Here is a 65148-nt window from a genome sequence, read left to right as displayed (position 1 = left end):
TCTTTCCCTCTCCCTCTCCCTTTCTTTCTCTCCCCCTCGCGTTCACCATCCGTGCATCCTCCTCATCGACGTCCCCTCTCTCCCACCGTAGCTTTTTCCAGTACGAAAGTACCGCGATGATTCCGCCAATCGTGTCGCTCGACGTCCGCAGGTCGATGGTGCAAAAATTCGGGATAACCGTTTCCACCATGTTCAACCGCGAGTCGACGCACAATGTTGAATGTGTCGGTCTCGTCCGCTGACTTATCGATCGGCGGAAGCTCGCATTGGGTCCCGCGATGCGTGATTTACGAGAGATTCCTAAGAAGAAGAGATCTTTCTCGATTGAAAGAACAAAAGACAGGACCGAGCTGCTTGTCAAGCATCTAATTTGCGCTGTTATAGCACCTAATTTTTCCTTTGGTTCGACAGGTAGATCTGTGTCTAAATCATCGGATTGCCGAGGGTCGCTAAAGATCGTTTATTAATAACCACACATTATGGACTATAGTTAGAAACATATATCTGTGTGTAATCTTAAGAAGTTCATTAATTTAAACACAAGGCGCGTAAAGTGCGATGATAAACTATTAAGAAATTTAATTGATTTATTAATCTTTCAACAAAAGATAAACAATGATATTCGCATATATTGATGCAAACTCTAAGAAATTAACCAATCATAATTTACTATTTTTCTCAGATTTGACTGTAATTAGTCAACTTTTTACGGCTTTTGGCTAATTACGACCATGAAGTGCTTTCCATACTGACACAACTCGAAACAAGCGTTGTTCTATCTTTCTTTGCATTCCATGAGTAACAAAGACACACAGAACGATATTATAGGAACACCAAATCAAGAAAAAGTCAAAATGATTTTATTTTGATGTCATGAAAGTCATAATAATGATTTTTTGTTACAAAATTTGACTATTTATTGATGATAAGAATTAAAATAAAGTCATTTTGATTTTTTATTATAGTTTTGTGTGTTCCTTGGGTACTTGCGTCGATTTGTGTCACTAAATCGAAAGCATCCCTTGTAGAACAGGCATAAGCGATAATTATACTTACTGATTGATAGTACTTACGGTATCGGCGAGCAGAAGGTTGAATTTTATAAGAAGAAGGTCAGCCGGTGAAACGCATGGAAACAAAAAGGCGAACGGGAGCGTGTGCGGGAGGATACGAAAATAGAGGGGCAATTTCGCGGACGACCACATCCACCAGCGGTCATCGGAAGGGTCTTCGTTTTACGGCCGTTTCGGGTCCGTTCGACCGACAGGAGCCGGCACGAAGAAGAGCAGTCGAAGGATCGCCGGCGAGAAAAGAAAAAAGAGAGAAAAGAGTGAGAAAGGGAGAGAGAGAGAGAGAGAGAGAGGAGCCTGGCAGCACCGGCGATTGAATGGCTCTGCCAAATTAACAATGATTTATGGGGTCGGTGTACCCTAATACACCATTCTATTAACATCGCATTATTCGATCGACAAATTACACACCGACGATCGCGCTTTTTTTACGGGCTGAATTCGACACTTTTTATTTTACTGGTAACAAATAACTCTGCGTAATTACCTAGACGCGTGCATGACAAACAGGGATCTGTTATTACTATCTTATTAACAATATTATCCCGCACTAAAAAATGTTAGTGTCTAGTAAATATAAATTTTTTTGAACACAAATTCGTATCATAATCGTATTAATTCGTATCGTAATCGTACTAATTTAAATAAATCTCTTTATACACAATATAAATATATACATATATATGTATATTGAAAAATAGAGAATGACAATAGCTCGAGAAGCGACAGAAAACACATTGTATAATAAATTTTCGTTGTGTATTTTTGCTGAGAAGCGTGTTGTTGTCCGCTCTCTTAATTGGCCGCGTCCGCAGAGTTTTCATATTGCGTGCAAAAATTAATGCACACGTTTTGTTAATGTTTTCTTTGCCGGTTATTAACGTGGCCTCCGCATATATTTCCGATAAGTACAGATACTACGCGAACGCGGGGGTGGGAATATCATCCTACCGTTATATTTGCCATGTAAATTTTCAACGATAAATATCGTATCGGTTTATATGGAAAACTGATTTATTACAAATTACATCATTAATATTTATATTAGTATTGCGGCAACGTGCAGTTTATGCGTTCGTTCGATTCTCATTAATTGCAAACCTTCTATAATTACATATAAATATATGTATCTGTACTGCGCGTTTCAAAAGATCCCCTACGCCGCACGGTGAGACGTGCAATTTTCCATTTATACACATGACTCGTTTGAGTCTACAACTTCGTTGGATTTAGACTTGTATATAATGACTGTTTGATTTTATAACTGTAATATGACATTTTGTTCTATTCTAATTACGTTTTGAGCAGTTTCTTTCCAAGTTTCCTTTTAAACAGTCATAGTTGCAGCGGGTGATCAATTTCTTTAAATTTATTAATTTTCGTCTTCTTAACTATTCAGTTGTACTAATTCTCGCTTTAGCGTTCATTTAGTATAAGAACTAATTGATAATTTTATTTTTCAAATGTGGTAATTAGAAGAGACTCTAACTATTATATACTGTGATTGTATCTTTTGCGGACTGATTGTTCAAATTAACAAATATATTTTGATATATCTGGAAATCGCTGAGGATGGCTCGAATTGAGTCGAAATGTCCGATTGTCTTGCAATTGATGTAAGAAGAAATTGAATGCAATATGTTAAAATTATAGCGCACGAAATATCACGCAGTTCTTTTACTCTCATTTGCCCTGGTGAATTTTACTTTAAATCTCGAGAGTATCCAATTAAATTCTTTTGATTTTCCATCTCCCTCAATTCTGCGTATGATTGCGATTGGGGCCCGATGACCACCGATACGGACGGTAGCCATTTTGATACACGGACCCATCAGTTTCGCGGCTTCTTCGTTGTGACGTGGAACAACGTGGCGAAAGGGCCTCAGCGGGGCCCCCGTGTGAGAGGAGGGAGCATATTACGGCTCATTGGGCAGGTGAACAAATTCGTCGCGACGTACTCGTGGATTACGTGAGGGGGCCTCCGCGCGCGTTGGGTCTCCAAATTTCGGCTCCACGAACGCGCAACGAAGGAGAGGACCGTCGTCGTACTCCACCTTATCTTCGACATCGGGCCTCTCGAGCTTCCTTCTTAACGGGTGACCGAACACGAGCTACGCGTACACGCGATGTCCTGTATGACGATTTTGTGTGCACCGGGGCTTTGTGTACGGTGTCTCGTCCTCGTCTCTCGCGGCTGACATTTTTTGTTTGCTTGGTGCGACAACCGGTAATCGGATCAATTTTTTCATCCGCGATAATCTACGATGTGTTCCGTAAATTACGTTTATATGCTTGTACTTAAAAACGTTCCAAGGCGAAGTCGTGAGGCCCATAAAATTTATTTCATTTTCTATTTTTAAAGAATTGCTCTCTTCTCTTTTTGAATTATTATATTTTAAATCATTCTACATAAGAAGGAAGTAGGATTTTGTTGCAGAAACAATTCTGCGATGAATTCTTTGAATCAGATATATACGTTTGTGCAGAAATAGAATATACTTGTACGTTATATCGGTCATTAATTACGATATGAAATTGAAATAAAAATCATTCATGCGCTTTTCTCTCTGCAATAATTTTCTCTTTAATAATCGCCAATTTTGTAAGAAGAATATTATATTATCCATTTTTAGAGAACACTTCGTATATAACTACGAGGACGATCGAGAAGTTCCAGGAAAATTCAGGCCGAGCTCGTAGACCTCATCCCTCTCTCTTTCTTAATTTCTAATTTCATTACGGATTCTCGGACGGCCACATAATGGCTCGTTCCATAGGCCATCTGGCACGATCTCCGGTAGAATCTATATCTATATGCGTATCGAAAGATCGATCAAGATCGATCAGGACGGAACGACGTCTAGCTTCGACGACCGATGGCGGCGGCGGCGACGGCGAGTCCGGTTATAGTTTGCTAAGGCGTGTAATCATGTTACGATCGAATTTACATGGCAAATTGCGCTAACGTAGAAAAAACAATTTCCTTCTGGCGCGGGCAGCGAATGGAAATTTTTCTGTCGGAACGAGTGTTTCGTTCTCTCCGAACCTGACACTTCCCTCAAAAATTCATGTTTTGTTGATGCACTTTCTGGCTACAGTACTCTCCCGATGTAATCGTTTCAATATTATGGTCAATATCCATAAATTTATTTGGTGTCACATTATTAAATACATTAATAATAATAAAGTATTATATCAATACGTTGTTTATTACGAACGATGAGATGCGCTAATATATTGTATATATAAAATCAGGGATTATTTATTGAATATATAAATTATTAAAATAAGAATAGAAGTCACAAAACATGAAACAAATTATTTTATTAACTAAAATTTGAAGTTATTGAAAGATCTTTTATATTTTTAATTCAATATCTGTTAATCTCTTTATACGTTGCATGTAAAATATGAATTATTATTTTATTCTGATCATTACAAAATAATTCTGAGATAAACGTTATATGTATCAGAAGCTTATAGAATGTAGAATAATATTAATTTGCATTTTGCGTAATTTTCAATTTCCCGTAGAATTACTTATAATGCAAAGTACCTCTTTCTCGGAGAATAAAACAAGTTATATTACCCGACATTATGGATTATTCTCAGGTAAAAAATTACGTTTACAGTGAAAGGCAGCTGAAATTAACAGACGACGACGATGACGACGATCTTACGCGATATAATGTAGTGACGCAGCCAGACGGAACGAATTATTCTAATTCGCTCCGTATTCGGACTGGTGCGTCTCTAGGAAACAGCTATTATGCTTTTAGACGTGCCTAAATGGACCTAGACAATGGTTCTATTAGCGAGGTAGATTTATAATGAGAATAATCATTTAAATACTACCGCTTCGTGTTAAATCTCGAAATTTTCCACGTGCCTTTTGGCGATTTTCGCATCTTTCTTTTGTTATCATATAATAAATTTTCCTATCTTTTAATTGTCTCGCAGTTATTTCCATTTACGACTATCTTATGAGTCTACTTGTTATAGAATTTATTGCAAAATTTATTAACAGCCTGACATGAGGACTTTTTCTATAGAGGACCATTATATTTTAAAAAGCATCAAAAATAACAGAAAATAAAAGAGAATTACTAATTAAAATGTACATTCAACTATATTATCTTTTACCTGCAATTAACGGCACCTACTATACCACGGTATTTTTAGCGCTCGTCTTTACAAAGTCTCCATTCATATTTCGAAAGTGGGACATTCGTTGAAAAAGGTTCGCGACGTTTGGTCAATTGGCGAATGCAGGGCAACATTGTCCACGTCGGTTACATAATGGGCCTTCTCTAGCGCATCTGTAATAGCGGGTAGCCCGAGTATTTAGATGAGTTGACTCCAATTGGCGTACGTACCGTGAGAATCCAGTATCTGGTGCGCGGACAGACCGAAGTAGGAGAAAAAAAAAATGGGTGAACTAATCATGCAAATTACTCGTCAAGTTGCACAACTCCCGTCCCGTCTTTGCACACACCATGATTACTATCTCATCGCGATTTATCAATTTTATATATATAAAATCAGACAACAGAATTTTTGATCGGATCGTATTCGTACAAAAGTTGTCTCGCGATCCCTTCGTCGCCAACGATCGCAATTAATGATACCTCGGGCATCGTGTGTTTTTATCATTATTGTAATTAACTGATTTTGTTTTGCGCACACTATATATTATTAGCGAACTTGATCGCAGTCGTTAACCGATACTTTACACCCGTAATTATCTAGTTATGCGCCACGTAAGCCGGATAATGTTCATCGTCGCTTTTTATTCATTACCGTCGCAAGTTGACATGTGCAATACAACAAAATATATAGCAATACGATAAATAATGGATTCTGTTCCCTTTTAGACAAGAGGATTGGATTCGATTCGAACTGAAGTATAGAATTTCGGAGGAGTTTATATCGAGTTTGGCAGAAAGCTGATCCATGCGAATTCATTTCAAAGATGAGGATTTTGAAAATTTTTGAAAGGTGATCCAAACATTCATATATGTTTCGTATTATTATTATTATTAGTAATTTACATGTTTATGTATATCAAGAAAAATTCGAAGAGAAATTACAGGATGATTCAATTCAATGAATTAAATAAAGATTACGATGTTTCGGTGTCGGTTGACGTGCAAACGCGGATCTTGAAGTTCCGTTGACAAATTTCTGCGGACGACGGAAGAAGCCGCCGTGAACGATTATGCAGCTGCAACGAGGAGGCATGCGGCATACGCTACGAGCAATGTGCGAGGCTTCGCGCGGCCGTCAATTACGATTAATTAGAGCGGAGACTGACAGCGGACGTAGCGACGGGCTACTTAATACTTTAACTTGTCGCCAACCCTCCGCGCGACTTCACTTCCTCCATCCGTCACCGGCGTCACCGTCGTTTACAACGTGACCAAACTTTGACCGTCGTACACGCATGCCGTCGCAATCGCGTCGCCGCGAAATTAGGCCTTCGCGCTAAAATTTGCCAATTATAATCTTACATATTTCCTTAACAGCAATGATTCTCGATTTCGAACTTACAATCTAGATAGACGGTTCTTTAATGGTAACAATTTTAGCTACCAATGTCGGAAAAACACCATAAATCAGATAAAATAGCCAATAAGAGCCATAGCAACTATTAATGCCGAAATATTAACGAATTATTAACAAATTGCTCAATGTTCGTAAAGATTGTTTGTATCATCCTTCCTTATGAATACTATGTAGTTTGTTAATAATTTGTTAACGTTTTGGGATTAACAAAATAATTGCTGTGGCTTTTATTGATAATTTTAATTGATTTGTGATTTATTCTTATAGTCATCAAGAAAATATATAGTCGAAAAAAGATGATTAATATATTCTGTTGCGAATAATGTATATATATGTGAACATCATTTGATATGTGAATAATACGAATAAACTAACAATAAGAAGAGAGTATTTTTGGTCCAAGCAGATCTTGGTATTTAATAATATTTTTGCGTGAATTTTTACAATTGCCAGTTCATGCAACTACGCGTCAGTCTCGAAATATAATCCTAATGTGTGAAGCTGGGATACGTAATATTACAAATTAAACTGACAAGTAATTTAATAGATATACATATAATGACGAAGAGCATTTTTTGTAGTATTTCGAGACACCGTAAAGAATTGTAAGAGTGCTTGTCAATTTATTTTGACAAATAATCGATGCGCAATTTTGCATGATTTGAAAATTATAGAAATTTACGTAAAAGTATTATTAAGCAGAACCACTTTAACAGAATATTTCTTCGCTTATTTGTGTAATGCATATATATTTTTATCAGGGATGCATCGGATCGTAAAATTACCGGATATCGGATATTCGGACAGAATGTAACATCGGATAACCGGTATGCGGTCGGATATCTGAGAAGGTAATTTCTTCGAGTCGGATATCCAACATTCCCCGGATATCCGACCGGATTTCGGGAAACTGTAAAAAAAAAGCTGTGGCGAAAAAAATCGTAATTTTGCAACAATGTATAAGATATTAATATGGCATTATGAATATGCATACTTATTTCTAAAACATTTGTATAATAAAAAAATCAACAATTTAATGATATAATAAAATTTCAACCGGATATATTCCCGGATACTAATGCTATCCGGTCGGATAATAAAAAAGTGCTGGATAATAACGGATACCGGATATTCGGATATCCGGTGCATTCCTAATTTTTATTTTAAAGTCTTCTCCGTGAATGTAACAAAGAGTATTGTGATATTCATATCACGCGTAGCGAGAAATATTCATGCATGCAAATAATGCCTCCGAAGGAGCCCTAAAGCGGCATAATCTTTTTAACTACGGTATGTTTACATGGAATCCATTACTTTTCAAAAAATAATCAAAATAAAATATTCCGTCGTTCGATTATCGATTGATTATCTTAAATTAGGCTAGTACTAATTGTGTACGATCCACAAAATGTAGTGGCGAATATAGAATATTATCGGCCCCGCAAATGAAAAGGATTTAATGAAAGCCGATCGGCCCATCCTCTTCAAAATGAGTGTAAAATGATAGCTCTCTACACCCTACGAAAACAATTTGCGAATTGAAACGCTCGAATCACTCGCTGAAATGACACGCGGTTCTTGACAATGCAACGCCCGGCGCGTGTCTCGCGCGCGACGAAACGGAGCTTCTACGTAATGATATAGTTTTCGGTTTCTGTATTGAAACACGATTCTCAGTGGGGCAGGTCACTGCGTGAGTGTCGTGTGCGTGTGCACACGTGTATAATTCCTTGTAGGAGAACAACGTTCCTTGACTTCTGAATGAACTATACGTCACAGTTGTTGGCTTCGATCGGCGACGTGACTTCAGAGATAGGAAAAAGTTTTTTGTTCTACAAATCCTCCAACCTAAAATCATTGCAAGGATTTAAATCCGTTTCGCAATAGAACAGAATTTATATGTTCGATGTTGGATTGAAACAAGTCATTATTCTTAAGTCATTAAAAATCTTCTACGAAGAGGAGAAAGGAAAAAAATTTTAAACTTGGTTTTTCACTTATCAATGCAATACACTGAGAAAAAATAGTTGCTGTTTAAAAAAAATATTAGTTGAGATTCAACTAAATGTAGCGATCACGGGCTGTCAAGCAAATATTTGTTAATTCAAACAAATAACGTGTTTTAAATTACAAGATTTTGTTAATCCAAATATATAAATATTTGAACTAAATAATTATTATGAACTAAACGCATTTAGTCAAGTTAACAACTTTTTTTCTCAGTGTAGAAATAACCAAAGCAATATAAAATATATTGTTATAATGTTAACTAAAACTATTACTATAATAATAATTATCACAAAATTATCACATTTATTACATCCGCATATCATATTAACATTTCCAAAATTAATTATCCATTCATTTGTTCTTCAAAATAATGATTCAATCTTTCATGCGATACTATACCCAGTTCTTAGTGAATTCGTTTCTGCAAGAGCATCGCGGAGAGATATAATAGCAACTGGTCCGCTAACGAAAGAGGTAGAACGGCCGAGAGCAGGGGATGCAGATGGGCTGCCAGCCTCTTTTCCGCAGAGGCCCGCAATAAATTCAACGAGGGGGGCAGGGTATAGGGCCGGTTCGATAAGCATCGAAGCATCAAGCGTCGTGGAAGTGCTAAGTAACTACCGATCGTATCGGAGATATGAGAACCGCTCGGCTGTGGGCTCTTTCGCGCATTATACCGCACCGTACCATGGAGATGGATGTATTTATTGTGTCCCGGGGGTTCGGAACGATCGACAGGTCGAGCCCCGAAATCGGGAGACGACAATGGAGGTGCGAACAGCATAAACAGTCGTGCATTGACGTTTATGAATCAAATTCCGACATCCTGGCGTTATACGGATCGTAGATAAGAACGAGGGTGTCCCATATTGTCGACCATAAGCCTAGCTCACTTAGCACCCTTAGAAACCCATAGAAAAAAATGGGAGCATCAATGACCATCGGAATACCTCGATATACTTCTCATTACTTTATCGATTTCAATTCGTCAGAATTTATCGCTAAATTTTTCGGAATAATATCTATTGTGTACAGAATGTGTTGAAAACTTTCTATCTGTTTTTTTAACATTAGAAGAAAGTGTTCATTATTTCACTCATAATGCTTTAATTTGACTAACTTGTTAATTTATGCGTGAAATACTTGTTTTTCATTTTATGCAATATGTATTGATAACTGTATAGTTAATTACTATTTAGTTTTTAAAGATATTTTTAAATTCAAAGTACGTAAAAATTACGGTGCCGTGTAAATAACATGACACTCATAGGAAAAAGAAGAGAACACTTTGTTTAAATATTCTATATACTACATGTAAATTAATTTCATATGAATTAAACATACAAATTATATTATACTTTAAATTAATGGTAAAAAGATATAAATAGGATTTTCTAAGAATATTATATTGTTAACTCACATTATTTAATTATAATATTATTTAACTTGAATTCCATTAATTTTATCAACAGTCAAAGCATGTCTTCCCTATGTTTGCAGCGTGTCGATTTTCGCATTCTGTAAGATCCTATTAACCACCCGACGTTTCAACTGGCTTCGGCGTTTATCCCACAGGAGGATTGTAATTTGTCGTAATGACGTTACGTTTGCGTCACCGCGTTGCCTAATCCCATAGGTTCTACCCCATGGATTTAGTTGTCAATCCCCAAGAGCTGTCTACGGGTGAATTCGATTGGAGGAATTGTCTGGCCAATCCCCGAGCACAAAAATCCGAGGTATCATTGTACGGAGGGGGAGCCCCGAGATCTTCGACATATGTTTAGTGGGCTGGCATTCATCCTGCTGCAAGAGAATAAGAGGGTGGAACTGGTTCTTGAATCTGTTACCGATGAAGGATTGCGACCGAAACAACTTCCTTTTAAATAATTTCGAATAATACAAACCGGTTTTTTTATACATATTATATTTATTATTGCATTTTCTTAGATAAAACAAATATTTTTATCGATAGTATCAAAATATACGAACTAAAAAGAATTATAATCGATTATAAATCCTAGTTTACGTGGCGTTTGACACGAGGTTTCCTGTATACGCAAAATCAATAGTAAAGCTATTATTTATCGTTGACCTTCGCGATTGGAAGAAGGTCCTATTATTCGCGAGATTCGGTTACGGAGAGCAGTGCCAGGGCGCCAAGTCAGGACCCGATGCGAGGGCGGGAAAGGGTGTAAGGTGACACCCCTCCGAGACAGGTCTGGCTTCTCGTCACGAGCACGTCCGAGATAATCATATTCATAATTCGCGAGTTCGCAGAACCCCGCGTCCGAATTACACGAGAGAGAAGAAGCACCGCTGAAAGATGGCGGATTACCTCTTTTGTAATACAAAAGCCTGAGATATTCGGACGATTGTTGGCGCTTCAACGAGAGACAGAGTTCTGGTTAAGCATGTTATAAATTATTCAGAACATATCGACACTGAGAAAGTCGTTCTAATATTTAAGGCTAGAGAATAGAACGTATTCGTCATTTTGCTGCTGTCCTGTTAATTCGATTTGTGTATCTGTAAATAACATGAAATTAATTTAAAAGTTTTAAAAGATAGTTCATATTCTGTAATAATTTATAATCAGTGTATCCTCCACTCTCTCTCTTATGAACTTATAGTTATTACTATGTAACTATATTATTTTATTGCGAAATATGAATTATGTAACTAAATAAGATAATTCATTTTTTTTTTAATTAAAAGAGTGAATTTCAGAATTATTCATCGTACACCATTATAAAAATATAAATAAATAGATTCATCTTGACGTCAAACGATTAGAGGATGATAATTTTTTGATAACATTATCTTGATAATTTTCTTCTTACCTGCATCTTAATATAATTAACAAATTTACGATCGAATCTTGTTGATATTCTCAATAATTACGCAATCAAGATACATTTCAAATAAGAAAACGTCCAACGTCAGAAAAGTGCAAAAGAACAAGGAAAAGAGGAAGAAAGCGGGAAAAGTGGATTCGATCTTTATGGAGAGAGAAGAAAAAAGGGCAAAGCGCGTACACGCACACGTATGCTTAAAGGGCCCGACACCGCGTGTGAGCCCTTACGCGGACATGTAGACGTTCCAGACGGGGCCTGGGCCTGCCTGGGCCCCGGCGTAATCTGACACCAATGGCCCTCTCTCCGTCCACCTAGTCAGAGCCCCCTCGGCCCGTTCGTTCATTTGTTCGCTCGCATCCTCACGTCCCAAACTAAATCATAACCGTATTATGCGGCCCGACAATAGGGCCCGCTCTCGCTGTGTAGCGAGAGAAGCTGCCTCTAATCCGCCACCGCTTAGACATCTTGCTCATTATCTTTCTATCTTCATCTCTCTCTCTCTCTTTTTTTCTCTCTTCATATCGCATTTTCTCTCGTTGCGTCTTTATGTTGTTTCAGAGAAAAATGTTTTATCATTAATGCAGAAGGAACATCGCTGTTTTGGAAGAGAATCTTTTATATATATTAATTGTTTGTGAATTAATTTTGTTCATCTCTGCAAAGTGTATAATGAAAATTGCATATTTTAACTAACGAATGACCATTATTAACTAAATAAAGAAGTATGCCTATTTCGTGAAGAATTGTAAACAACATGTTTTTCTTTCGTATATATCACTCGGTTTTCATCTCGTTGCTCTTCAAATCTCTATTTTCAGAGAAAAATGGTTTTTTAAATAAATTAATAACGGAAAGAATATCTATTTCGAAGGAGGGTCTCTATAAATAAACTGACTATGAATGAATCCCTTCACGTTTGCAGAGTAATGAAAATTGTTTACTTTAACGTATGATTATTATGGACAAGATAAATAAACATGGTTTTAGTAAAGAATTGTAAACAGCGTGCAACGTCTTTAACAATGCCAAATGGCATTGTCTACGAAGTATTTAATCAAACAAATATTCGCAAACAGAAGAAATAAATAAACATATTGCAATTCGCGTGCAACTATTAAATTAATTTTTATTACACGATTGTAAAATAAATAGGGAACCAGATCGATTTTTTATGTATTTTGAGTTTTCGTAGCACAGCCTTAACTCTCCTTCGGCGAATTATTTTATTAAATTCCTTCACTGTTAAATTTATAATATCAAATTAGACCCAATTTGACTTATTTTTTATGATATCTATGTCACCACTACTCCTATCTAAAATACGTCGTTAATTTGACTAAAACAACTTAAACAATACCTACAATTAAGAAGATATATTGAATTTGACTCATTTAATTTATTATTTACTCGTAGCATATATTAATATGAACGGTATTTACTTTGATTTGAAACTAAACAAAAATGGATTGATTTACATTTTGACAAAGATGGAAGGTAAAAATAACAAAATATTATTTAACTTAAGGGATTGGGTTACCATTGCTCCTTTGATATCTAACAGTATTGTGCAATATTATCCCAGGTTCTCTAGGAGCATTTGACCTTTTAATTTGTTGCTAAAGATAAATCAAAGCAGAATCGAAATTTGAAACGTTCAAATAAAACAAGTAATTTGAATAAAGAATATTTTTACACAAATTAATTAGAGTCTCAATTACCGAGCTCTAATTCTCATTAGCCCCCGTTTTAAACTTTAATTTTTGGCAATTTCAAGAGTCTTAGAGTTTTTTTTAGAGATTTCATTTATTTTATTAAAGCTAACTCCGAGTCGTCTTTATCAACTCGATCCTAATCTCGCCGGGAATTATTTTCGCGATACACGTACATCTACGCCACCCATGAAACGTCACAACGCAAAGCACCTATCCACCTACGATTTTCCAGAAAGATCTGCTGTTGTCCTCGTCGAGGGAGAAGAGAGAGGTCACGATTTATCTCGCCCTCTTCTTTATCTCTCCCTCGCTTCTCCTCGGCACCAGTTCGCCTCGCCTTGCCTCGCGGCAAAACGTCGCGGGGACGGAATTTAAATTTCACAAATTAGTCCGTCCATTACACCCTCGGCATAATCGGGGCCGGTTGATCTCTTTCTCTCTCTCTCTCTCTCTCCCGTTTGGGGATCTTAACGGTCTCCCTTCCTCGCGCCGGACACCGCGAACGCCACGCGGCGGATGGTTCCTGGAAAGCGTGGGTGCTCTCTCTGCTCCGCCAGCCAACCAAGCCAACCGGACAGGATCACGATCTGGACGCTCACAAATCATAACGCGGGTGCACCGCAGATCTCACCGAGAGATCCTCGCCCCGGCTCTTCTTCGAGACGATCCCTCTTGTTTCAGCCGCGCTCTGCGCGGATCCTTCCTGGACCTCTCGCCCCGATGATGGAAGCGCGGACGCGATGTCGTGAGGATGCACACCACGTCGCGACGCGCCACATACATATACCAAGAAACTTGATTTTGAAAAATTCCGAAAGCCAACACATCCAAAAATCATGGATCTAAACATCTACATGTACTCATAGGATATACTACAAGGATATAAATCTTAACGGCAAGGATATAAATACAGTTCCCTTCGTCTCGAAGTTGCCCGTTACAAGATGAGCTATAAAAAATAATGAAGTCTCCGTATAGATCGTGCGCCGATAATGATAATCATGATAAAGATAATTACGGTAAAGATACGGGTAATAATAAGATAACAGTTAAGATGGTACATATATATCGAGGTAAATATTTTTAAGTAAAGAAGCGCCAAATGCGGTCAAGGCTAAATCTTAGTGTCTAATAATATTTTTATATGAATATTTAAATACTTTTAAATACTTCAAACTGCGCATCGAACACCGGTTTTGAAAACAGTTCTAAATTGGAGCTGTGAAAATAGTAAATCATAAAATAAATTTATCGTTAATCTAATAATGGTATTAACGAGCATTTTCGAATTCTGAAAATAACTTGTGAAAAACGTTACCTCAGCTAGAATTTGAGAACTTGAAATCTTCCGATAATTGTAAGATGGGTATCGTAATCAATTCGATCGTACCATATGGTAAAAGGTATTTGTCTCAATAATCAGTCCTAGCAACCTCAAAGTTACATGTAATGCACCTGTTAGTTGTAATTTTCCACTCAACAATATAACTATAATATAATACGTGTGTTGTATTAGTAAGGTACTTTGTTTGATGGGATATATACATATATATATATATATATAAGAAAATACGTATTGAAAAGCGAGCATGTGTAAATATTTCCTTTATCAATCATTGATTACAATCCATCTAATCAAATTTTATCAATCAGAGATTACAATCTATCGGAACGACGTTAAGACGAAGATCTCTCACTTTCCCGTTCAGGTGGGGCTCTTCGTTTTCCGAGGCATCGGTTGAGCGATCTCGCTAGAATCGTGCTCGCGAAACACAACGAGCTCGATCAGGCAGCACTCGGAAGAGAGCTCGAAGAGGGATCGACGCGGCGGCCCTTCGTGCCCGTTTCTAATGGCTCGGGATTTCCTTACACACAAAAGCTCGCGAGGAGAGTGAGTGATCGTCGCGATTCCCGCGAATAAATTACGTGGCAGCCTATGCGGCTGCATAAATTAATTTCAGCCGGTCTGCCCATAAATATTCTTCCCTTCGAAATCGCTTCTCCGCTCGTCCGCGCGCTTGCGTCTAAGCTCGCCTAAGCGTTACCAACATCGTAATTTACATCGATCGCTTGTAAGTGGCGCATTAATGGATTTATATATCCACGTCGATCTATCTTCGAATTTGCTTCGATTGCGCTCGATCAAGATGCACCGCGTATAGAGCGTTACGAAAAAATCTTCCGTCTGTTACGTAAGAGATATGCGTAAAAGAGACGTGATTTCTATCAAGCAGGATTCGTGTTGTAAATATTTCTTTGCGATGAGCGCTGTAGATAGTTTTAATGTAGAAGTTCTCTTCCAGCATTGTTCGTCTCTTACACGGAGAAAACGGTTTCGAGTTGAATATCCAAAAATTTAACTAAATATAGGTTTGAAAATAATTTTATTGGATTGTAGAAATAATTATGTAAAATACTCAAGTTGATTGTTAAAATGTCAAAATTTTTTACAGTATTGCTCATCGTGCATTGAGTTTTTTATTTTAATAGTTCAACACACATCAGATTTGTATCTAGCTAAATTTTTAGATATTTCAGCAAAATCGTTGCTTCCGTGTGCATAAGCAATCTCATTGTTTTATTAAGATATATATTATATTATGTAATTAATATTATTTTGTAGAATTTAGTTTATTCTTAAGAATTTAGCATTTTAGTTAGTTATGCTTCTTTTCTCATTTTCAGCATTTCTGTGTGAGAAGAAAAATACTCCAACAACAGAATTGAAGCAAAAGGTTATTTATTACATGAGAAAGTAACATTTTTTTTGCTACTCAAACGTCAATTCTCGGAGTACATTATTGCGTATTGCCCGAGACTATATAGGGTGGTGCATCGCACGTTCATTGTTGCAGATCGGGCAGATGCGAAGGAAGGCCGGTGGTGCGTTGCAGTTCGCCTCGTGCCTGAATGCACCGTCATTACCAGCACGTAATGATCGCATTGTAACGGTATCAAACTTATTATTCGCCACGTAACGGGGATGTGTTCCGGAAGGTGAAGAGAACCTCATGGAAAGAACGATTTTGCTGAAAGGTCTAAAATTTTGCTGAATATAGATCTGAAAGTAATTTTGTTGGACGATCAACATAATTATGTCGGAAATTGAAAAATGATGAGCAAAACAGCATCTTGATATTCTAATCAATTTGAATTTTCAATAAAATTATTTTGATGGTCCAATTAAATCGCGCGTTTTCAGATCTGTATCCTATAAAATTCGAATCTTTTAATAAAATTATTTTTTCGTGCTTGAATTGTGCTTTTTGCCTGAGTACTCCTCAATTAAAACAGGTAGCTTGAAAATAAATGATCAAGTAGCATCAATATTTTTCATAATTTTAAATTATCCTTCGAAAAAGGTCTCGTTTTCTTTTTATCGAAAAAAAGGATAAATCAAATGCCAAACGCGACAATCTCTATCTCATTATAACGGCATTTCGCGAGAAAAAAGACGGCGGAGAAGAGAGCATCGTCCTTTGATCCTACGATTTATTTGGATGAACCCGGAAAGATTGGTGCTGGATATCGACTGGTAATTATTTCAAAACGACCGTCCTTCGGCACGCTATTAGGCCTATCAGCGATCACGATGACGGATAAGATCTTCAACCTCCTCTTTGTGCCGATATTTACCAGCGCAGTTCGAATAATATCTTCTACGATCCTGAAAGAGAGCATCTGGCTTCTCCACGTGACCGGAGGCTCCTTTGTACTCAATTCTATTCTTATCATCGTGATGATCGCAAACTAAATTTGATCGGACGTAACAGAGCGTGGCTGCGTTGACGTGGATCCGCTTATTTTTTTTACAAGTGTAATCGTAAATTTAATTAATATTCTTTATTTCCAACTCATCATAGCGTTCTATTTTTTTTACAAAAAATAACAGTTATTGTGATGTAAATATATATCTATAATGTAAATTCTAAAAAGATTAATTTTTAAAGTGCCTATCATACGTATCAAAGAAAATCGTATATTGCAAAACGGCGCGAAAAAAACATATTTACCGTTTTATCAAAGTCCTAAAAATGCAAAGAGGGGAAAATTATACGTTCCTTAACAACTCGAGTTATCGTCTAGGAGGCTTTACAAGCAATAGATATCCGGAATGAAATTTTTTACGGTTTCCTTGCGTTAATTCCCGATTCTCTTCCCTCACGATTTTTCTGAATCCGTCAGCGAGGCGGAATAAGAGCAGTCGACGCATGCTCATCGGCCTGTTATAATTTCGGTTCTATTAGCCGCGCGCGACGGAGCCCTGAGGGATTTTCGGAGATCGTAAAGTTAAGCACGGACCCCACAGAGGTGCGTGCGTGAGTGCGTGTGCGTGTGTACGTACGGTACGGCATACGCTCGTGGGCCGTGCCACGCCGTTGTGCGGCGTGGCGGAACGGGGGCGAGTGGGCCTGAAGAGGGTCCGCCGAGAGAGTATACTGTCAAGTAGCATCTTGACACGGGGCTCACAATGGCTACTTGTTAGCGCGCTGCGCCAACAGCGAGGGGAAAAACGATCCAGACACTTGCCTTTTTCACATCGCGCTCTTCTGCGTTTCGTTACGGCCGTCTATAAACTGCCTCGTTGATCTCGAAAAATCATTTCGGAAAAGATGAATTTTTCGCTTAGCGTTAGCGCCGCATGCGTACGCGCAATATTTTTACACAGCTCCTTTTGTCAGCGAATTCATTGTAATCTCGACGAATCTGGTCATCGACGTGACAAGCGAATGCGAGAAAGTTTAATAATGGCGATAAAAATGCTGGCGTAACGCGAAGAAATAAATTCAGCGTAATCGTAGAAGGTCAAATTCGATCGTATTGTTCCAAATATCCAGTTTTTACATATTTATATTTTAACTACTTTTTTTTACGAGACTTTGTATTCAATAAAAAACTTTGTACTCAAAAAAACTTTGTATTAAAATTTATTGCTATTTTTAAAAAAATAATAAAATTATCTAATATAAAACACCAAAATTTTTAATTTGACAAAGGCTCTCAAGTTCAATAGAATTAATTTTCGATGTGAGATATCGGTAATTGAGAGCAAACGCAGTTGAATTTAGCATATATCTATTTCTGTATAATAATACTAAATAATAAGTTTATAACATTATTTCTTTATTGATACGAAACATATCTAATTTTGAATCTATTTATTATTTAGAACTTATTATTTTGTTATTGTTAATTAGTTATGTTTTTAAAAATATCCATGCGCGTTACTTACCACTTTTGGTACTCAGCAGCATCTGCAAGCAAAATAGAAGATGCAGGATGCTGTAAAAGGACGTGTGCGCGTGAACGCAGATAACACTGGCATCTTGTTACTTTAAATAACATCAACTTTACTCGATTACAATTCGATCGTACATCGTGATCTCTTACTTATATCTACTTGCGCATCGTCTGCCTTTCTATCCACTCTGTGCACACACATACACATACATACATATACATATACACGCGCCCACACGTACAACTCACTCACTGCTCAACACACATGCATGAATAATCGCACTCACGATCACTCTCGGCAATTCGTCTCAGTTAGTTGTGCAACGTTAGATTTGTCTAAAATACACGAATGAGAACTGGAGAGGACCAGACGATGATCATTAATTATCGTCCTTGGCGCGCGCTCGGTTCTCCTTTCATTCATTCGCTCCTTCGACTGCCCTTATATCTCCTTCTTGTATGCGCGAGTTGCGTGCGAGTGCGTAATTTGTGCAAGAGTCGATTACGATTAACATCCTATCCGCAAAAATTAATTCTTTAGCTTTGGTCGAATCGCAGCGTTCGTTTCGTAGAAAATTTCTCGAGTTTTCGATCTCGATTAATGTTCTACAAAGTTTGGAAAGAATATCTCGAAAATATGTAATGATGGAATATATGAAGACAAAAAGCAACTTCCGGAAGAAATGGAAAAAAAAATGAAAGAAAATCGTGCAATTGTTCGGAAGTTGCGCGTTTGTGCAGCACAACTTGCGTCACGTAGACGCTCTTAAACAACGCTCCAAATGCGAGAGAGTAAAATGATAGCTATATTTCTGCTAGTAATTAGTTTCAGTTGTTGTAATGTTCATCCAGCCGAAGCATTTTAAAACAGTTTACATAATTTTACAAAAAAATTTGTCTGTTTAAGAAAGTATAATGCTTGCATGAAAAACTAACGTAACACGTGATCAAAACTGTTGTATAGTATTCTGTGAACAAGATTGCAGAAGTATAATATTTATGGCTCGTTAATTTATCAACAGATGAATTTCAATCGAACCTTATATTTAATTTAATAATTTAATAAAACGTACGACCTAACACGAGATTGGCTTTAACCTTGAGCTTTGATTCAAAGGCTGACTGGCGAAACTATTTTCATAGAAAAATTAAAAAATTGTTTTATTACAAAAAATCTCGAAATAATTCAAAAGAATAGCGTTGGTAGAATGTAAAATTATCGCACTTAAGTCTGTCAAATAGTGAATAAAAACGTTGTTACGTACATATTGTTACGTATTATCTGTTGTATCTTCATTAATTAAAAGATATGTTGTATAGTAGATATCGTATAGTTGATTTCTTCTTTTATCAGCCGTTAATATTCTCTATTGTAACACGTAATGTGGCACTTATGAATTCTTGAATAAATATTTCAATTTCGAATTATTTCTGTAAGAAACAATTAACAAATACACAGAATACAACGAATGTGAGTGATACCAAAATGAAAATAACGTCGATCGGCTTGCCGTAGATCGAAGATATTATTTTCCACGTCGCCTCTCTCTTTCTTTCCATCTCGATCCTATTCCTCTACCCTGTTTCGTCCCGAGGACTTTTTCATAAGGGAAATCCTTTCTCTCCTCGACATCCTAGATAAGAATCTACAAGGCAATGTCATAGCTAACGGAATATTTAGGACATCTGCGCGCGAGATAACTCACGAATGGAAAGTCGACATTGGAGATGAATGTAAGCGCTCCTGAATCATTTTAAAAGTGACTTTGTAAGTCTCGGTAAATAATTTTTTTACACCGTGCGTTCTTCGCGATAAAATAAAAAAAATAGAAATATTAAATATAATCATAGAATTTTCAATTGTTCAAACAAATAAAACCATTATTTAAAATATAAGAAAGAAGATCGTGACGAATAAACGAAATAATTTTGAGCTCTGTTCTTTGGCAAGAAAGCGGTTTAATACGTGTATAATTCTCTTGAATAACGAATCAAGAATTCATCTCGATATCTCGACTTTACTTTGTCACACTCTTGCGTAACATCTTTTTTGTTTTACCTTTACATTCCCTTTTTTCATGCACGTAACATTCTCGTTCTCCCTCTCTCACTTTCTCACTGTCTTTAGATATACTTATGTACAGACTGCGAACAGTGCGAACTGCGAATAAATGATAACTTACGCACTATCTTATTCTGCGACAACATTCACTGTCTACTGGAAGTATCCCTAAAGCTTAGCAACCATCCTGCTGTTTTTAGTCAATTAAATCATATCACATTTTTTATCAGTAATAATTAATGCGAATTTATATAAATATTTGTTTATTATTATCATCGATGAGCTTGATTTTTTAATAAATACTTGCGATATATTTTTGTGATAACGTTTCCTCTTTAATAATAACTGTTTCCTCATATGCACAAACCATCTATGAAATGTGAATTAATAATAAAGCATTTTGTAAAATTTCGCCTATTTCATATTATCTATATCTTGTTGCTTCTAAAAATTTTATTATGTTCTTTAATAAGATAATAAGATTGTAAAAAATATAATATAAACTAAGAAAGACTAAATTAAAGGACTCAAATTATCGAACGTAAAAATTCTTTAATCGTCAAAGTTTAAAATTTCAAATCATGTTCCGATTACGGAATCCAAATCAGTGATACGGGAACATCCAGTAGACAGCGAATAAGAACGAGAGTAACTTAATAATATGCCGTGTGTATTATACATATGTACATACATGACAAACACAAAAGCGTATGGTGTAAGAGGAGCGTATAGTTGGTTATAGTAAATTAATTAGCTGATTGAATCTACGGCTGTGTTCCAAATTTACTGTCAGCGGTGAAAATCTATCACTTATGTTACGTGTACTATAGATTTTCAGCATTGACAGTGAATTTTAAAATACAACTTTCACGAAGTGAAGGAGGGTGGGGACAAGGGATAAGTTACATTCGCTCGTATTTCGCGTGTACTTCAGCGTACAAAAAAGAAACATTGCTTCATCGTGCAATTTGTTCCGCTCGGGCAAAACCAGAGAAGTATGGCGCCAAGTACGGCGATGGGATAGAAAAGTTGGCTGAGATTTTTCGCCTGTTGTTTACTTATGGAAATAGTGGTAAACACAAGCCGGTCTAGCCGGCTTGCCGCGAGAGTGTACGAACTGGGAAAGTAAAATGCTAATATGTCTTTTGCTATTTCATTCGGAAACGTCATCGTCGCTTCGGCATCCTTTGATTTTTCACGGATACACTCAGGATAAGAGAGATATTATTTTTTCTACTTTTTTTTCGGGAAAAGATTTGAAGAATTTCCACTGCTAAATAAATGGATAGATAAATAAACATTTTTAACTAGAAATTAATTAAATAGTTTGAAATATATATCGTTTATTTGCCAAAACAACGACATAACTAAAAAATTATCATTTTTTAGTTGTTAATACAAAATAGAACACCCCTTTGACGTTCTTAATTCTGATAAATCGGCATAACTGAGTTGCTAAAACTTACAAGAGAGTACAATGAAAAAATAGTTATATGAAATTACATGATTATGCTGGGTTTTCTTTCGATCTAACATAATCATGTAATATTGCAGCCTATATGGAAAATTACAAATTATATTAATTTCACATGCAATATGTATTTTCGAGATTCTATTGAACATATATATATATATATATATGGAATTTTACATAAAAAATAACGTTTCGCACTAGGAGCACGCATGCAGTATAATCTTGGTATTAGGTTAGGCATATATGCCTCCATAAAAACGTATAATTTCCGTTTCTATGTCTCGTATATGGCTTCATGTATCTATTAATATTTAACTCATATATATACTGATATTTACAAAATTTTAATGATTGAAAACATTCAAACTCATTTTCTGAAAAAAACTTGGTTTTTTTCAGTTATGTCATTGTTCCGGCAAATAAACGATACAAATATGTATATTTATCTCTATCAAGTTTAGAGAGAGATTAGCATTATTCAATTAAAAAAATTAATTAATATAAAGATATTTATATAGTGTAAAAGTATTTATAAAAAAATAAAATATATAAAGGTATTTGTACAGTGTTAAATTCATAATATTAAATTATATCCAATTTGAGTTTCGAGGTTTTTTTAAGTAATAATTAATTATATACTGATATTTTTATTTTGGAAAAATGTTTCGTATATATAGAATGTACTAAACTCCAAAAATATATTCGATGGGAGACGCTCCCGTGTTTCCCGATTAAAGAAAATTATGAATACCTGAGCGGACATGACGATTTGATAGTCGCTCTTCATACGCTCTAAACATACACCGAGAAAAGCTCAAGGATAATGCAACGATATATCCACAGAAGACTTTTCTCTCCACTTTTATCTGGACACTATTGGATCGTCAAAAAATTATCGTGTTGAAAAAGATATTTTTGATGCAAGTAAAATTCATGTTATTTAATAATTAAAGATTACTAATAAATTTATATATATATCACTTTAAGTTAATTTTTATTAATCTACTGTTAAATGAATTTCAGTAGGTCTTTATTTTTCTTCAGCAGTAATAATTTATTGGCGATCCAAATTTCGGCAAGCTACTTCAGTACCTTGATCGATAGGAAGTCTTGCTCCTCGTCGATGTGCATTAAGTCTTCTCTTGGCTTCTCTTGCTTTGAGTGCTTGGGGCCCAAGGTCACAACGAATGGTATTCGCCCAGCACGAGACCGCTGTGGTAACTCGCATGCGACGTGGACATCCCCATAGAGCCCATGCTTTGATAAGCGCCCATACCCATGCCGTTCATCGACATGGTGTTCATGGTGTTGACGCTTTGCATGGTGTTGGACAGCATCGTCGAGGGGCCCATTGGGCTCAACCCGCCCATAGAAGGGGCGATCGCACCCATCTGCATCGACGTTGCGGTATGCGGCAAAGACTTCTGCAGATCCGCGGAGGTTGGCGTACCGATTAGATAGTCCTGTCATAGAAAATTCTCATATTTCTCTAATCTATTTCTATACAAGTTACAAAATAAAAATATATGTGTTACTTTCAGCATTCAAATATCAACCCATATTCTTGGACCTTTGTATTCGTGAGTTAAGAAAGTCCAGAATTACTATATTTATATATATATATATATAAATTTTTATATATCAGAATAAAATAATAATTTTCCACTTTCGTTGTCCTCATTTTCAAAGAGAATGCGAAAAATAGAGTTAAAAAAAAGAGTATTTTTCTATCCCTCGTGGTTCCGCTTTACAAAAGATTAAAGTAATGAATACAAGCGGGAAATAAACATTTAAGATTATTTCGTCGTCTTACCTGTGGATAGTATTGCATGTAATCTAGCTGACTTTTCTGTTGAGCGCAGCTAGGCGGTGGTGGTGGCAAGGTGGCGGCAGGATGGACTAAACCATGGGCGCTGTGAGTGCCCACCTGGATATGATGCTGTAACTGATGGTGGAGGTTCCTCTTGTCGTCGCCGCTTTCGCTACTCGTGTCGTGGTGTTGCATATGTGGATGGCTCAAGGTCGAGCTATGGCCTTGGTGATATGAATGCGGACTGGAAACTGAGACGGAAGCTGGTGGCGGAAGTTGGTACATGTTAGAAGTTTGCTGATGGTCCACCATTTGTTGCTGCTGCTGCTGTTGCTGTTGAACCGCGCAGGAAGACGGCTGTTGTTGCTGTTGCTGCTGACCGGATTGCCGCTTCGTCTCATCGCCACTCTCGCTGCTGGAGTCCCCGAGACCTCCGCCGTGAGTTTTATCCTCCCTCTGGCCACTGAAATTGCAAAACAGTGTTTGCCTTTAAAAAAAAAACAGCTGGCCTTTTTTGCGAAGATATACTACGTTTCGCGTACAAAAAATTCCAAATGAAAGACGGCGGGTTGAACACGAGTTGGTTTTAAATAAATTGTTATGCTAATTACATCATTATTATACATCATGTTTAAGAGTTTGTTATGCTAATTATACTATTATCAAATGTAACCCTGGAAGTGTATTCCTCTCTTTTTCTCTGTCTTTCTTCCTATCGCATTATTTGTTCTCCTTATTTTTAAAAAATTAATTATTAATCTTTCATTACAAAAATTAAAATACCGATAATTAAGAATGATATTAACTCTGTCCAGAAATTTATAATTACTTCAGGACAAATAATTTGTATCGAATACTAAGTACGCGTAAGCTGCGTAATTAAAAGTGATGCAAATTGTATAATATTAATATACGTTCGTCACCAATCCCCATTAGAGACATGTTCTCCATTATTCCATTATAAAGACGTCCGTAGGGGCACACTTTAATTGCATTCGCAAGCGCGAGCGTCACGTTTAAAGCAGCGGGTAAACCAGCGATGCTGATCGGCGAGGCTGGGGAATCGAAATAATATCGTTTAAGATAACGCCGGTGTCGGTGCGTAAAGTACCGAGAAGAGGGTATATCCTGCCCTTTTTCGTACTTGTGAATTAAGGGCGGGCACCGAGTGTAGGGGGACAGAGTACGGTCTTAAAGAGATGTGTAGTGGAAAGAGAAGAGAGACGGAATGAGGAAAAAAAAGAATACGAGAGAAGGCGAAAGAGACGCTCTTGGCGTCTCGTAAACTCAATTTAGCGGCCTGGACCTCCTCGAAGCACGTGAGACCTACGGGCCCGACTGAACCCCCTTCGCCTACCTCTCCTTCTATTCCTCTCCTTTTCTGTCTCCCTCAGACTTTCCCCCTTTCTCTTTGTCTATCTCCTCCAGGTACCAGCAATCGTTAAGCGCTTGTTTTACAAGTCGTTTAGACGTGAGACCGGTGATATCGCACTGTTCAAGGCAAGTGCTGCGACACTTGTCTATGGGGTGTTTCCGAGAACCGGTCTTTCGTACGAGAGAGAAACTACCGGAGTGATAAGGGAGCACGGAAAATATCTGAACTCTCGAAATCATAGTCGCGAAGAACAATGCTGATAAAAGTTTTGTTTGCGGTATATCACCGAAAAATTTCTAGCAAACTTTAAAAAACTAAGATAAAGTAAAAAATTCAGAATATTATAAAATATTTTTCTTTCAATATATATATTGAATTTTTTAAATAGAGAATGTTTCTTATAATTTAATGCTAAATCGCATTTGTTAATATATAACAGAGCAAAGTATTTCAGCTAATGCCAAATTTGAATTTTAAGTCTACATATTTCGACATTCATCTCTGTCTGCCCTAAAGACGAGACGATTTAGAACAAAATTCATATTGAATGGAAAACTAAACTCACAAGAAGATTATATTAGTATCAGTCTCTATATAAAGACGAATTATATATGTAATGATATATGATCGACAATATATAAGAGCAAATTCTATACCTATACATTAAAGGCAATATGTGCAGAACTGCTTCTATATTAATTTTTTCCATTACCATCAGTCGTAGCCATATCGATTTCTTACAATTAGTTTTTTTTTACGAAAGTTACGATTTCTGATTAGCTGTCATTTCTGTGTAATCGTATAAAAACGAGATCCGGACGTATTGAAACAATGTAAAACCGAGTCTATCGTAAAGATCTTCTTTGTACCACCCGTTACATGGTAGAACCTATAACCGGACGAAGGTGTCCCCAGGTATGCCTTATCCGTCCGTAGATCGCGCAGTAAATTTATCCTCGTTGCGCCGCACGGCCACGAAAGAACGGAATCTTTCGGGCATTATTATTTTCATTAGGATTTGTGACTCATCGCGTGTAGGAGACATTTATTTCGATGCCCCGTCGCCATGACACTTATTCCGCGTCTCCGGGATCGACGCTTCTCTCTTCTTTTTTTTTTCCTCGACGACCACGTGGAATCGAGGAGACAGAAAGAGAAAGAGAAATTTCTTAAATGTTGGAAGCTTCAACGATTTAACTTCCCAATGGGAATAATTAATAATTATCTCCGTGCAATTTGTCATCCTATTATCTTCGCGATAATCTTTAAATCAATTTTTGTCTCCGTTTTTTTCAGATTTTTACAATGATAAACGCTGATATGCTAAATTCAATTAGGCATTTTTTTATGGTACAAAATAATTGATTGTAAAAACATGCACAAAATATCAGACAAAGGAGTGTTCACTAATTTCAATAGTGCTCACAATTAGATAGTTGAAAATATTATATTTTAATAAAATGTTATATTTAATTAATAGGAATAAATTCTAATTTACACTATATATAAATTTTGCATTATTATATTGTATAATAAAGCAATATGTACAAAACTGTGTCATCATATTCATTTTTTTTTCATATTATCCATTAACACACAGTCGTAGCCATATCGATTTCTTGAAATTAGTCTATCTATAATTCTATGCGAAAGTTGTAATTTCTAATTAACTGGGTCATTTCTGTATAATCATCGCATAAGCATTTTGTAAAACATTACACAGTCGCAATTTTCGTTCTTTGAAACATTATACTTAATAACCATAAAAACAATAGACCAGATTTTTTACTTTAGACATTCATGCTCGCATCGTCCGTGTTGAGATCAACGTCAAGGATTATAAAAAATGCCAGGAATGTGAAGAGATTCTATCTGTGGATGGTCCTACGTGAGTCACCGTTGTCTCACGAAAAATGGAGACGAATCGATCTCAGCGACCGCTACAGAATTTCGAAATAAATCTTATTTACGGACCAGCCGATTAATAAAACTAGCCGCGCCTTCGCCGTTATCTTTCTCTCACCGACCGTGTCATAAAATTGGGATTAACGACTCAGCTACTTCATTGAAGACACACAAGAAAATTTCTTTTTTTAACAAATTTGAATTATTTAAATTAGATGTTTATTACCATTATATTAGTTTATCTAGATTTTTAATAGATGCACTCTATCATATAATTTATCATAATCCACTTATTTTAATGTTATACTGAGAGAAAAAATTGCAATTATCATAATTTAACTACAATTTATAATCATTTTCGTTGCTAACTATATATTTTTTTAGTATATCTATAAATATGTATAATTATTAGGAAACAGGCAGTGTTCTCGGCGCTAAGTTATTACTAATATTATACCAGTAATAACAATAAAAATGGAGCGGCTATAACCATAATTATTTTACCATGCAATTACAGTCACAAATATACCAAATACTTTTCTCTCAGCGTATATATTAAGTTCAAGTTTTAAATCTATGTACCGCGTAAATTCTAGGAGCGGAATTTAAGGATCACGTAACGTCGATCCAGCAAATTATGTGGCACGCCATGTGAGAGCAGTTTTACGAAAGGTGGTACCCTTTAATTGGGTGGTGCAAATAACGCATAAATAACCGGAGAAACGTGATGCCGCCGCCGCCGCTGCTCATTCATGGAGGTCGACTTCGGTGAGATGCCGTCTATATAGGGCGATGGGGAAATTAGCATAATTCCTAATTTAATTTCTCGATAAATTCCTGATCGCACGCTCGCCTCGAAATGAGATGCTATCGCGGCACCACTAATTCGCGTCTAAGTTTATATCGCCTGGGACTGGCGCAAGGCCCGATAGCATCTCCCTCCCCTTTTGCCTCCCTGTCTCTTTCCGTGCCGGGGCCTCCTCGTAAAATCGGATTATATCGGCTCAGTCGCCCCTGCGATGTCGCGTACTTTATTCCGGTTTGCGGTGCGATATCGTCGTCGGAAAACGAGTTTGCGGGTTCAAAGTGCGAGCGAAGACTTCTAACGAGTTCTATTTTTCGTGTTTCCTTCTTGTGCTTTTCCGCACCGTTAAAAGTATTCCGGCGAATAGAAACTAGTACATTTTAAAAGCTGTATTATGTAAATGTAAAACCTGCAACGTATGATAGATATCGTTATACAAAAAGAAGAAAATATTGTAGGCTATAGCAACAATTCCTAGGAGATGATTGTTAGTTTAATTTAGCATTTCTATATGTAACTGTCAAATTTATTTTTCGCATTCCAAAAATCCCACGCAACCGTTTCGCTCTCGAAAAGATCGCCAGTTTCGCCTCCGGGATTACTTAACTCACTGAAGAAGGCAGAAAGGCAAACTCGGGGCCCATAGAGCAAATTGAAAATCGGCTGACTCGTTTGTCGGCCTCGGGGTTCCGAGGAAAAAACGGCGGATTTTCCTGAGGCTCTCTGGCCTCGGAAGGTCTGTCCGTTGCTCCCGGCAGGTGAGCACGTCGAGGAAGTTACTGGCAGCTGATTCCATAAACAGATAGGAAAAGAGAGTTTCCACAGCCTAAAATAATGGAGGGCAGCGTACCGTGTACACATCGTACGAGTCTCTGTTTGTAAACTACAGCTCTCGCCTCCTTTACCTGCGGGATTCTCGGATCCTGTGAAACGTCCGGGCGAATTTCTCGCGCGCGTGCAACGGATACGGGATCATCCGCGGAAAATTCACCAGCGCGAGAAAATCCGAGAATTATAGCCGATGTCATTTTGACTGGTTTAATTTCCGGTGCTACAAACATACATGTATTTTCAACTATATCGAACGAGTTTTCGTTGCGACGTATACAAAGGTCAAAATTTTTTCTAAACAACTGACTTTAGACTTAATAAGAAATAATCGAAATGCTAGAATTTAAAAAATTTAGATATATAGATACAAATTTTTGAAAATAATTTTGTTAAACCATCAAAATAATTATGTAGAAAATTCATCATGAGCAATTCTATAAAAACTATTGACATTCAAGCAATCAGTTTGAACGTCTTACTACTTAAATAGTTCTACATAATTAGACAGTCCAACAAAATTCACTTTCAGATCTGTATCTAGCTAAATTTTTAGGTACTTTGGCAACACCGTTCTTTCCGCGTTGATATTATATAAAAAATTAATGTTCTTTTTATGATTATTACATTAGAAGATTACTGAATTACGTAAGATGTACAAAGTATCCCCCAAGCAATTAATAATCATTTATGATTGTGAGTTATGTATAAAGATTCTTGGCTCGTGCGTTCCGCGCATTTGTAATCATAAAGACTAACAAAATAATATCTCCACAAAGTGGAGATTCTCGAGTGAGAAATATACATGAAGAAATACACGGAAGAATTACGATGATTCTCACTGACACGCCGGTTATTATTCTGATAATGAATGGCGCGTCGCGCCATTTTATTTGTCGCGATTTCACACAATTCGGCGATGGAACGCATCGATGATGTGCCAGAGAATTTGCGTTTTCATGCCAATTGTTGTACGCGCGATTCCGAGGTCTGCCTAAATACGATTCAAGAATCAACACGCACGGTATCGACAAACTGTGCCAGAGTGCAACAATACGGCAGGTTCATCTTCTGGTAAGATAATTCATAAATTCTGGTAAATGACAGCCATAAGCGCTTGATCTTGGCACTGACAAACTGCTTTGTTAGCGTGGGATAACTATGTTCGTAATTTATTTACTTCTTTGATCGAAATAGAGATAGTATTCTTACATTTATTTTATATTATAATAGTAATTTACATAAAAAAAGGAGGGAAGGAGAGAAGAGGGGAGAGAGAGAGAGAGAGAGAGGAGGGGTGGAAGGGGCAAAATCTCGCTTAAACCGAATAGATATTAATAAGAACAATAAAATTTTATCAACTTGAAATCGATTTTCCCTCATTTTTTCACAAGTATTCTTAATTTTTAACATTAAATAGTTTTTCAACTAATTCTAAGTTACAGACTCTGTTAAAATATTACATGAGTCTGTTAAATTACACATTCACCATCTAATAATGATGAAACTAAACTAACATCTGACCACTTAATCTAAATTAACGGTTGATCCGATATAAATAAAACGTTCACATTCTGTATACATTGCATACATTTTTTCAATTATAATATAGAATATTTTTCTTCAATATTATAATATTGAATATTTGATACTATTAATTCACACATAGGATAAGATAGTACGATTCTAAATGAAGAGATTTGAATTTTCCAATTTTCAAAGTACAAATTTGATTTATTCCTGTATCTTTCAGTATCAATGAGAGGTTTACTAAATTTAAATGTCGAAAATTGGATTTAAATTTTATTTCGTTCAAAACTGTACCACCTTATCTCATTACGAATTGCCATATAAATTTATGTATATTCACGTTCGTGTTAGAAACAACGATTTTCGAACGGTGTGAAGACCTCGATAAAAAATAAAAGCCCCGTTCTATTATTTTCCCTATTTGGACACGCCACCACGAAGCGATTGTGGTGGTCGTCTTGGTGGCCAGTCTAGCTTGCTGTTTTCCATAGATCTATCAGAGACACATACAGAGAGACATCGTTATTTATAGCGGATCGACGAGATTCCCGCAGGTAGGAGCTCGGTGGCCGCGCGCCGCGACGTTAAAACACTTTCGGTGTTTCGGGATTTTTTAATCCGGCTTACGCCGAATCTGCCGGTAGTTTTCGGCATATCACGACCGTGTCACAAGAGCGAACGGATCTTTCTGTCATCGTCTCATCAGCACGTCGTGCACTACGCGCGACCCATTACCGGGACGAAAGGCGTGAAATAGATTTAATCCCGGAAGAAGCACCGAAGGGACACCCAGCGTGAGTCCTTGACCTTCGAAATATCCCTGTGAGATTTGGTGCATGCGGAAGGAAAGAGTTTCTTGTCGATGTTCGGGTCTTTGATACAGCAAGGCTAAAGATCTTTATAATGTGTTATCATAAAGTATATATAAATATGTTTTATTTATTTATTTTAGAAACACATTTTATAGTTTCATGCAACTTTCTTTACTTTTCCTTCTTATTGGAAAAATTTGGTCACTTTCGATGTAGGAAATATAAGAAAGTACTAAGATAAAAAATAAAAATAAACATATAATAATAGCAGATTTGTTTTTTACAAATTTTCTGCTATATTCTTAATAATTGTTTGTTATACTCCGTGTATTTTTCAACACACTTTTCCGATTTCGCTAATACAGAGACAGAATCTAAAACTTCATCCAAATCAAGAAACATTATCATCAATATTGTAGCTAACGAAAATGTAAAAAAACAAATATAGGTGACAAAATTTTATTTTAAAGATATATATGAGAGATAAATAAATTTTTCCTTAACGGAGAATTAATTAGCGGAGAATTTGGGATCATCTGCATTTATTAAAATATTTTGCCAAATTATTAAAATACTAAACCATATAACCAGATATCTTTTAATTCAGTGTCGATAGATATTTTAGGATTAAACAAAAAAAAAAGAACAAAGCTTAAATGATCTAAATCCATATTTTTTTATATGTATCCTAAATTGAATATATATCTCAAATTAGCCGATTATATAGTCGTTACGTTCCTTTTACAGATCGAAGGACGCTCGCGTCGATCGAAGAGGATGAACGTCCAACCGCAAGACGCCACAAAGGACTCGTTTGAGATTGAAAGGCGCCACTGAATGCGCAATACCTTTCGTCTCGATGAAAAAAAGGGGGAAAAACATGAAAGAGTGGGAAAGAAAGAGACAGAGGAAAGGAGGGCACAGCCATGTTGGATCGTCTCAGCCATTTTTGAGGACGAAAAAAAGGCGGGATAGGGGCTCGCTTCGTGAAAACCGCTTTGAAGAAGACCACGTCAAATCTGACAGCTCGCGGGAAGGGTCCACATATGGGCACGTAAGGGCCGAAAGGGCCCGCCTCGTCCCCGTTGCCGTTGAAAAAGAACGAACCGCTCGGCTCCCCTCTCCGTACTCCCGCGATCCCCTGTCTTTTCCTCTTCTTCTTGTTCGGAATCGTGGGGGACAGAGGGGCATTCATTCATGCACGCATTCCCAGAATGCAACGTGCGTGCGAGTGTGTCCGGTACACGCACGGGATCCTTGGAAGGGGCCCGCGCGGAGGGATATGGCGGAGAGGAGAACGCAAGTACCATCTACCATGACGCGAATATCTGCGAGATCGGAAAAGTGTCGAACCAAAAAATACATAGAGTATGACAAACGTATGAAAAATATATTAGTTATAGCAGAACATTTGTAAAAAAAAACATCGGCAATTATTATAATATAAGATTTGTTTTTATTATCATTTTCTTATATTTCCTATATCAAAAATGAATGAATTCTTTCATTGAGAAAGAGAAGTAGATAAATAAAATTGCACGAAACTCTATAGAATGTGTTTCTAAAAATAAATAAATGAATAAATAAAACATACTTATATATAGTATGTATACAGCTGCAGTTGAAGATGATTAATGTACGGATTATCTGTATAGATATTCCCTGCATACATGGTAAATTCCTTCCACACAGTTTCGCTTTAACACAGAGATTGAGAATTGAGGTTTTTATGATACGATTAATAAAAATATTCAAGAATTATTGGTAGAATAAGAGGCTAACTCTTTTTTGCATTAGTTCTTGGTCTCGTATAACACAATTATACACGAGATTTGGGCTTATTCTGCAACCCTTAACGACAGAAACAATGTCGTTACATGATAAAAAATTTTGTACATGATAAGAAAGCTGTAACGACAATATATGACGATATCGTTACAGTCATTAAGAGACAGAATAGAGACCTTAATCTAAAAGTGCAACGAATGTACGAGGGCAAATCAATAAGTATCCGTGTTTGAAGACAGGTGACGTTGCTGATGCAAGTTGGCATTACCATCGTGTACTACCATCTTTCAAATGACGCCATACAAAATTTCAGAGTGATTCATGCAATAGTCTTGATTTGACAGCAATTCGTAGTGAGAGTGTTTGATTTTTTCCGATACAATGGAAAAAGAACAATATCGATCCGTGATTCGCTTTTTATTTTTGGATGGAAAAACGTGCGAAGAAATAAAAACGAAGTTGGATGCCGTCTATGGGAACCCTTCACCATCTATGACAACCGTCAGATATTGGTTCAATGAATTCAAACGTGGTCGTTCGTCTGTTTTTGATGAGGAGCGCCCAGGCCGCCCGGCAGACGTGGTTACTGAGGAAATCGTTGAAAAAGTCCACGACATGATTCTCGCTGATCGCCGAACGAAAGCGCGTGAAGTAGCAGAGGCCATAGGTGTGTCGTATGGAACGGCATTAAATATTTTGCATGATAATTTAGGAATGAAAAAGCTGTCGACCCGATGGGTGCCGCGATTGCTCACGGTGGACAACAAGCGAATGTGGCTATCAATTTCAAAGCAATGTTTGGAGCTGTTCAAGCGCAATCCGAAGGAGTTTTTGCGTCGAGTAGCAACCGTTGATGAAACATGGATTCATTACTACACACCGGAGACCAAGGTACAGTCAAAACAGTGGATTTCACCCGGCGAATGTGCTCCGAAGAAGGCCAAGACGGTCCCATCAGCCGGAAAAGTGATGGCCACTGTTTTTTGGAATGCGCAAGGCGTAATCTTCATCGACTACATGGGGAAAAGCAAAACTATCACGGGACAGTACTATGCTGACTTATTGGTCACTACTATGTTGAATTGAAGAAAAAACGCCCCCATTTGGCGAAAAAAAAGTGTTGTTCCATCAGGACAATGCACCGGCTCACTCCTCCGCAGTCGCCACAGCCAAATTGGTCGAATTGCGATACGAATTGCTGCCGCATCCATCGTACTCTCCGGATTTGACCCCCTGCGACTTCTTCTTGTTCCCAAACTTGAAAAAATGGCTCGGTGGAAAAAGATTCAATGAGGAGGTCATTGCCGAAACAGAGGCCTATTTTGCAGAGTTCGATAAATCGTATTTTTCGGAGGGGTTAGAAAAATCGCAGAAACGTTGGGAAAAGTATATCCTCCTAAAAGGGGATTACGTTGAAAAATAAAAAAAAGTTTTGTGAAAATCTTGCGTCTTCATTACTAACACGGGTACTTATTGATTTGCCCTCGTATACGTATATATTTTTTTTCTTTAGAATTAACGCAGAGTTTCAGAAAAATGAATATTCTTTCGTGAAAATTGCATAAGCCAAGAGTCGCTTCGACCTTGACGAGGTTGAGCCGCGCCCAATTCCCGCATACGAGTGCGACACGACGGAAGTCGTGGAAAATCTTTCGAACGTCTGAGCGATTTCCTTGAGCCTGTCTGTCTCGTCTCTTTCGTGAGACTTGTTCGGTTACACAACGAGGCCGAATGCGTTCTTGACGCAGAAATATAAACGAATGCAGGACTGCACATAGCAGAGTTTAGGCCGAGTAGCATCGACAATTATCGCGATTAGAAAATCCCGACGAAAATATGCAGATTTTAAAAATATTCAATAATTTTTTAATTATTTTATTTTTAATCATTTTTAAATTATTTTTAACAAAATTTAACTATTTTTAATAATCGGATACAAATAATTAATAAAATTATTTTCGTGTTATAAATATAGTCAATTTTAAGAATGTATTTTAAGATATATAAAGATTGAAAGTTCTCTCTTTCTCTCTCTTGTCTTCTGTGTTGCAGAAATCCAGATGAAATTTATGATAATCCATCGCCTAATTCGTCACTTTAATTGTGACATAATGCAGTGTTTAGTGTATGTATGTTGGATTAATTAACGTGAATGATTTGACATTTAGAGTCCAGAACTTGGAAGCGGATACGGCAGTAGCGGCTACGACACACAGCGTTGAAGCGAGTTCTCTGATTACAGACACGGGCAGCGCGCTGCCCAGACACCGTGCCCGCTGTAACCGTAAACCAGGGAATGGTACCAGTATTCGTGGCTATTTCGGGGCCACGTCGGCGCTACGATTTGAACGAGTGTCTCCTTCCGTTTGACCCGAAAGCATCTTTATTCACTTGCAAAAATTTACGTGACGGTTCGCGTCATTCATAGAGAAAGCGAAATATCGGAGAACACGTCTTCGGATACATACGCGATGCATTATGCCATCAATCCATCGAGATTTTTGCGAATAATTCATAACTTCGGGATGTAATAATAACTTTAGTAGTAGTTACTTTCATCAAAATCAATACACGTTCGCCAATATGTGATACACGAACAAAACGTTATCGAATGTAAATTAATTAAAAAGAAAAATGAATTTTAATGTACTGTAAAATATATTTAACGCAAGTTAAATGTTTGAAATCATCTTATACATCACCTCATAACGTAATACAATCAACGCGAAATAGAAAGTATTCATATTCATGTAATAAAATCATGAATAACGTATTCAATATTATCTACGTGCCGTATAAAATCGAATATTCCAAAGGATCGAATGTCTAAATTATATAACTCATGAATTTTAGAATAAGAACAGAAATTTTATTACCCATTGAGGCAGAGGAAAGCTGTTGCTTAAAATAATCCGTTCGTTTTTTTTTTTTCTTAAGAAACATGTTACCATTTGCTTGTATTATATAATAATATCGAGCCAAAAAATCTTTTTTGATAGCATTTCGAGCCTGTGAGTGATTATTGGGTCGGCAGACGTCACAATCATCGAAGTTAGCCAGTTGGACGCCATGTCGAAAGTACCTTAGGGCGTACCGGGTGTACGAAGGGCGAGGTAAAGTAGCGCCACCCTCTTTGTGTCACCGACGAGTCTCTGCTTTTCAGAAGGAGTCAATATTGGCGCAGCCACCCCTGTCTCTAACCCTTACCCACCACCTCCGCGGCCGTTACCGCCCTCTCGACGCCGATTCTCCCATCTGTCTCATTCCACATCCGGCGAAAGTACACTGTCCCTTCCAGAAAACCCGCTACTTCGATTATTTTTAACCCTCTTGTCTGCGAATCGATACTCGCGGTTAATCAACCGCTGGATAATCGATTAAACAAAATTATCCAGCTAAAATTTGATGAAGTGTATGCAGAAAATGTATGAAAGCGCGAACTTACTTTCCGTCTTGAAGATCAAAAATGTAGATATTTTATATATATATATATAATAAATGTTAAGTATTTAGCCATTAGAATATCTATGCGATCCAACGCTCGAAAGTTATCATTATAAAATATTAAAAGATATTAAAACGCGAATAAGACGGATCAATCGAAATTGATAAAGAAATATAAAAAAAAATTTTTTTTTGTGTTGATTTATTAATCTCGATTGATCTGTCTTATTCGCATTTTATTAAATTTTGCACAATGTTGCGCAAGCAGTAAAATAATGATTGAAAATTTAATATTTAATATTCATAAAAGGTTTAATAAAAGATACACGTATTGTTCAATCAGGTGAAAAATATGTTAGCAATATTAAACATTAAAATCGTAATTGCATATCACATTTCATTTTTATTCCATATTATTGCGTAACTTCGCAAAAAGTTCAGCATTGTAGATATGTATTTTTACACTATTACGCAGTAAATCCATCGAGGTTACTGAAATTCAATCTTTTTATCTCAACTTGATGATGATTATTATTATAATAACATAAAATACTTTTAAAAGTTTCGTTATACTAAAAATATTTTTTATGCACAGAAATTTTCAATTTAATTTTTAATTTGTCTAATTTTTTACTCTGTAGCAAAACCAGTCTATTATACAGAATTTACCAACATAATTGTGATGGTCGTAAATGCGAAATTTCAATATTTTCAAAAAATATAATTGTTAGATATTACTACCTACGCTTATTATACTTCTTTATTTTATTCATATACATATATTTGACATTGAAAAAAAAATATATTTATGTTTATCACAATACATTTGCTTTATAACATATTGAAATTTTTACATTTTAATAAATCCGAATAACGACGAAGATTTTTGTATAGCAGATAAATGCTTTAAAAAATAATTATTATTTAAATCCTTGTATGCATACACCCACATTTATTCATACACATTTATATGTACACAATTTATTTAGGAAATTAGATAATTGTAAAACCAAACATTTTTTATACATATATATTTATATAAGAATCGCGATTTGTTGCAAAAATATTCGAAAAAGATGTAATGAAATCAGATAGATTTAATTTGAGTAATTGAATTTATCAAAATTTTTCAGTGTACATTTAGGGCTCTATTCTGTAATACTTAAGTGTTATTATTGAATGATTATAATCATTAATAAAGATTTTTTTTATTCTATAACAACAAAATAGCGACAAAATGTACACTCAATAACAACTCAACTGTTGTTTGAGTTTACGATAATTTTGTTACCAATAAGTTTGTTGTTAATGAATAATAACACAGTTGTCATTTGTAGAAAAGGGAAAGTTCGTTTGATAATAATATCGTAAGGATTACAATATATATATATATATATATATATATATAAAAGGTCTTCAGTATCGCAATTATCCCGATTAGTTTTTTTCTGTAACCTTTTTATATAGCTAACAGTTGTCATTTCTGAAATATACACATAAGCTTGTGTGCGATCTATTATGCCGCCCTTCTTTGTTCACGCGTAGAATTTTACGACGGTGATACGGCGGATCATCGAGTCCGATTCGTAGAAAACGTCAGAAGAACCGCACACGTCGCCTGATAAAACGTCGCCACAAACAAACGCGGTGAGCAGCCGAGCGCGTGTTTTTCGCTTATGCGGCGCGAATAAAACGTCCGTCCCTAATCTAATCTAATCTAAAGTGGACAATCTCTGACGGCCGACAAATGAGAGAGACGTTAATCTTACTGCCAGTATTTTCCAAGCGATAATCATGGAGCATGGAGCGTGTTTAGAGTTTAGCCATTAATCCGGAATAAGCGCAGAGTTCATATCCTTTCATGTAGAATGTTTCCTGATTTAATAACCTACCAATCTTATTGTTGTGTAAACACAAAAAGCTCGAGAAAGTTTTAAAAAAATTTAATTAATTAACAATAATAAGATTGAAAGACCGCTAATGTTAAACATAATGCTTTAAATTAAGAATTTATACGTGTATTAAATTAAATTAAATTAAACAATTAATTTTGTGTAAACACAAAAGGGGCTCCAGTAATAGTTTTAAATTTAATAAATTTAATTAAATTTAATTAATTAAAAAGCGCCATAACGGTCAGAATGTTTGACGCTCGCACGGAATGCAAGAGATCCGGGTTCGATTCTCGGCCGAGGCATTATTTTTCGCAATAAGTTTATTACAGTTTTTAAGTTGGGAAATTTGGGAGGATTATTAATATTTGATTGCGTTGAAAGTCCGACAACCATATCGGCACGCAATTATAATACAAACATTGTATTATACAAACAATTGTACAAACAATTGTACAAAATTAATCGCGATGATACTAATCTATCTGACCGATGTAGGAATATAAATCTAAAATTTCATGAAATTTCTATATTTTATAACGCGATTGATCGAATCGAGGTCAACGCCGACAGGAGCCATCGATTGGATCGGTCCGGGAGAGACGACTTAAATTTTAACAACAAATCGATCACATATGGGATAAGATTGTCGGTCGGCTGGAAATAACGTCCCTACTATGTCCTCTCCCTCCATTTTTCTCTCCGCGCTGTCGGATGAAGGGGGCGAACGAGGACGAAGGCGAGGGCGAGAGCGAGGGCGAGGGTTCGAGGGTTGGTACATTAGCAATGTTTTGTTGACACTGGAGAACAACGACGAAGCCATTACTGGCTTCTGCCAGCGTGATATAGCCCTTCGATCCATCGAGAAAGCCGGCGAACGGTAAACTCGCTATAAGAGTGACTGCTCGGTCTCTTTTTACCACCGAGACGTCGTTGTTGTAAAATTGTTTTTTGCATTCTTATAGCATTTTCCACTATGTAGGAAAATTAGTGCATCACTGATGCACACTGATTGTGAGTGCAAAAATTAATTTACACATTTTCATTATTAATAAATGATTTAACCTTTTTACGTATTCTTTGTTGTCACGATAACTCCATAACAATAAAAGGATTAAATTATTTATTAATTGAAAATATGTAAACCGATTTGCATTTCATGTAAACTCAATTGCACCAGTGCAAGTGCTGTACTAGTTTTCCCAATGGAAAACGTTAACTATAATTTTTACATTTAGAAATCTGTATATTTTAATGTAAACTTTTGAAAACTCTTTGCATTGAGCTACGATGATGTAATGGCTTTTGTAATTTATAATTCTCATTTTATAGAAATCAGAAATGGAAGTAAAATTATTTTTAAATGCCAGCCAAGCTTCTTTCTGTCTCAAATATCTTATCATTTTAACCTTTAACTGTCTTTTTGATGTAGCATATCCCGACTTTTTTCGCAATGCTTTTGTAGTACTTTCTCCATTGCTTATAACTTTTTATTAATCAAGATACATATTTTCTTAGTTAGATATGTTTTTTAATGTCTAGCGTTTCGATTAAAAATTTTTTTTATAATATATGATCACTTTTATGAAAGTTGTAGCAATCGAATTAGGCATTGACTCTGTACCAATGTATTGTTCTCATGGGCGTGTAATGCTCTTATCAGATTATATAGAAATTGTGATTGAGATTGGACTGAAAATTGGCCAATCAAAGCAAAATTGACTCAAAATTGATTTTCTTTCTTCCGATTGAAATTCCAATTCAATTTTAATCTCAATCTTTATAGGCATGGTCTGATATGAGCTTGAGGGTTAAATATCGATAAGATATTTATTTTCGGCTTAAAAATCATTCGACTGAAGAATAATAAATTCGAAATATGATAAGTTGGAGAGCGATTGTGGAATGTCTATACTTCGATTTTTATTTATTTCTGCGGCGCCACGAGATGTTGCTCTCTTATAGCGTTTTTCACTGGCAGAACTGGTGCGCACTCAGTACACATTAAAGCTGTTGTACACTAACCTAATCTGAATGTAAAAGTGATATATCTAAATTAATAAAATACCTAACGTATATTTTATCAAATACCACAATAAAATTTATTGAAGATTTCACGGTTTAATTCGTTTCTATATTTTTATTAAACGTACATCTTTACGTCGATTTGTGTACAACGGCTTTAAAGTGCACTGAGTGCGCACCAGCTCTGCCAGTGAAAAACGCTATTAGCCCTTAGCTCATCGCTCGTAAAGCTAGGTCCCTTCGGAGATCGCTGCGTGACTCTAACTGTAGGACTAGCGCGACGATAATAAAGACGTTTTAAACGCCATGTACAAGCGCGACCGCTCTCGCAGAGAGAAAGTGAGAGAGCAAAAAAAAATATACAGCGCGACCAGTGCGTGTAGTCGGGAGTTTATTTTTGACTGCGAAGAGAATGGGAGGCACAATGCACTCGCGGATGCACCGGCGTCCATATCCCCGTCTCCTCCCGCCACCTCTCTGTGGCTCTATTGTTTGTCGTTTTGACGATGATTGAAATCGACGCGTTTTAAGTGTCGTACATATACAACGGCGCGTACAAAAAAGGATCGCAGCGCGAAACGTGCAGCATTTATTTTTCAAGCCGAGCGATAGAATCGATATTCAAAAAAAAAGAGCCAACTGACCGACTGTATTTCAAATCTTCGAGAGCAACATATGATGCTGCCGAAAATGCTGTAACTATAGCACCTTATTTGTATCCATCACGAAAACGTGTCATCATTGGCCGTATTGAGAAAAAGTAACTTTACAACTGTTATAAGATTCTAATATGATTGTTATTCATAGATTTAGATCCAGTGAAGAATAAAAGACAAGAACAAATCATATTCAAGAATCTTACAACAGTTGCAAAGCTGCCTTTTTTATTAAACACAGTCATTTCCAAGGAACATACAAAAATCGACAAAAAATTAAAATAATTTTATCTTGATTCTTAATGTCAACAGTCAAATTTTGTAATAAAAAAATCATCATGTTGACTTTATCTTGACTTGGTGTGTTTCTTGATTTGTACTAATCAATCTCTCGTTTACGAGGAAGATTCGTGAAACGTAATCTGTATATTAATCTGTAAGTAGCTAGGTGGCAGTATGAGGTCCTCAGAGAGAACACCCTCCAAAAATATTACATTTATATTTATATTTTTCAATAGTATATATAGAATTAAATGTTATTCACCCATTTAAAGAACATTTTGACTGAAGTATCTAAAAATTTAGCTAAATATAGATATGACAATTTATTGGTCCATTAAAATAATTACGCAAGAATGTCAAGCATGATGAGCACTGCTTCAAAAAAGTTTTCAGCAAAACTTCTTTTCGTGTTTATTTTTATGAGATAAAGGTATGTAAAAATAATAAACTTCAAAACTTTTAGACAATACTTTTCATTTTCCTTTTCCAGAGAGAGAACAAAGTTTTTAAAATAATTGTTCATGGGATTTTGTAGTCACATGCCTACTTAAAGATTAGAAAAAAAAACGCGATAATTTGTTTACTGTCTAAATTTTTTGGAGAAATCCGTCTTTAAAAAATAAAAATTCTACCATTTTTTGAAAGAGTGGTAGAATTTTCAATCTTTAAGAATGGGATTCCCTACTCCAAAGAATTTAAAGAATACAAACCTTCTGAATGTGCATTGTATACAGCATCTTAAAATAGGGAATGTGACCTGCGATTTCCTATTTGCGAGCTATATAAATACGTACGTCATTGCCATATCGTTTTCCATTGTCAGATATTATCACATATTATTTTTAGCTTAACGGCCGAAGTGATCATCCGGCGGACTAAAGTAGCACCGAAGGCTCTTCTCCCTCATGCTGCAACGCGACACCGTACGCACCGTCGGAAAATTTCGAGAAGCGACAGGGACGCACATGGATTATCCGGCGCCGTCGCCGACATCTTAATCAGCATCACCGCGCGTTATCTCACGTTTGGGCGATACACGCACGTTCCGTTGTCATCGGACACTGAGTACTGAGAACAGCGATTCCGTTATCGTCGGCAGTGATGCAATTGCAACGACGTTTCGCCGTTGACATACTGCGTCGTCATCGTGCTTTGTGCGTTTCTCAAAGTGCAGCGGATGCACTTTGGCACAGTTGGATTGGATGCTGACGACTTTGTATCTCTAATACATGCTCGCCGCGAATCGACCAGCGCAAATAATCTAACGTTGATTACGGTCGAAGAAGTCTCTCTTATCGGAGTCAGTCCCGATTTTTCGGTATGCAAAACAGTCGTGGCATACTACACGACTTTTTATCTCGATCGAGTCTCATTGTTTAAAGTTTGTTACGGCAGGGAGAGAGAGAGAGAGAGAGAGAGAGAGAAAGAGCAGCCCATAAGGACTAAGCTTATACGGATATTATGGGCGTTTCGAGAATCCACTATGTTTAGATCAACCTTATCTTTCGCGCGATTTGAAGCTTATATACTTCCGCTCGGTTACGCGCTTTGTGCGTCGATAATTATGGCCGACCGATACCAATTAATTCGACCGTTTACGACTCGAGGGCGTACGTAATCATTATCTTTCTACATAAATTACTACGTAGACATCGTAATCGTGCACGATAAACCGCTCGTAAAAAGAGCGATAAATAAAAATTGAATTATGAATTAATATTGATAATGTTGCTACACTATTATTATAATTATCGTATATCGTCATTATATCGTCATAATTCATTCTTTTAATTTCCATTACATGATACATTTCATATCTAACGTTAATTATTCTTTATCAATTATCGCTTGATAGTACTCGTAAATGTGTTAAACACTGTATGTAAATAATTCATTATCGAAATTCGTTTTGCCCTTTTTTTGGGCGATCTGTGTTTTATTGAGCGTGCGCATTATATCTTATCGAGACGAGATAGTTAAATCGTTCGATAACAGTTCCCGGGGGAGGACTACAGTCCCTGTATTTGACGTTTTTTGTCGGTTGCAGACGCCCACGAGACGCCCCTGTCCCGAGGGGATCGTTGGGACACCGCCTCTGCATACGCGAGATATTCACTTAATTTTCGACTATGTTCTCGTTAAACAACTACATAATTGTGGCCGTAATTCTCGAACACGTATTATTTTTTTCGTTATTACAAACATTACTATAAATAGAATCAAGTTTTTTTTATTGTCAATTTATTTCGGGAATCAAAAGAATTCATGTATTTAACTCGATACAATTAGATGAAAATATGTAGCACAATTATTAAGTTTATTAACCCTCTCTCTTTTCTCAGATAATTTAAGAATTTAAGTCGTATAAACACATAAAAATTTAAAAATATTTTATTATAAATTAAATTTGATTGTTGGAATTAAATTATACAGATTGGCATAATACGATACAATGCAATTGTGAAACTAACATACTATATTTATAATCACGGTTGCCAGGTCTCCAGATTTCGACTGGAGACTCCAATTTTCAGGACTAATCTCCAGTTCTCTAGCAGATAAGAAAATCTCCAGTTTTTTTGTTCGCGTAGGATATTTATTAATTGCATATTTAAATTACGTAGAAAGTAATAAGAAAGTCTGTGATTATATTCGCAGTTTATTTTACGAATAATAAAAAAGTTTGTAATTGTGTTCGCACTGTATGTAATCTTGTAATAATAATAAAAAGGTCTCTGTGATTGTGTGTTGACACTTTGTGTCAAATGTTGATCAAATATTAATAACAAAAAGAAAGTCTGTAACAGTGGTCGCAAAACATGAATTAAACCCTGCGCCTTTTTCCTTTTCTCTCTCTTTTTTTTTAATGAAACAATCGGTCGGCCTTTAGTCGAAATATGAACTCTCCAGTGCACGGACCTTTGGGTCCTAGCCGTATAGTGCTCGGAACCTGGTAACCTGGTGTTTATAATATCCGAGATTTGATATACTCCGCTTTAGGGTTACAGTGTAAAGATTTAAAATGTCAATGATTCAAAGTATCGACTTTTTATTTTTTAACGACCTTATTTCAGAGTACCTAATTATGTTGATAAAAAAAAATAGACTGGTTGTCAAAATCTGTTTTCTACTCAATTAAAAATTATAACTACATTTTTAATCATTAAATATCACTGCTATTTGAATGTATTAAAATATTTATTCAATTTCAATATCGATTCTGGCAAACGAACTTAATGAACCATCGCAAAAAGTTATACATATGTATGAGAGAGAGAGAGAGAGAGAGAGAGAGAAAGAGAGAGAGATTAAACGAGATTCGCTGCGCGAAAAACATAAGAGTTTACTCGGAAAATTTCTTTTACGTCTTTATTAGATAATAAAAATCTGTCTGTTATCAAAGAATTTCTCGACCCTACATTCGATAAACCAGAATAGTTTTGAGCCGAGTAAATATATTTTATTTTGGTGAAAATGTATTGTGTTATGAAACTGTAAATACTTTTTTCTTGAAACAATATTTTTTTATAGTTTCACTATGATTTTTCAACATTTTCAATAATAGACATCAGGATTTGCCTTTTTAACTTGTTGTAATTAAACTTTCTATAAATTAAACTTAAATACTATATTATAAAAATTATTTATTTTCATAAAAACACTGTAAAAAAGATCATTTTTGTAAAAATTTATTTTGTGTTGCTATTTTGTCAATATTTTTATTTCATAGATTTGATCGATAAAGATTTTATTTTAAAAAAATTCTATTTTTGTTATATTTTAAAAGTTGACGTTTGTATTGTCAAATCTCGGTAAAATAGAAAAGATTTTTCTTTAAGTACTGATCTATTATTTTTTAATAAATAAATGTTTCTACAATATTCTATATTAAATTGTCTTCTTAAATGTATAGAGACTATTGTAAAAATAAATTTATTCATATTCATTGTCATAATTTGCAAGTGATTTCTTGCATTAAAACATATTTTTATATGTTCAAAGATTTCGTCTTAAAATTTATCATTGTTATCATTGTCCTCTGCTAATGGACATAAAATCCATCAAATCCATCAAAATCATCTATTAAACAAAATATGTTTTCTACTAACATTAGCAGACTATAATATACACTAATATAAGCGTCAGCGGAGTGGATGGACTTTATCGAAGAATCCGGTCGATCTATGCGAATTATGGACGCATTTTCTTGCGAAGGAAGGAAGTGGGAAGCACTACCAAGGCAGGACCAGTGCACACATCATGTCACGGGGAACGTATCGAATTTCTTATGGCTTCTGTGTATTCCCATGGCAGGAGGTCAGAGATGCGTACACGTCTACGAGGTGTTCGCAAATTAACGTTCGTCCCAAAGCGGCTTCGAGGATCAAGAATGATGATTCATATCGGTATCTAATATCATTTAATATAATCGTCAAGTTTAACTCCAATTTTCAAGAATATAAAATTTTTGCGTATCTAATACATCAACGAAACTTGAATTGAATGAAGTTCAATTCTAATAAGAGGCGTACTTTATTAAATTATTTTCGTTAAAATCGAATGCTTCGCGGAAATATAATAGATCCGTAAAAGAAACAAGTATATGTTTATAATTTTTAAAAAGTTTGCGTAGATTAAATAGATCATCTGAGATTGATACGAGAATTATTAATTCCAAAGTAAAATTCATATCAAAGAATTTATGGTCACCCTATAAGCATCACTCATGACGATGGATCTTACAGACTTGTCCGATGGCTTTGCGGATACGTGTGTATGGCATCATTCGTCGCATATTAATTACAGGAAATCCCGCAAAGCACCTCTGCTTCCGAATCTCCCCAATATCACAGAAATGCCCGTTCAATTGCTCAATTGCATTTGCGTATGACTTCGCGAACATTTACCTTTAAATTGTTACAATGAATTACTTTAAATAAATCCTTAGCTCAAAATTTTTAGCAATTATACGCAATTATACGCTGAAAAGAGATTTTATTGGAGCATTAATTGGAATTCTGGTTCAAAATTGTTCTCAATTTAATGTATAATAAGCTATATTGTCTTATCAGTACCATACTTTAATTCATTACAATAATTATAGGTTGGTATTTATAATCGATTCTTATATTTAAGATTGTCTTAAGTACAATCTTAAGATTTCGCGAACCAATCAGAAGTCATCTTAGCATTTTAATACATTACCTAAGACGGTCTTGAATTAAGAACAGACTATGAATACCGGCTATAATTTGCTTTACAATTTAATGCTTTTAGAAAGGGAAACAACGCTGATATTATTAAAATATTATTAAATAAAAAGTGATCGCAAAAATCGTCCGTTTTTTGGGCCCTCGATTTTGGAACTGAACTGTGCCAAATATCTTATATTGAGATATTAATCACAGAAAAGTTTGAAGTTGAGGTGACAATTATTATCAGCGTTGGGAGGGGTGGAATCAAAGTCCTTTAACAATTATTACCTCAACCTGAAACTTCTTTGTAATTAATATCTCAGTGTAGGGCATCATTTGGCACACAGTTCAGTCCAAAAATTAAGGACCCAAAAAATGGGCGAAAAAAACCTTTTTTTTTTGGGGCCCTTTTCGCGGTCACTCTTTTATTAATGGAGACAATAATGTAATTCGCGATATATACATCAGAGATTTCTCTTGCAATGGATTTATATCCGGTTCAATTTATTAATCAGCCGACTGAGACAGAGAAACGTGGCACACGTTTGATCATCGTAATGACTCGTCATCGTTTCGCCGCGACGCGACGTGCTAAGTTTCGCGGAAGAATTCGCGGGAGATTGGCTCTGTCAGCGGCCCAGATGGCCCAGCTGGTACTTATTTATTTATTATTCGCTCGTTCGCTCATTCGGCAAAGGAAAGGACGGCCGCGTGCATGCGACACGATGCTCTCGCTACGCGGCGGAAGGCATCGCATTACGTACATAGTTATGGGGCCTCCGCTCGTTTCTAAAATCGGATGTAGAGCAACGACCTTCCAAACAACACGAGACTCCTACGGGCCGATCACTTCTATCCGCGAGAGACGAAGATTCCACACTAACGTGGCCGTCAATTGTACATCTATATTATCGGACGTAGAAATATCATCGGATATTATTTACTTGACAAAGTATTTAATAAAACGGTTACGTTATATGAACTCTATCGTCCGTCATATTTATTAATTTTTGGAATTACGTTAGTTTCATATCGTTATATCTTGAGTCGTTAACTATTAATATTTTCTATTATATGTGTATGATATTTAATATATTTCTATTTAATATAATTTCATCTACTTAATAAAATATTTCAACAGAGATAATTTAATATAATTTAGTATTAAGAAAATGTAGAAGTATAATAGAGAAAACCCGATCCTATTTCCGTCGACCCAATTTGACGCCCGTAATATTTCTTCGGCATTAAGTCGTACGTTTCTTTAACGCCTTTAAATCTTCACTTTTTAATTTTTTTTCGGATAGTTATATAATACTTTGATGTAGATTGTTGTATACTTCTGTTCTAGAAATTTTTTTCAGAATGAAACACATTCCTTTTTAGCTTTCAGTTTTATCGAGGCGAAAACCCAATGACAATTCAATTTGTGTAATTAACTAAACAGGAAGAGTCTCCGCTGTCAAAGACTCACCTATGCTCGGCGGCACGATCTCTCTGTCTCCTGTTTTTGAACCAATTACTGACTTGCGTAGTGGTAAGGCCGGTGCTCTCCGCCAATTCTCGCTTTTCGCGCGGCGACGGATACGGATTGTTGGCGTACCAATCCCTCAGGACGCTCCTAGACTTCTCTTTGAAGCAATAAGACGTCTCTTCGCCATCCCAGATTGTGCGCGGTAGCGGAAACTTACGACGCACCCGGTACTTTCCTGCAAAGAAAAAAGCAAATCCCTCTATATAAGTGAGGATATTAATTTAACATTTTTTTCAAAGAAAACATAAAATAAGAATGCAATTTTAAAAGCGTCACTATTTCAGTACCGTCAGAAATGTCAGAATACCATGGCTTAAGTCTCTACCTGTATCTTTAAATACACATTTTGAAGTCTCCAAGATAAACACACTTTGGTACTCTGGCGAGTGAAAATTCTCACCGCGAACGCAAATTCGCGACGCCGTGAAAAACGGAAGAGGAAGCAGCGGCGTGTTACGGCACGCACTCCGATTCTCTCAACGCGCACACAGAGGCACGCTTTGTTTCTAGCTTTTCTTTTTTGAAGACGGATTTGGTTTCTGGGCCGAGTGCAACGACGGCGACGTCGTCGGTCGGTTTCACGCGCGACGCGCGTCGCTTGCGAATTGACCGGGTAAAATAGGGCCAAGTCTATACTACTCATTAGCTGGTGCGTGCGATGATAACTTTGCACGTCCTTTTGACCGTTAATGTCAAAATCGTGCGGCATGCGTTTCGCGCATTGTTTATTTATAATTGCCGCGCGTAATGCCCTAAGCTCGAAAACAAATACGACGCGCACGCGTCGTATTAAAACACGAGATTTTAATGCGCTCACCAGTATTGTTCAAGTTTAATCCGCAAAGTAATATCTTATATCGAGAATTGGATAAATTATTCATAAATTATCATATGCATTGAGTTATTAAAAATTTCAGAAATTTCTTTAGTTATATAGCAACTGACGATGACATTTTTGCAATATTTATATTTCATTTTATAGTAACATATATATGTATCTCGAGAATAATAATAAGGATCACATCTTGAGAATAATATATTAAAGATCATTAATTTAATGAGATGTGCGACATAGTTTCGTGTTCACTCGGATTTTCTGATTTTTAATGAAGAAAGTTAATCATTGTCGACAAAGCACTACTCCACTTTCAACGGCTTTTTGCTTTATGTGAATGTTCTATGATAAATTTATTTATTTCCAGAAAGCAGTTGTTTATCGTGCTATATATAAACATACTCTTTTTCTCTGTTTTTCTATTATCTTTTCACCAATCAATATCGACTAGTATTCATTCAAGTAAGGATGAAATCTCATTCAAGTTATATTTTTTTCAAAACCTACAAGGATATTTTGCTAGACTTAATAATCATTGATACAAAAACGAGAAATACTATTATTTAATAAAACAATTGAAATCAATAGAAAGTAGCAATTAACAATTGCGTCATTAGGAAAAATATTATATCGTTGAATTTGCTCAGAGAAATAATCTCTCCTTATTGTTTTACTTACATGCATAATACGGAAAAAAAAACCGAAAGAAAAATTCTTACTAACCAACTGCGCCGAGGGGCCTTCCGCGCAACCTCTCGGCTTCGATGTAGTGAGCCTTGAGCCAGAGAGCCTGCAACTTCGGATGATTGTTCGGGTTGAAGGTGTGGCTCTCCAGGATCCTGTAGAGCTCCTTAAATTGGCCCCGATGGAAGGCGACGATCGCCTTGGCCTTGAGCACGCTCTCGTGCCGGTGCAACCTGGTGCACGCCGGCAGAGACCATAAAAATCGGCTGAGCCTCTCCACGGAGCCTGCCTGCTGGAGAACCTGGACATTCGACACCATCGCCTTGAAGACGATAGACAGGGGGGGCACACTGTTAGTCGGCAAAACTCATCCCGGGTCTCCTCTTATTCTAGTGTATCTTGTATATGTCTCATATTCACCTCTTTTAGCTGATCGTTTCGTTCAAGGAAGACGAGTTGGACAACTACCAATGACTAACAGATTGGTCGGGACATTTTCGTGTAAAAGGGAACTGTGAGAATTAGGATGAGAATGGAAGATTATAGCAATTGACAATTAAGGCAATAATTTGTTTTTCTGAAGAACTCGGGAAAAATTAACCTTAACAAGGAAAAATTAAATTTAGATTAATTCTCTTGTATTTACAATTATCAAATCGAGAAAATTAATCTAAATTTAATTTCTTTCAGTTTTGAACAAAGTAGTATATATAAGCTATCGTTACATTTAATTTAATTATTCACAGAGTGCAAGTAAAAAAATTATAAAGAGACATAAAACAGAATGCTATAACGAAATGATCTAAAATTACATAAAGGAGCTAAAAAGTGTTTATAAATTCAAACAATGATTTGATCATTGATTGAATCGCTTAGATACGATTCTCAAATGGAAAAAAACGTTAACTTTTATAAAAACTAGTTTGAATGGGTACAAAAGTTTCTTAGTTATTTTATCAGAACTCCTTTAAGAAGAACGAATTGGCGCAGCCTTAGATAGAACTGATTTGTATTTGGAATTTTTTATCTTTTCTTTAATAGGAATATATTATAATGACTATTTAAGTTAAATCTTGGATAACTCTATGTATTCATATAGCACTTTTAACAAAATATTAGTGTGGAGATTTAGAATTTATTACACGCCCGATTATCTCTTTTTTCTCAACAAAACCAGTGTCTGTTTAGAATCGTATCGATAAAGAAGTTGAAAAATTGGTCTTGACTTTGTGAATATTTTCTTACGAAAGTTACTAAATCTTTCTTAAAAACGAAAGAGAAATTTTTGGATTATAAAATCTAATTAAAACTTGTAAAAAACTGGATGAGATTAAATATTACATGATAAGGATAAGGTTTTAGAAATTTAAAGAGGAATGATTCAGGATGTCTACCTTTTATGCCGATATATTAACGAATTTCAATTTAAAATTTTTGCGAGCAAGCAGAAATGAATCTCGTGTCTTGGAACGATTAAAATAATCTAATACACGATTTCGCGAATTTCTTGAAATATCTCAAATATTTTACAACAGTCGGTGATCCCTTATGTCAAGATATTAGAATCTATAATTATAAGAGAAAATTCTATATATTCCGTTTGTATATTTCTACTAGAACTAGAAATATGAATATACCACGCAATAATACGAAACTATACGGAACCGCAAAAATCTTTATAATGTAATAATAACATTAAAGTAAAATAAATAAATTATTAATAACATTAAAGTACGAAAATTCATAAAACTATATTATAGTTTTAATAAAATATCATTTGAGATGGAGAGAAAATCTGATAATTACTAATATGTAAAATTACACTCGACATATCTGTGACGTTTAACATTCGTATAATTTCTCGAAACGACCGTTAATGAACTTAAATGATCGCGTAACACGATCCTAAGTGGAACTATACATCAATTTTATTTCGTCATATACTTCAGTTCGTTTTATCGGTACGAAACATGTTATCCCTTGCGTGTTTCTCTCGTTGACATAATTAACCACCGAGGATTCCGTTTGAGAAATGAGCTATCTATAATATTTGCCGGTATCCGCATATGTCTGCTTTGCATCAGTGACGTTTATTCGATATATCACGCCATATATTACCAGTCTAGGTATCACCGTACGTATCTTTAATTTACACATAACTGATTTGCTAAAAGCACGGTACTATTTGTAAAATCGATACATGCAAATTTTATTGCAATACAAAATTTATGTACTTGTAAATAGGCGTTTGATCCTAATTGTCACTTTCTTGATATAAGCACAAATGTAGAGAATATCAGGACTGTACTCATTTTTATATCTTCTTTCCTACATGTTTCAATAATTATAGTAATTTCAAATTTAATTTCATATATTAATTTAAAATTCATGAATCTTATATATTATGTTCGAAGAAAGTTAATATCGCAGAGAGAATCTCTCGAAATTTCCTTTTAGCGTACAAAATTAATTGCTGCGAAAGCACCGACATGAAATTAAGACGTCGCCGATCGTATGAGAACGAGTGTCTGATCGCTTAATTAGCAATATGAGCTCTGTACACCTGTCATCTTTGTCTGCTCGCTGTCGTCGCCGGATGTCGCCGAATTTTCCATAATACGGCCGATTAATCTTGCCGTGTGGCATAATGAGGAATGAATGTCATGTCACACAAACGAAGAGAAATGTACGACATAGATCTCAAGATCGGATTAACTGTCAACGATGGAGATGCTGATTAGAAAGATCACAGTTACGTTAATCCTTCTTCTCTTTTAGAACTGAACAACATAGAAATTCAATACGTAAATGATAACAATTTTTCATATATAAATACGTTAAAAATCGAATGTATGTATAAAAAAAGAAACCAACATTAAGAAAATTTTTCAACTTTCTCCATTTGAAGTTTAATATGAATAATAATAATATTTAAATCTTATCATCAACGGATGATCAACGGAATAATAATTATATTTAAATCTTCTCTACGAATACGTAATCTAAAAAATGCATATATGTATAACATAATTAATAATTTTTTTCAATGATGATCGATGTAGACATTAAATATAGTTAAAATTAAGATTAAAAATGACTGAATCTGAAATTATAGTATAATTCAATTTGGACTAAGCTGTTAAACTGGGATTGAAAGTCGATGTTCTAGAATAATTTAATTAAATTTAGGAAGAAATCATTCAGTCCTAACATTTCTCCTTTTCTCGAGTACAAGATTGATTTCATTGCGATTCGACAAGAAATGGATCGGCCGACACCCGGTGAAACGTCGATTTCGTTTATGCTTTGAAAAGGGAACTATCATGGGCACCTCGAATGATACAAGACAACTAGCGCCCACGTGTCACAGCGTATGGCAACAATATTTTTTCACAATATTTTTTTAACAAATCGATACGTGATAGCGAGCCCAATGTTGCGAGTCACTCATGCATAACCGTAGGGCCCTTGGCGTTCTTCAAGGTCCAATCGCAGAATTTGAGTGCCATAATTGTCTGTGCGACGTGGGCAAGGAGTTAAAGTCTAGCCGCATAATTATAGCGCTGGTACAGGGGTATGCACGTGCAAGAACGCGTCGTGCAACGATGCAATCTGCGGCCGATCACTTCCGCATTTGGCAAACCCATCTTTTCGCATGCTCGTTATCTTATATGCGCTACGACCGCCACACGATTCAATCGTTCATGAATATTTTCATCAGCGTAAAGTATAGAAATTAACTCTTAATATTCACGTGACGAGTACACCTACGCGGTATAAATAAAAAAAAATTAAATAGACAACGCAGCAATACAAAAATTTAAAAGGCATCATCCAAGGGAAATCGAAAGACTAGAGACGTATTTTAAATATATTTAGATATTTACGTCACTTTGATTAAAAAGCATATCACAATTAATCTTTTTTGTGATTATACATTATATTTTTATAATAATTTCATATCTATTTTCTCATATCTACAATATCTTATATTTCTCGATTATTAATCCAAACATTTACGAGCTAATTTATTGGATTCGTTTAAGCAAATATTTACTTTATTATTGTTTATTTATTTTAATTTTCAATTTTATTGATGAAAATAATACGTCAAATGAATCGTTTGTCAATTAAATTTGAAACTGCATGTCGAGTGCAACTCGACGAGCAGTATACAGTAAAGAATCATTGAAAATTTTGCCAAACACGGAAAGGATCGCCTATCTTTCATTTTCTCTCTCTTTCGTTCTTTCTCTCGAACAGGACGAGTTAACATGTGGGACGTTCGATATGAGGGACGTAAACGTCGCACGCAAAACAATTTACGGTTACAGTAAAATCGTGCAGATTCCATTAAGCGTGTGACATGCAAGCGAATCTTGGCGCATAACGCTGCACATTGTCGGCGACGTAACGACCGACGTCGCGGCAGCAATTTCATCATCGGGAATCCACGTAGATCCTCGCTATTTCCACACTTTACAACGACAATCAACACGATGGTTGGATTATGTATGCAGTAGCAGATCAAAAAGAAGCAATTTATTCCAATTTGCGACATTTAAATAAACTTGCACGCGACATGAGGTTCTCGTGATGTTTATCGCGATGAATAGAATTTAATGAAGTCACATTTCGACGAGATAAAAATCGACCGGTATTATTTCGCCGAGGAAAGTGCAGCGATTGCTAGCCAGCCATCAGCGGCTCATTGTTATAAGCTGTGCGTCGCGAATACTGCGCGCAGATTCTGGCAATCCTATATTTTTGTTCGTAGGTCATATATGATAAAATTATTAGAGAGAGCAATGTTTTCTATTTCTTGAAGCGCGAGTAAAGTTCGGTGCAAAGTACTTGACGACAATGAATCATCGAGTTGCATGAAGATCAATCGTACTAATTATCGCGATTGGATGTAACGTTCGTAATTGCGAAAAATGTTTATATCTACGTCTAGATTTTAATTGAAATGTGAATGGATTGCACGCTTACTATAAACGCGACGCATAGCATCAAACAGCTTAATGCAGCAGGCGCGTGTTATGCAGCTAGAGATCATCTAATAAGAGTCACGAAACAACGTTGAATTTATACGTTAAACGAGTAACACTTCAGTGATGCTTATAGAAAGTCATCTTGATTTGTCAGACGTTCTTTGGATGTATTTTTGAAGACCAATTCCTTCGTCATATAAATTAGTTAGAATCACAATCTAATTATCAAGTAGATAAAAATAATAATTGAATTAAGATTCAATCATTAAAACGCTTTTAACTGCAAATTTCTTGATGCAGCTATAATTACTTATGCATTATCCTAAAGTTACGTATTGTTATACCGAGAAAAATGTTCTGATTAAATCAACAAAGGCTCAACAAGAATGGCATTTGATGAGATTAAACAAAATTTATGATAACTATATAGAAATTCTGTTTGGTCTCATCAAATACTATTCTTATTAGGCTCTTTTGTTGGTTTAATTAGAACATTTTTTCAGTATAACAATACATAGGATAATGCATAAATCGAGTTATGATCGTTATTCTTTTTGCCTACGTCAAAAAAGAAATCTCACAAAATATTGAACTTTGTTGTTTTTTTTCAGTGTATAGAACATTCACGGCTAAACATTGGGCGAGTTCAAGCTGGCAAAGCGGTTAGACATGCTTGCCGAGCAAATGAACATGATTGGTTCTTACCTGTAGATCCAACCATGTTTAATTACTCGGCGAGCAGACTTAGCCGCTTTGCCAACTTAAACTCGCCCGTTATTAATAATTTGAGAATCAAAGCTATCACTTGTACTTGAGCACAATTACAAATGTGGAAGATAAGCGCCCAGTTACAAATTCCAAAAGTTAATGGGCTTTCTATAGGTGTCTTTCATTTAGTGACACAAATGTCGTTCTATCTTTCTTGGCATTCCATGAGTAACAAAGATATAACGATATTCATGTCGATTTATGTCACTAAATGAAAGACATCCAGTAATAATTCGTTATATTTAAGCTTTAAGTTTTAAGCCGAAATAAATTGACCAATCATAGTCGAACATGTGAGAAGAATAACCAACTCTGATTTGTCAATTTCTTATGACTTAAGACTTAAAGCTTAAGTATCAGTGTCGAAGAAAGTGATCTTTTGTTTTTTCCCTCTTCTTCTCTTAATTTCTTTATCTTTAAACCTTTCCTCCATCATATACTCATTTATTTAATAATCTTTCTTACGTGTTACTCAGTATGTTTTCGTGTCTCTTATCGGAGGAGCTCCATGAAACAGGCGATCACACGACTTACCTCGCAGACACACGCCACTTGATCCTGCGTGAAACCGAAACTCGGCAGTTGGCCGTTACCGCTGCCCCCGGCGGAGCTCGCCGGGCTATCCTGGGGGCTGTAACTGGCCGCCCCGGTCGCGCCGGGCGTGTAAGCATTCTCCACCGTGCCGCCCGTCGTCGAGTGTCCGGTCAAGGGTGTGGGAGTGCTCTGAGGGCTGTAATCGCCGGCAGTGGTACCCAGGACGTCCGCACTACCACCGCCGCCGCCGCCGGACGTCGGGCCCATCGCGCCCCCGTTACCAGCGGTGCCCCCGTAGGCCATCATGGCTGCGTCATCTCCGGGGTCCACTACGACCCCCCGCACGGTACCGCCGCCCTCCACCGTTGTGACACGATCGTCCTACCCGCTTCGCGTTCGCGACCGCGACGAACCGCGTCGCCGCTCACGGGTTCTCCGATCCGACGCTACGCGAAAGGAAGCCCCTTCACTCGCCGCTCATTTTTCAAAGGGGTAAACCCTTCGCGGGGATCACTGCGGATCCTTGGAACGTCCTAATGAGAGCATCGCGCGACGCGCTCAACGTCGATCCAAGATCCTTGATACGTAACGTCGCCCGGGGGAAGCGGCTTGGTTCGATGTGGATTCTCGTAAGCTTAGATTGACTATAAAAGCCCTCTTTTTTTAATTAAAAGAAGTTCTATGACTATAGTCTAAAAAGACACGGCGAGTCGCCAACTTAGACTAAACCACTTCAAGTTAGTTCTATAATTGACTTGTGCACGTGTCAAAGGATGACAAGTGATAAAGTCCGCATAAAGCAATAATAAAATCGCCCAATCTAAGTATTGACAGTAGTTCAATGGCACACTTATTGCGTTGCTCGTCAAAATTGATCACTAGTTTAATTAGCGCTGACTTTTAATTACCGCTAAACGCAAAAGATATCTTTCCCTTTCCTACGTGCACTTGATCTTCCTCAACGCCTGTTCGTGTAACGTTATCTGTTATAGTCATTGATTAAACCATGTTCAACTAATTTAAACAATTGGGTATGTAAATTCGTTGCACTATATTACGTGAAGCTTGAAGCAAGAAAGCACTGTGAAAGCTCCTTTACATCCGTTTGATGAACTGTCGGTGATCGTGCTGGGATGATTGTACGCCTTTCCAAGGCATTATTCATTTATTAGCAATGTTGCGCTTGAATGTTCGTTCGACAGATTGATGTGATTGGTCTCATTCGATCGAGGATCACGTGAAGATCTTCACGACTAACGCGCGATATTTTCAACTGTCATCAGTCGACATCGGCAAACATCGCAGCCGGAAGCGGAAAAGAAATCCTACGAAACGAGATTGTTTTCAGTATCAGTCTTGTGATCAGCTTCGAGCCGACGATCAGTCGGTTCACAGATCGAAGTCGCGGATCCTCACTTCTTTCTGGACCACGATCTTTCTGGTCTGCGATCTGGCGTTAACCACGTTTCAAAAAGCAAAAAAATGGATATGCCAACATTGCTGTCTAATCTCTTCGGATATCTTCCTTCAGACCTCAATCGGATTTTTGCTAGGATGTTGCTCCTGCGAGCAAAGTATTGTATCCGAGGATGAGATCGCAGATTCCAAGCGGAAGATCAAATCATTCCAGGCGATGATCTTCAATTCGTTTCCGACGAGTCTCGCCTGTCGTTTTGGTACGATCGGCTTACAACCATTCATGGAAATACTCGTGGAACTCGCACAGTCGTTATATCATTCCCATCGAGAAACACTTCCGTCAAATTGATGCGCGATAGAGGTTTTTCCATCCGTTCATCCGCGAATCTCACCGTTTCTTCCGACTCGCTGTTCTTTCTTCCTGTCTCGGTCTTACTGCCCACACACAGGTTGCACCGTGAAATCCACGGGCTCGTGTTTCCACGGGGCCAGCGATCGTATTTATAGACTGCTTGGTACACTCGCGAGCGTGCTGCTATTATTAGAGGCGCCTTAAAGAGCGTCTCTCTCGCTCTCCTTGAACCCCAACGACGCCTCTCGTCGTGACGCTCTCCCCATGAAAATGTCACCAAACTGCTCTTTCACCTTCAAATTTCCTTCTCGAACACCACTTGACAATTTAATGGCGCCTCTCTGTACGCAGAATAAATGCGATGCTTTCTTTCACTTTTCTTAACGAAGTAATGGGACGATAGAGATAATCCTCGGCTGTTGCATTTCTACGTTCTTGCTATATCGTGCGTCCGAAGAACTAAGAATCGGCACTGATTCGAGTATTAAATGACCTCTGGTGCAAGCTAAGAATCTGGTCTTCGGCTGCAGTGGTCTCTCAGAATCATGCCTTCGCGAAGAACGGGGTGTGCCCGGAAAATTCCACCCGGGCGATTTCTTCAGCCGATTCACTCGGTTAACCCGTCGTCGTTTCGAGCGAGATACTCATCACCAAAGAAACAACACCGACTGCGCTCGGAAGAACCGGAGTACCGCGGCGGAGTATCCCCGGCGAGAGTCCGCACGAACGCGATTTCACTTGCGATTTCACACGCATCGGATCCGTCTCTCAAGAGTGATTCCAATTCGGCGATCTTGATCTAAATCACGTCTGGACAAGCAGACCTCGCGAGGCGGCGCGGCGGATCAATGAGGCCGTTCTGTCTCTCTCGCTGCCGCGCGAGAGAGAAACACTCTCCTCACGCGCGCACCAGAAGGGACTGGCGTCGCGGCGTGTTAGCGAGGCGAGCCGAGTGCGTCATGCGCGACGCGGTACGGATTGGTAGGGGGCGTGGCCAAGCTGACAGCTGTGTGACGCGTGACGCTATTGGCCGCTGGGCATGGCCACAGCCACCATACCGCCGCGCCATTGGTCGCGTACGCGCCACCAAATGAGCCTCGTTACGAACGTCCGGCACGAGCGATGAGAAAGAGAGAAAGAGAAAAGGATGGAGAAACGGAGAGGGAAGAGAGGGAGAGAGAGAGAGAGAGGGAGAGGACACGCGAGCGAATTGCATCTAGACTGCAGATCCTTCCGAGGAGCTCGTTAAATTCCGGCCTTTTCTGGATGTCTGTTCTCTTAATGACGCACGCACGGCGGGACGACGCAATTTTTACGTCGATGCGTGGCGCGAATGTTATCCGCATGTAAATCTCGAAATCACGCACAGGTATACGTATAGAACAGTTCCTCGTCAATCATTTACTTTTTTGTCGGACAGTCTCGAACGGATTGTAAAAAGGACGCCAAAAATGTATATATGTAGAACGAAGGAAGGATGAGAAAGCACATATTGCTGTTATCGCTACAGATTAACGTTTCTGCTTTCGTATCGGTTAATACTAGAGATTATTATTACAGATTTATTATAGAGCTGAGTCTCTCTCTCTCTCTCTCTCATACACATATACGTACATTAAACGCGATTAACTGACGAAATGTATTGTAGTAATATATCGTATATAAAAAGAACGATTTTGCTAAAGTGCTAGTTAAAAAATTTAACTTAGATACACACACAGATGTGAATTAAAATTAATTTATTGGATCATCATAATTGAATCATCAAAATAATTATGTATTAGAATGTTGATTGCCAGAAAAAAACTTCTTACAGTACAATTGCATGTTATACTTGAATGTGTCTATAACATAATTATTTTGATAATCCAACAAAATTATTTTCAGGTACTTAACTAAATTTTAAAGTATTTCAGCATCGTTCTTTTCGTGTAGACGAGCGACTTAGAGTAAAGCAGATTACGAAATCTGTTGCAGCATTGTGAAAAGTCTGTCAAGTTCAAAATTCGAATTCGTCATTTAGCGAATTTATTTATACGTATCGCTCGCGAGAAATTCGTAAATAGAGGCGGGATGTGTACAAAAAAAAATCGATTTTACTAAAGTATTAAAAAATTTACATAGATTAATTAGATCGATACAGGTCTGAAAATAATTTTGTTGGATCATCAAAATATATGTATAATACTATGTAGAGAATTCAAGCATGATGAGCAATGTTACAAAAAATTTTGACATTTTAGCAATCAGTTTGAACATCCTACGTAATTATTTTGATAGCCCAACAAAATTTATTTTCAAATCTGTATCAAGTTGAATTTTTAATACTTCAGCGAAACCGTTTTTTTCGCGCGACAACACATTTGCGACGCTATCATGATGTCAGAGGCATTCTGATACGAGGGGGTAACCACTAGCTGAAACATTGTCCCACAGATTACATGATTTCATCTGATTACAAATAATTTTTTCCATTACATATGAAATAATTTGGTAAAATATACGATTTTATTTAATATTATACAATGATTTCTCATGATTGCATATATAATTATCGAATTATGCATAGGATTTCATATGAACTTTATAATGATTTCAAAGACTTTGTCCCACGATTACATTAAGTGGTTACCCCCTCGTTCTGATAGCATGAATCGAACAAGCTATAATATGAATCAAAATGCTGTAGCATTATATTTTATTTATGATGGAAGTAAATTACGAGGAAAAGCGACGCGTAGGAAAATAAATGAAGGAAGCACTAAAGATCTCGTTTAGTAGACGACTTATTAGCGGTGCTCATGGGGGTGGGAAAGAATAGGCGAAGAGGGTGAAAGGGAGGGACGCGCGAGTGGCAGCAACGGCTTATCCTTCCCGAGGAAAAAATCGATTTATAGTACTCGCGGGGTTTATGAACGCCCCCGCGGAAGAAAGGTAATGTCGCTTAGAAGCTACTTACAACAGAAGTTGGATAAAGTTTCACGGACAGAGCGTTCGCTCGTGTTTTTGCGTTACTTAAGGCACCGCGGCTAGAATAACACACGTCGCACACGGTCCGCTGTTACAGCGAAATCGCCGACACAACGTCCGATGGAAGAAAGCAATGATGGCGAAGTCAGTGACACACTACGTCGTTACGTACTGTTTGCAATGCCTTTTGAGAAAAAACCGAAGGAAACACTGAATACAAGATAGACTACTAAGTTTTAAATTTTCTAAAAAAAATAAGCTTGCTTGCAAAAACAAACAACTGGAATTGGGATCGAAGTAATCTTCACTTTCTACACTATTTTCTTAACTAATTAACATTAGAATAAATATTTTATATTCCCTTTGCACCGATTTTCATTAATCTCTTATAGAGACAAATTAGTTATGACATCATGAATTATAAAAATAAATTAAAAACATAAAAAGTAAAATAAAAACAATGGCAGAGAAATTAATATTCGCAGTCGCTAACATAGTAAGTAGTACATCTTTTTATAAAATGTAGTTGATTATCGCGTTAACGTAATAATACATCTTTTGAAAATCTTTGACTGGATGCTGACGTATAGTAATACGTCTTTTTAATTTTAAATTTAAATTAATCAAAATAAGTTTCATTTAAATAGAATTGTAGCTATACTTTTGATAAAAAATAAAATGAATTTGTTTTCAAAATATATTTTAGCATAGAATATAAAAAATTAAAATAAATCGTCATTTGTGTTTTTAAAGTGTTTTAAGTAATATAATGAAAAAATGTACTTTATTTACAAATCTTGCAGAATTTCTTTATGCAAAAGTGACTATTTTTAAAAGTATCATACAAAAAAAAATATGAAATTATATTTTTATGTAAAAGTATAAATCTTTTCTTACACTTACATTATACAAAAGTGTTTAATTAATTTCATTTTTATGTAAAAATTATATATTTAATTAATTTTTTCAAAAATATGGTAAAAATAAATTTAAAAATTTACATTTTTTAATTTTAACATTTTTCATATTTACTTATAAATTGACATTTTCTCTGTTTGAATTTGACAGATAAATTTCTTTCAATTTCAAACAATATAATTGCAAACATGATATTACAAATTTTACAAAAAACAAATTTTACAATTTTTATTCTCATTTTAATGATAAAATTCTAATCAATCAACTATAAATTTAAATTTATTGTATTGAGCTTCCAGTTTTAGAAAGATAAAATAATTACCCACCCGTGAAGTTGACAAGATAAATATTTTCTGTGCATGGTGTGGAACTACAACCTGTCTACAATGGAATTTTTTGAAATCTCTCAGTAGCTTTCTATTGTAACTGTAAAGTAAATATATAAAGCTGAGCTGTGAAGTAACAAGATTGCTACAGAAAATAAATTAAAAAATTCCCTGACTTTTTAAAGTCTATATTATTAAAAACAACACAAAAAAAATTTGGTAGCATAGTAAAATTTTGGGTGCAAATTCAAACCAGCAAAAAATTAATTAGTTTTGGAAAAAAGAATGTAATTATGACGAAAAAGAGGGATCAAATAAAAGTACTGAATAAAATATAAATTTTAATTATTTTATTAAAATCGTTTAAAGTGCGCAAGTTTTGAACGTATTTGACTATAAAAACGTCAGATATAATATTTAAAAAATTATAACAATTATTTGGAATAAGAGCAGTTTAAGAAAATTGTGAGTAAATTTCGAAATTCCAGACTGTTTTATATTTTCCCCACGATTTTTTCCGGTTTTCTATGATCAATTTCAATTTCCCTGACTTTTCCTGATTTTCCAGATCTGTGGAAAGTGTACCTGTACCCTGAGTAAATAAAGTAAATAAAATATGTTTTTTTTACTAAACCTACGTATGTTTATTACAATATAAAAACTACAAACAGGAAAACATTGCAATACATTGTTTTTCTGAATATTTTTCTCAATATTGCTTTAAGAAAATATGCCTAAAATAATGCGTATAAACCCTACATGAGAGAAGGGTGCCATTTGGTTTGCTTGCTCTTCTTGCGAGGGAACTGACATGGGACTGATGTTCTTCATCTGGTTCAGGAACATTTGAACCCTTCCGCCCTTTCTGTCCTTTCTGCCCCTTGTATCTTTACTCTAGTTTGAAAACGCAATATTGGAACTTGAAAAAAGGATGAATATGAGAGTAGATAACTTTCTGTTTTATATAACTTGTGTTCACCAATTCTGATATTTCGCTTTGCAGTTGCATTATGAGTTGTATTACGAAGATGCATTGACCTGTTCCTTACATTCGTCTCTTTCTTTGTGTAACAATATCTTAAACGCATAGCTGACAGTAAAAATATAGAAGGAGATCTAGCTGTGTATGTGATTGTAATTGAATAAATCGCGTAATGCAAAATTTCACTTCCATCGTGATGTACCGACGGCGATGTAGTGCCGACGGATACAGTATAACTTTAAATGAATGACTATCAAGCGACTATAATCTTTCTAGTTATATCTAATCTTCTCCGCGTGCGCGCGTATATATGTGTTAATACTGTTAATATAAAAGATTCGAAACAAAGTTATAATTGCTTAAGATCTAAAAAAAAAATCTTCTGTTAATCCATTTTTATTAATATATTATAGATTAACCTTTAAAGAACAGGGTCCATTTTTAAATTTTACAGTTTTTTCTTAATATTTAGTTGTTTCGCTATTTTCATTGTATTTCTTGCTTCAAAATATAATGTTTTAGTACCACACTACAACGACTTTCCCGTCCTATAAAAATGCTAACTTCAATTTACTTTTTATTTTCTTCTAATTCTGAAAATTCTGAAAAGATAAAAATTAAGTTAAATCGAGATTAATGTTAATTCACAATGGTATATAGAAATGAACATTAGAAGGCAATTAACAAAACTTTTACGTTATAATCTACAATATTTGTTAAAAGCCTGTTTCATCGTGTAACTCGCGTAATTGAACAACATCGCGCATTAATAATAGATGTTGTCCGTTACGGGACTTCCTTCCTTCAAGGAGCGAACAATTGATCCTCGAGGAAAGAAACCCCGGCGTCATGAGGACGGAATTGATACATTTTATTCGAGTTGTATACGCCTCCCTGCCACCCGTCGCGACGCCATTCATTCTCGATACACGGATGCCAGCGGTTTGTGGTCCACGATGAAGTCGTTGACACCATAATGTGACGTTCAAGAAACCCTCCTGATTCGTTCTAAAGAGCCGCGATCGTTCGATCTTGCTGATGGGACAATAAGTTGCACCGATTCGCATTCGTCGTGATATCCTTACCGTCACTTTACTTCGCATATCTGATCGAGTATGATACAGACAATTTTGCTAAAATGAATGAAATTGAGATAGCGAAGATCGAAAAGTGTAAAGGAAACTTTAGATTTTTTTTTAATTTAATGGTATGATATTATTAGTCACAACTTGAGATATCGGAAGGAGGCTAATAATACAACATTATTATATTTATTTAAAAAACATGAAAACATCATGTAACTTTGATACATGCGTTTTTCTTCACTTATTTAAACTTAAAATAGTTTATGTCTTATGTCCTCATCACAAAAACGTCAAGTCAGTGCAGGTATAGTTCTAATTAAGAAATAATTGAAGTGTAGGTTTCTATTTATTCATCACTATAATCTCAGAATGTGACGTCAAAAGCAAGAAAACATGTTTGGTCAAAAGTAATAAAAATGTTTGCAAACTACGTTTGAATAGAAATATTTTTCAATAAATAATTATAATACGAAATTGGATCGATGAAAAGAAATTTTTAAATGAGAATAAATTTTTTAATAAAACTGCATTTGCAATTGATAGAAAAGACTTTTTATTATTATATTTTATTAAAAATAATTTGGAAACCAATATCTTTTTATATTAGGCAATAAAAATTAAATCATATTTATTTCAATATATTATTAATTTGATTTGTTTGTCATAGCTGTCTGTATTTATTTCGTTTTTTGCTAAACATCATTTTTAAATATATATATTTGGTTATTTATCAATTAATGAAAGAAAAGTTTTTAATATATTTTACAAGTCGTTTTATCGATAAAACCTTTTTGTAAGTTTTATCGATCATAAGTGTTGTTTTATTGAAACATATATAAATATATATATTTCCATATTATTATAATATATTTTGCAAGAATTTTTATCGTACACCTCCTCGTTTCTGACGCCATAATTTGAGACAGTATAGTAATGAATAAACAGGAGCTTGAAATGATGGCAGTGAGTTCAAATTATGTCAATAATCTCTAATTAATTTCTTGTTAAAGAGATATAACAAATATAGAATAATTGCACAAATCTAATGATTATATTATCTTGCTGGACCAATTTAAAGGACTCGAAACTGACACTTCGCGTGATCGTTATAGCATAACATAACGATTTTGATCCGTGCTTATTACATACTCTCAATCATCATTTCAGCATTCTCACTTTCCTTGTCCTCTCCGGAGCGTGTACATGGCACGGCAGCGCGCATTGACATTGATTCCCTTTGTCAGAGTGCACGAGGGTGACGCGGACGCGAGAAGGACGGTTGCGTAACAATGCGAAAACGCAAGAGAGCATCCGACGAAAAGCTCGTATCGCATTCCCATAAGTGGCGGAGGGAATCCCGCAGAGACGTCCTCACGTTCTCTATCCCACGTCCCGCGTTTCAACCCCCGTC

The 65148-nt window shown here is 36.2% G+C and overlaps 2 protein-coding genes across 3 annotated transcripts; both read right to left on the bottom strand.

Annotated features, from left to right (window-relative positions):
- Positions 1-23052: 23052 nt before the first annotated feature.
- Positions 23053-56229, bottom strand: so (SIX homeobox 1 protein sine oculis). Of its 2 annotated transcripts, none has more exons than XM_018450325.1 (5): positions 55686-56229; positions 49429-49711; positions 47811-48045; positions 23803-24262; positions 23053-23452 (listed from the first exon to the last, which is right to left on the bottom strand). In XM_018450325.1, the coding sequence occupies exons 1-5, from the start codon at positions 55989-55991 to the stop codon at positions 23168-23170; spliced, it is 1569 nt and encodes a 522-aa protein (XP_018305827.1). In that variant the 5' UTR covers positions 55992-56229; the 3' UTR covers positions 23053-23167. The 2 variants fall into 2 exon arrangements, with proteins under 2 accessions (XP_018305827.1, XP_018305828.1); XM_018450326.1 differs by having other exon boundaries at positions 49429-49690.
- A 6964-nt stretch (positions 56230-63193) lies between these two features.
- Positions 63194-65128, bottom strand: LOC108724135 (uncharacterized). Its single transcript, XM_018450327.1, has 3 exons — positions 64914-65128; positions 63521-63785; positions 63194-63254 (listed from the first exon to the last, which is right to left on the bottom strand). Coding segments are annotated over exons 1-3 (402 nt in total). The 5' UTR covers positions 65049-65128; the 3' UTR covers positions 63194-63252.
- Positions 65129-65148: the final 20 nt, after the last annotated feature.

Source organism: Mycetomoellerius zeteki, unplaced genomic scaffold (assembly GCF_001594055.1).
Source record: "Mycetomoellerius zeteki isolate Tzet28-1 unplaced genomic scaffold, Tzet1.0 scaffold275, whole genome shotgun sequence".
In the NCBI taxonomy this organism is placed as follows: Eukaryota; Metazoa; Arthropoda; class Insecta; order Hymenoptera; family Formicidae; genus Mycetomoellerius; species Mycetomoellerius zeteki.
This window is presented reverse-complemented; position numbering and strand designations above follow the sequence as displayed.

What these genes read in the sequence shown, in the direction of transcription:
- so (XM_018450325.1), bottom strand. Translation starts at nt 55,991, where the DNA reads ATGATGGCCTACGGGGGCACCGCTGGTAACGGGGGCGCGATGGGCCCG. An exon ending in GATCGTGCCGCCGAGCATAG is followed by an intron (nt 24,263 to 47,810) that starts GTGAGTCTTTGA and finishes TTGCAATTTCAG; the next exon opens with TGGCCAGAGGGAGGATAAAA. An exon ending in ACATGCAATACTATCCACAG is followed by an intron (nt 23,453 to 23,802) that starts GTAAGACGACGA and finishes TTTCTATGACAG; the next exon opens with GACTATCTAATCGGTACGCC.
- LOC108724135 (XM_018450327.1), bottom strand. Translation starts at nt 65,048, where the DNA reads ATGCTCTCTTGCGTTTTCGCATTGTTACGCAACCGTCCTTCTCGCGTC. An exon ending in CTCCGGAGAGGACAAGGAAA is followed by an intron (nt 63,786 to 64,913) that starts GTGAGAATGCTG and finishes CATTCATTTTAG; the next exon opens with CAAAATTGTCTGTATCATAC.